General features: G+C 58.3%; 2 protein-coding genes across 9 annotated transcripts; one reads left to right on the forward strand and one right to left on the reverse strand.

Annotated features, from left to right (window-relative positions):
• Nucleotides 1–202: 202 nt before the first annotated feature.
• On the forward strand, nt 203–6,311 carry MFAP2 (microfibril associated protein 2). Its single transcript, XM_032301506.1, has 9 exons — nt 203–289; nt 2,542–2,617; nt 3,831–3,917; nt 4,091–4,117; nt 4,216–4,302; nt 4,416–4,460; nt 5,208–5,295; nt 5,508–5,581; nt 5,790–6,311. Exons 2-9 carry the CDS (start codon nt 2,581–2,583, stop codon nt 5,891–5,893), a joined length of 549 nt encoding a protein of 182 aa, XP_032157397.1. The 5' UTR covers nt 203–289; nt 2,542–2,580; the 3' UTR covers nt 5,894–6,311.
• Nucleotides 6,312–6,521: 210 nt separating this feature from the next.
• Nucleotides 6,522–54,988, reverse strand: CROCC (ciliary rootlet coiled-coil, rootletin). 8 transcript variants are annotated; one of them, XM_032301502.1, is made up of 37 exons: nt 54,902–54,988; nt 46,352–46,496; nt 45,086–45,240; nt 40,394–40,579; nt 40,211–40,294; nt 40,076–40,137; nt 39,828–39,993; nt 38,940–39,046; nt 35,748–35,984; nt 35,194–35,290; nt 34,206–34,289; nt 33,590–33,823; nt 32,691–32,890; nt 30,727–30,909; nt 29,742–29,886; nt 28,924–29,070; nt 28,431–28,661; nt 27,497–27,690; nt 27,100–27,227; nt 25,782–25,951; nt 23,766–23,945; nt 22,856–23,008; nt 22,359–22,502; nt 21,689–21,927; nt 21,071–21,230; nt 19,239–19,406; nt 17,748–18,120; nt 14,088–14,257; nt 13,856–13,976; nt 13,422–13,585; nt 11,789–12,004; nt 10,898–11,122; nt 10,362–10,511; nt 9,915–10,115; nt 9,585–9,716; nt 8,648–8,824; nt 6,522–7,956 (listed from the first exon to the last, which is right to left on the reverse strand). In XM_032301502.1, exons 3-37 carry the CDS (start codon nt 45,218–45,220, stop codon nt 7,870–7,872), a joined length of 5,850 nt encoding a protein of 1,949 aa, XP_032157393.1. In that variant the 5' UTR covers nt 45,221–45,240; nt 46,352–46,496; nt 54,902–54,988; the 3' UTR covers nt 6,522–7,869. The 8 variants fall into 8 exon arrangements, with proteins under 8 accessions (XP_032157393.1, XP_032157392.1, XP_032157389.1 ...); XM_032301501.1 differs by lacking the exon at nt 54,902–54,988 and adding an exon at nt 52,611–52,647; XM_032301498.1 differs by lacking the exon at nt 54,902–54,988 and adding an exon at nt 47,091–47,344.
• Between the last annotated feature and the right edge of the window lie 3,278 nt (nt 54,989–58,266).

A 58,266-nucleotide genomic window follows, 5' to 3' on the forward strand; every position in this document is an offset into this window, starting at 1 on the left:
ACACCAGACCCCAGCCCAGATATGGCGAGGAGATGGGGAAGACGTTCTGCTCACCTGAAGTCTGAGCTGATGTGAGGGTAACCGCCAGGGGCGCCTCCCCCAGGGCCGCCCCAGAAGCGGGCTGGAGCCCCGCGGGCCCGAAAAGCGGACAGAGCTCGCGTTAGGACCCAGCGGCTCCGGGGTTGGAGGGCGGGCGCCGAGCCGTCGGGGGCCCGGAGGGGGGCTCGGAGAGGGCGGAGGGGCGGCTCCGCGGGCGGACTCGGATCGGGCGGCGGAGTGACCCGACCAGGTAGGCGCGGGCCTGGCGCCGGGAGCGGCGGGGGCCACTAAGGGAACCCCGGTGGGGGGTGCTGTGGTGGGGGGCTCCTCAGGACCCCGGTCCTGGGGCCGGCTGCCAGGCTTCCTGAACCCAGGGCCATCTGAGCAGATGCTAAGACGGCACTTGGGGGAGTTGGAGGCGCTTGGAGGGGGGCCCGAGTTTGGGGAAGTTTGGGGGAGCCCGAGTTGGGGCGTCGGGGCGTGGGGGCGGCTCTCCTTTGCCCCGGGAGACTGAACGGCCACGGTAGGGTGGGGGCGTCGGCCGGAGCCGCTGGGCCACAGCCGCGGAGAGACAAAGGGACACCCGAGACCCGGAGGGCGCGGGGAGCCTACATACGAGCTCGGGGCTGATTGTTCCCAGCTGTGCGCGGCCACATCTGGTCCCCCCCCCCCCCCCCCCGCCACTCCGCAACCAGCCTCCTCCCTACCCGGGGAGCATGGGGTTGGGGGGCTCTGAGGAGGCCCCGCTCATCCCCCTCCTGCCCACCGTCACGTGGGGTGGGGTCCCCAGAAGGGGAAGGGGCCTCCTAAGCAGCACTCGGCCTCCCCCACACCCCAGAATCCAAAGTCTAGACAGAGGTGCTTGGAGATATGTTCCCCCCAAGAGGAAGGAGGATCCCTTACTCCCACACCGTTTGCCCCCCACCCCCCGGGGTTGGGGGGTCCCCGCAATAATAAGCCTGGGCCTGAGTGCCAGACCTTCCCTGAGAGGGAGAGTCCATGCAGGAGGCTGAGAGGCCTAGGAGGGATTTGGGGGACAGGCAGCCCCACCCCACTAATAAAGCCCCTTAGGCCCCAGCTCAGGGCCTCCTCCTGAGTGGTGACAGCTCCAACTGGCCTGGCTGCTACCAGTCCGTGGGGATGATGAGGGGCTAGTGAGGCCTTGTGGGGAGTTACCGGGAAAGAGCTCCAGGTATTTCGGTATTTCGGAAAACCCTCGGCAAGAGGCCGAGGGTTTTCAGAACAGGACTGTAGGGAGCCAGAGTACCCTGCCTCTGGGGCAGCTTGAGTCATGGGCCTCATCTCCTCCACCCCACCCCACCCCACCCCAGCAAGGAAGGGGGTGGCCAGTGTATGAGCCAGGCTGGGGGTCCCAGAAGGCTCAGGATTGGGAGGGAAGAGGGACCAATGCCCACGGTTCCTTCCCTCTCCCTAGATGCCCTGGGGCAGGCAGGTGTCCAGTTAGCTGTCTGGAAGAACTCTCTTTGCTGTGGTGGGAGGGGCCCTCCTGGATGGGGGAGCCCTGGACTGTCGCCCAGCACCGCTGGAGAAGGATGACAGTCTAGTCCAGAGACTGCCTCCCACTGAGCCGGGACGGCACATGGGGACCCGTGGACACTGCCAACCCCAGGGTGTGGGCAGACACTGCTGTTCTTGAACTTTAAGAACCAGGGGAAGGCTAAGGACCACTTAGGACCCGCACAACACTTATCATACCGTGCTGGGGGCTCAGAACCCCTGGGCTGGGTGACATCACGGTCCCTTCAGCGCTGCCCTTCCAGGATCCAGAGAAACTCCCCTCAGACTCCACCCTAAGTGCTTCCTGCCGCTGCAGACAAAATAGACCTTAGTCTCGTGAGTCTGTGATGTAGACAGCCAGGTCTTAGGAGGCCCGGAGGCCTGGCAGGAGAGGAATCTTCTGGGGGTGGGAGCCCTGCCCGGGCCTGGCTGCCCTTCGGCCCCTGGGGCCCATGCATGCATGTGGTTTCCTGCAGAGCAAGACACTCAGGGCCCTCTGGCTAATTGGGAACAGGTGGTGGGTTTGGCGGACGCTGCCGAGTCCCTGCTATGATGGTGGCTGAGCGGGCCGGGGTCCCGAAGTTGGACCTGGGGTCAGGGGTTCACATTAGTGTGTGAGACACCAGAAGGCGCTGAGTCAGAAGACGGGCATGGCTGTAGGTTAGGAGAGTGGAGTCAGGCTAGTGGGGGACTAGAAAGTTCCCCCCGGTGAGAAGGGCAGGGTGGGTTCTATGCATTCGCAAGATCAACGCTGGAACAAGGTTGGAGGCCTTGTCCCTTGGGACCTGAACACCTGGTGGGCCACAGGGACAGCAGTTGTTCCTCCGTAGGCCGCTGCCCCCGCCACCACCCGACTCCCGGCCCTCCCTATGCCTGGCTTCTAGTCCGAGTGTCTCCTCCTCCTCCTCCTCTTCTGGGCTAGGTGTGGCCAAGCAGAGGTGGGCTCCTCGGCCATGAGTGAGCTTACCCCTCCTCTTCCTCTAGCTGTCCTGACACCAGCCCAGACGGCCTCAGCTCGGAGCCATGAGAGCTGCCTACCTCTTCCTGCTGTTCTTGCCCGGTGAGTGGCTCCTGGGGCTGGCGGGGATGGGGGGACTCCCCCGGGATGGGCGGAGGGTGGGAGCTGGCAGTGAGCCTTCACTGTGCCCTGTGGCCAGAACTCAGCTCCCTGGGTCACAGGGCCTCCTGACTTCTGGGCCACAAACTAGACAGGCCAACCCCTTCCAAAGTCGGGGGCATCCCATGCCCTCATCCTAACCCCCCGACAGAAGCAGCTGGGCTGGGGCTCTGGAGAGTGGGCACACACCCAGGCACTGGGAGCCTCTGCTTTTCTTCTAATGAGAACTGATGTGTAAGCAGGGAGAAGCACGCAAGGTAGGGAGTCTCTAGGTCTGGGTTCTAGACCCATTTGGGACCCAACCACCCTATATCATCTTGACTGTGGAGTGACCCCCAAGGCCCTGCCAGGTCTAACATTTATTCATTTAACAGATATTTGTTGAGCTCCTACTATGTGCAAGGCATGGGCCTAGACCCTGGGGATACAGTGATGAAGCAGGCAGACACATCCCTGCCTTCGTTGCTGCCCATCTAGGGACGGGAGGCTGCTGTATCAAGTCCCTGTGACAAATGTCAGTGTGCCAAGTGCTATGATGGAAATAAACAGAAGAATGGGATGGAGAGGGTGGCTGGGCCAGTGAAGGCCTCTTGGCAGAACTGAATTTTTAGTTGAGATCTGAAGGAAGAAAAGTTAACCAAGATTGTAGGCCTAGGGAAAGTCAAATGCAAAGGCCCTGGGGCAGACAGGAGGATGCTGAGTTCCAGGAATAGTCAGGAAGCTACGATGGAGGGGACAGCCCAAGTCAGTAAGGTGACTTGGGAACAGGGAGTGTAAGGGCCTTTATGCTTGATGAATGAGTTTGGGTGTAGAATCTTTTTTTTTTTTTTTTTTTTTTTTTTTTTTTAAAGATTTTATTTATTTATTTGACAGAGAGAAATCACAAGTAGATGGAGAGGCAGGCAGAGAGAGAGAGAGGGAAGCAGGCTCCCCGCTGAGCAGAGAGCCCGATGCGGGACTCGATCCCAGGACCCTGAGATCATGACCTGAGCCGAAGGCAGCGGCTTAACCCACTGAGCCACCCAGGTGCCCCTAGAATCTTAAGATCGTACCTGCCTGCCCTTGGGACTTCTACCTATCCTCCCCAGATGTGCCTTGGGGCCCCTGCTGTCCTTCCCTGCTGGGCACCCCTTCATGCTTTGCTTCCTCATGGTAGGCCTGCTGGCTCAGGGCCAATACGACCTAGACCCACTGCCTCCGTTCCCAGACCACGTCCAGTACACCCACTACAGTGACCAGATAGGTAAGGGCCTTGCCCTCCCCGGGTCTCCCCACACCCTGCCAGGGTGTGCCTGACTCAGCTGGGGACCCGGTGGGAAGGAGGTGGGAGTCCTGGGTTTAGTTGTGACCTTCTTGGCCCCTGGGACTGAGAGCTCGCCCAACCCCCGACAATTCCGTATTTGTCTTTGTTCTCAGAGAACGCGGACTACTATGATTATCAAGGTAAAGGCGGGGCGTAGAGCGGGGCAGGTCAGGTGGGTGGGCAGCTGGGTGGGGACTGGAGAGAATGGAGTGGACCCTCTGATCGTCCCCCATCTCAGAGGTGACTCCTCGGCCCCCCGCGGAGCAGTTCCAGTTCCAGTCCCAGCAGCAAGTCCAACAGGAAGTCATCGGGGTCCCCACCGTAGGTAGGCTGCCAGCTCCTGTCAACCGTGGGAGGGGCAGGTCTGTGCTGGGCTGGGGCAGGTCCTCGGGACAGACCCCTCTCAGTGATCTCTGCTGGCCTCTCTCCCAACACCAGCTCCAGGAAACGTGGAGACAGAGCCTACAGAGCCTGGGCCTCTGGGTAAGAGCTTCCCCGACCGCAGGGGAAACGGAGGCACGGCCCCCCAAGCTGGGGTAGAGTGGGGTGCGGTGCTGGTAGGACAGAGACAGCCAGGCCTTTGGCTTTTGCCAGGTAGATGGTAGGGTAGTGGCTTGCAGACGTGCCCCTCCTTTAGGCCAGCAACTCCAGGGCCCCTCGGGCAGCTCTGAGGGGCCCCCTTGCCCCTGGGCTTAGCCGTAGGCTCAGGAAGAGCCCTCTACCCCCCAGACACCGGGAAGGGGAGGATAGCACTGGGCATGGTCATGGCAGGTGATGCCAAGAGGGGAACCAAATCCCCAGCCAGCCAAGCGAGCCCGTGCTGCCCCCACAAGCCTGAGGGAGCCAGGCTTTGAGGGCTGCTCTCCCCCAGCTGAGCTCAGTGTTAGGGTGTGGTCCTGCGAGTCAGCATAGCTCTGGCCCTGTGCTTGGTGTATGCTTCTGCGACCCTGTGCGTGTGGGCGTGGTTGGGTTTGAGCTTCCAGACTTCCAAGTGTGGTTGCAAATCTGTGCCCATATAAATACATTGTATAAAACCCGGCAGCCCCTGGGGGCTCAGCCATGCTATCTGTGCAGCTGTGCATGCCCCTATACGTGTGCGTCCCCGGCCAGAGGGCGCAGGGTGGACCTAGACCCCCATAGGACAGCCAGTCTTGGTGGGCAGTGTTGGGGGCGCACCCCAGCACAGGGTCCCAGGCTGCAGCCGTTCGTCTGATCCCGCCCATCACCCAGACTGCCGGGAGGAACAGTACCCGTGCACCCGCCTCTATTCCATCCACAAGCCTTGTAAACAGTGTCTCAACGAGGTCTGCTTTTACAGGTGAGCACACGCAGGGCAGTGGGGTGGGGAGGCAGGCTGGGCGCAGGGTGGGCGGCAGCACCCAGCCGAGGTAGGACTTGAGGGAAGCACAAATCCTGAAGTTGAACTCGACTCTGGTTGAGCTCTGACCTCAGGGTCAGGATGTGCAGGCTCCCCCCAGTGGGGTTGGGTGACGGTTGGGTGACACCACTGTCCCGGCTCCGTGTCCCCAGCCTCCGCCGCGTGTACGTGGTCAACAGGGAGATCTGTGTCCGCACGGTCTGTGCCCATGAGGAGCTCCTTCGAGGTAGGAAGGCCTGCCCCCCCAGACCCCTCCCTGCTCCGCCCCCAGTGGTTATGAAGCACATGTTCTGTGCCGGGGGTCACTGCTGGGGGACCCTGAGCTCCCTCCCGGCTGCTTAGCCTTGGAACGTTCCCTGCCATGGGGTGGGGGTGGGGCAGTGGTTTTCCATCACCCAGCCTCACCCTGACCCCAGCTCTTTGCCCCACCGCAGCTGACCTGTGTCGGGACAAGTTCTCCAAGTGCGGCGTCATGGCCAGCAGTGGCCTATGTCAGTCTGTGGCGGCCTCCTGTGCCAGGAGCTGCGGGGGCTGCTAGGGTGGACCTGGCAGCCCCGTGCCCTGGACCTTCCTCGGATCCGGGGCCCTCAGGCCCTGCCTGACCTGGTGCTTTTCTCCCCAGCCTCACATTCCTTTTATTCTGTAAAAAGTTAGTGGACTGTGGCCCCGGGGGTTCGTCTCAGGCCCTTCTCCCAGCCTGCGGCCATCCCTGGAACATGAGGCAGGGGGCTCCCCATTGTCCAGTGTTCGCCCCCAGATGAGGGGCATCCCAGGTCTCTCGGTGGGACCAGGGCCTCTGATGTGCCTTTTCAGTCCCTGTGAGGACAGTCCCCCGGCCCCCCAGCCCCTCGAGGTAGGCTATGCCCCTCACCCCAGCTGGTCTGCTTGGGTTTCCTACAGTTCCCGGGCATAGACCACCTTTGTTTTATATAAAATTAAAATTGTTTTACAGAAGATTCGGTCATTTTTTGGTTGGGAGGACAGGGCAGGTGGCCAGCTACCTCCAACACTGCTTGTCCTCATTGAGAGGCTGCCTGGCCCCCTGGGACAACGGACGATTCGGGTGACCTATGGCCTTGCCTCTGCGGTCCCAGTCCTGCCTCCTTGATCACCGGCTTCAGCGGACCCACCCAGAAAGATGGACTGTGACATCTTCCCCACCCAGGGTCTAGGCTGCTTGGTGAGGGCTTGAGTTCCCACATGCAAGCATAAAGGTACGTCTAGGATATAAAGCAGGAGGTCAAGGTAGGTGGACTCAGACCCACCTTTGGGCGGGGAAGGCTGATGGTTAGAGGGTAGAAGTAGGCCAAGGCCTTAGAATGCCTCCCTCTGACCAGCACACGAGGACCCGGCTCCCCCTGTCTGACCAGCACACCCTCCCAACAGGCCTGCGTGGTGGGGCCTGGTAATGTCTCTGTCCAACAGACCAGAAGCCCAGGGGCATCAGTGACCCACCCAGGGTCCACAGCTGGAGGTGGCAGAGCTGGGGCAGAGCCTGACTCCACTGGCCTCCAGGGAGGAGAGGAATGTCTCTTGCCGACCCCGAGTGCCTCGCACACGAACCTCCTCATGACCCCCCTGCAAGGTGTGTGCCCATTTTACACACAAGCAAACCGAGCCTCCGAGAGGTTGTACGGCTTCGCCAGGCTCACTTGCTGGAGCCAGGACAAGACCCCATGGTTTCTCCCAGGCCTGCACTGTCTGGACTGCCTGCCTGTGTCCGGGGACCCCGTCCTGAGGAGGGGCCACAGCACTGTGGCTGGAAGGAGCGTAGTTTGGGTCACAGCCGCATTTGTTGCCTGGGACGGGTGGCACAGGACCCCAGAGCCGTCCCCAGGCCGACAGCCTGGGAGGCTGGGAAGTGCCACAGCCCTTCTCAAGCCTCCCCTTCTCCCTGTGTACCCCTGGCCAGGGGCCTCATCCCTCCTGGCCCAGGCCCCGGTGTCCCCCTCCTGGCCCCTCCAGTCTCTCAGGTGCAGAAGTGAAGAGACACGTCTACACAAACCGTTTTTAGAAAATGAGGTCTCCTTGCTACAAAAAAACACAATAGTTCTGAACCGTTAACACTGTAAAAAGGTATAAAAATACAGGGACTCTGAACTCTGAGGAATTTCCTGACAAACACTCGGAACTAAGGCAGAGAGAGCTCGGGAAAGCTGGGGGAGCCCAGGCTCCCCTCCTCTTGCCCATGAGCCCATGCCCCAGGGCCAGCCAAAGGCAAGAGGGGGTCTCCTTTACCCCGGGCTTCGGCTCAGCCACTCAGAGAGGCTCTGCCAGGACCTGGAGGCTCATCCCAGGGGAGGGACCAAACTGAGGTGGGACCCACGGGTGAGGCCATAAAGCTGCTCCTCGAGTCCCCAGCCTTTGGCCCTCAGCGCTGCCACCTGGCTCCTCCCCACCCCCCACCAAGCTCTGGTGGCCTGGCAGGCCGGGGGCCTGAGCGGACCCTGCAGATGGGGGCTGCGGCCCTGCCCCGGCTGCGGCTGTCCTCTAGGATGCCAACCAGGAAGGGGCTCATTCCCCCGCGGGGCCGGACATGGGGGAGAAGGATGCTGAGCTCCTCCGAAATTCCTGTTCCAACTGTCCCTTCAGTGTGGACACCTGGAGAAGAAAGAGAAGGTGGCGGCGCAGGCCACCAGACTGATGAAGAAGGGGGGGCTGGGAGGATGGGGGGTGGCTGCAGCCAGGACCCCACAAGGGACCCAATCCTGCCTGTTTCAGGAAAAAACGGGTCTCGTGAAGCACCAGGCTGCTTCCTTCCCCTCCCATTCCGTCTCACCGGCAGCCGGCAGCCGGCTGTCTTCTGACCGCTCCTCGCCTCTCCTCAGGAGCCACCCGTCCCCACTCGCATCATGGAGGCAGGCCTGGTACTAGTCCAACTCAGGGGACCCATGATCCAGGCCTGGCCTACCCATGCACAGGTCGGTCGGGGACAGCTGGGAAGAGATCTGCGACCCAAGCTGGCCGGTCAGCATCACCCCCGGGACTTCTGCTGTTGCTCTCAGGGAAAAGGTCCCCTTTTCTCTATGGTGGGTCGTTGGTCGTTGGGATGACCTAGGCTGGGGCTGCTTATGCCACCTGTGCCACCCAGGGGACAGCCACGAGGACAGCAGAGCCACAGCAGGGGGCCGGAGTTCCAGTGACATCACTTGGGCCCGTGCCCGGGCCATGACGGATACCAGCATAGGTCCCCGATCAGACCAGCGACTGCTTCTACCGGAGGTCAGGGCCAGCCCTCCGCTGCTCCTCCCCCTCCTCCCCACTGCCACATCCAGAGGAGGGGCCCGAGTACCTGCTCCTCCAGGCCCCGCACCCGCTGCCGGTGGGCCCGCTCCCGCGCCTCCAGCGTGCGCTCTGTCTGCACCTGGGCACTGCGCAGGCGCTCCACCTCCTGCTGCAGCTCCCGCTGCTGCTGCTCCTCGGCCTCCAGCCGGGCCGGGCTCTGGGCCTCCAGGGCTCCCACCTGGGCCTGTGGTAGCGGCAGCTGGTCAGGGGTCTGGCCCTGTGCACGTGTGCCGTGTGCGCGTGCAAAGGGCTGTCAGGCACCTCCCGGAACCTAAAGGCCCCTCGGGGCAAAGTCAGTGCAGGCAGGGGGTGCAGGAGAAACCCTTGTTTGTATCCCATGTTCCTGGCCCACCTGGTCTGCAAATCTTGGGTCAGGGTACCTAGTGAGCCCCGCTGACAGGTGTGCACCCATGCACGCGTGCACACACACAGATGTAGTCAGAGACAGACCCACACGCACACAGAGGCACAAAAGCAAGCACGTAAACACTTACCGTGTTCACATGGATGCACACATATGTGCAAAAGCCCAACACTCCTACATACATCTACAGACAGGAAGACATCTGTACAGAAAGACACACACACACGTAAAACACATTCCTAATACTTCACTTGCCATGTCCGTGCACAAGACTCAGGAGACATGCACGAGAATACTCCCAGGCACACTCACACCTCTACATGCCCAGAGCACACACACAGGCTCACATACTAACTGGCATGTCTTTTCTCTCCACGCTGGGAGGATCCCTCCCTCCGGGCCCTGGCTCTGGGCTGGCCCCTCCAAGGGTCCGGACTCAGGGGGTTATGGAGGCTGAGAAGCCTGGGCCGGCTGAGCCATCAGCAGCTCCTGGGCTGGTTCGGCACTCAGGCCGAGGGCAGGGTGGGAGGTGGGGCCCAGGTCCAGGGCTCGGGAGAGAGAGGGTGGCCAGGGGCTGAACCTCCAGCAGCTGGATCTGCTTCTGGGCCTCAGCCAGCTCCAGCTCGGCCCCCGTGAGCGTGCGGTCCAGGCGGCCCCTCTCCGCATTCAGCCGCACTGTGTCCTCGTGGCTACGAAGCTTCTCGCGCTCCACCTGCACAGGGAGAGCAGGAGGGCATCAGGGGGCCCCGGGAAGGAGGGAGGGAGGTCCCACGAAGAGGGAAGGGCCCAGGAAGAGGGGTCAGGCTAGAGGCAGCAAGATCAGCGGCCGGGGGCAGGGGGCACACAGCCAAAATCAACCCCAGCTAGGACCCAGAGGAAGGCAGGGGAGGGCCCCGGAGGCTCAGCCCACCTTGTCCAGCATCCTCTTGAGGGCCAGGCGGTCCTTCTCCAGGCGCAGCGCTGACCGCTCCACCTCCCGCTTCTCGACCTCCAGCTGGCCGAGGGCGCCCTGCAGGCCGTCCAGGCGCTCCTGCAGTAGCCGCCGCTCGTCCCGCAGCTTCTGGACCGTGTGCAGGGCCGCAGCCTCAGCCTCCTGGCGCTGCCGCAACACCTGAAAAAGCCAGCAAGCCCCCAGTGCGGCCAAGCCTCCCGAAGCCCGTCAGACAGCTATCAGCTGAGGCCGCCTCTCCGGGCCTCAGCTTCTGCATCTGTGTAATGGGGGCGGGGGCTGAAGGAACCACGCTTCCCCACGGGAGGCTGAGCCAAGGTCAGGGATGAGGTTGGGATAAGGAAGGCCCCACCCCATCCGGAGGGCTTCAGCATCCTGGGGACAGAAGGGGCCCATCCCGGCCCTCACCTCCTGGAGCTGTTGCAGCTGGCCCTCCGCCTCCGCCCGCTGCAGCTCCAGGTCCGCCAGCTCGCCCCGCATCGTCTGCACCTGCTCGGCCAGGGAGCTGCTCTGCTTGCGTGCCTCGGATAACGCCTGACGGGCGGCTTCCAGCCGTTCCTGGGGGACAGGGGCAGGTGTACCAGGAGGGAGCAAAGACTCCCCTCTGCTCTGTACCTCTGGGTCAGGGTCACAGCCCATAAAACAGCTCCAAAATCTTATCTGGAGGGCGAGGCAGATGGCAGCCCTGGCCCATGGACCTACATAAGGTGGGGACCCCTCAAACCCCAGCTCTGTCCCATCAACCCTGCCTCTGGGTCCCTGTAAGCTTCAATGAGTACTTATTCTCTTACTGCCCCACCCCCGCTCCAAGCTTCACTGACTGGCTCCCTAGGGTTCCCAACTGATGGCCCCAGTGGCTGGCTCTCTGTCAGGGTCCCTCCAAGCCTGCCCTTGATAGCAAACTCCCACTGAGCCCACCCCAAGCCAGGCCCCGGAATCCGTACTTGGAGCACTTGGCGGTCATGTTCGCAAGCAGTGAGGGCCTTCTGCAGGTGCAGATTCTTGTCCTGGGTGCTGGTAAGGCTGGCATTATTCTGGGCCAAGGCTTCGGTCAGGCCCTGCACCTTGTTACGCAAGGCCCCCTCGCTCTCCTCCACCTTGACCAGAGCCCCACTCAGCCGATCCACTGTCAGCTGCAGGGTCCCTGCCTTCACCTCACTGTCTGCCACCTGGCAGGAGGACACAGAGGACAGTAAGGTAGCTCTGCTCTCACCAAGGCCTCCTGCAAGGACGCTGAACCCAAGCCAAGCCCCTCCCACTCTGCCTCGGCTTTCATCACTGATGCTCATTGTTTCCACGTGCTCCCACTGGCTCAGCCCACTGCAACCAGGGCCCCGGCCCCCTGCTGCTTAACGTCCCTCACCTGGAGTGCCACCCACCTGGTTGTCTCAGACCCCACCGTCTCCTCCCTGCTATAGAAGAGAAAGAATAACCACCACAGCCTCCACAACCTGGAAATGTTCTGAGTTCTTGACTTTGGCAGGTGACCGTGCAGGGCTAGCAGAGTTCCTGAACATTCTAGAGCTGAGCTTCCCGGCAGCCAAGGCAGAAAGGGACACGAGTGGAATCTATATCTCTAACTTGTCCCACCTGCTTCCTAGGCAGGAAACAGACTTCTTAGACACTGTTGCGAGAGTCTCACACTCTAATTTTGTCTGTTTCTTATTAGTTATGTTGACCTTGGGTGATGAGGTCACCTCTGAACCCGTCTGTCTGTCCATGAAATGAGGAGGAGGCTTGCCTCACAGGGCTGTTGGGAGTATTACGTGGTCCCTGTGAAGCATCTGGCGCTGGGCCTGCGGACGAGAAGCCTCCAGGCGGAGGTGGGGACCCACCTGTCTCTGCAGGGAGTCTACCCGGTCCTGCAGGGCCTGGGCCTGGGCCTCACGGTCACTCAGGCCCAGGCGGCTGCGCTGCAGCTCCCCCTCGAGCGAGCGCCGCTGCAGCTCCAGCTTGATGGTGCGGCTCTCGGAGGCGTCCAGCACCTCCTTCAGGCGCCGCTTGTCGCTCTCCAGCTTCACCTCATTGGCCTTCATCTTGCTGATCTTCTCCTGGGGGTGCGGAGGGGTCAGGCCCCGGCTGCCCGGCCGCCCCACACCCCCAATCCCTGCAAGACCCGTAGGAGAAAGTGGGGAGCAGCCTTGAGGCGGCTGGTCCAACCACTCCCTGTGTGACCTGGGGCCAGCCAGTGACCCTCCTGAGGCCTCAGTCAACCCACATGTTTGTAGGATGTGTTGCCCTGAAAATCGGAGCACGTTCTGGTTTGGGCTGGGTGTACCAGGCTTTGTGATCCAGAATTCTCTTTTTCCGCTCTGTGGCCCTATTTCAAATATGTATAGTGGGAGACTGCACTGCCTGGGGAGGAGTACCACAAAGTATTCACAGAGCCCTGGGGAGGACGGAGGGAGGGTAAAAATGCAGATTCCAGGGCGACCCTGCTCTGCTGCCTCACTCCCCAGAGGCCCAGAAGCTGCAACTGTGGGACCTGAGCAGAGCCGGGGAGGAGCCCTGGGCCCCACCTGGTTTTAGGGGATGGTGTTCTTCCCCTCGCTTGGGGTCAGACAATAAAGGAAACTTGAGAAGTGGGGACAGGACAGGAAGACAGACGGGGGCCCTTCCATTGCTATTCCCATCGCGTTACATCCGACACAACCCTGCCCTGTGCCCGGCCCCTCTGCCGCCGTGCTCAGAGCCCCGATGCAGCCATGTCTGGGCCCGGCAGCCCCACGCTGGCCCCTGCCCAGCTTTGTTCCTGGCCTCCTCCTGCGGCCCCTGTGGCTGGGCCCAAGGCCAGAGCTGGAACCACAGACATAACAATCCAGCTCAAACTTGACCTGGAGCCAGAGGCAGGGGGTGGGCTGTGGGGGCAAGGCTGGAGGGCTAGGGAGTGAGCGGGGAAGGAGTGAGGGGATCTGTGGCTGGGAGAAAGGCTCAAGGCTTTGGTGGCCTGGACAGTCACTACCAGGGCCAGGGCGTCCTGCCCCAGACACACACACACACACACACACACACACACACACACACATGTACGCAGATGACCCCCAAACACAGAAAAACCCCAGAGCACCACTTGTATGGCTATACAGAGGAAAAAGAAATGGTCCCCCGAACACCATACGTTAAGACCCTTCAAGCATCATCTCCAGGAGACAATGGCTGCTCTCCCCCATTTACAGAGGAAGAAAGTGAGAGAGGGCAGGCAAGCTGCCGGACCAGGACTAGAATCCGGGTTTTTCTCCATCGGGCTCAAAAGCCCAGGACTCTTCTTCTACAGCCTAGGGACCCCTGGGAGGAAGGGGAGTGCGGAAGCTGAACGTGCTTCTGGGCAGAGTCCCAGGCTGGTCATGTTCACATTCATGGGCGCCGGGACCCAGGCTGACAGCAACAGAGAGGCACAGTAGGACCCCTAGCCGCAGCGGAAGTGCGCACGGACTCCCCCTGCCCCTGTGGCCCTCGGCTCCTGCCTACCTGGCTGGCCCGGAGCTCACTCTCCGTGGCCTGCAGGCTCCTCTCCAGGGCAGCCACCTGGTCCAGGGCGGCCCGGCGCTCCCGCTCGCTGCGCCGCACACTCTCCTCCTGCTCCGCCAGCTGTGCCTGTGCCCTGCTCAGCCGGCCGTCCACACCTCGCCGGGCTGCGGACCCCCAGCCCCGTCAGGCCTGGCCCGGCCGCCAGACGCCTGGCCTGCCCGCCCCCCAACCCACCACAGGGCCCTCAGGGGTCTGCCAGTCTGGACACATGGAGTGGAGCTGACCAGAGAGGGCACCCCAAAGGAGACAGTTCCCCAACTCAGGTCAGGTGGCCAGGGCTGGGACGCAGGAATGGTTCGGGCCAATCCCACAGGTCCCACTGTGGCTGCTAAGAGCAGAGAGAGCAGAGCAAGGACCCAGGGGTGGACACTTACCTTCTTCACTCTCGGCCACAGCCTTCTGCAGCTGCCTCACCCGTGACGTCGCGTTGTCCCTCTCGGCCTCCATCTCGGCCAGCTGGCGACTCAGGGTGCTCATCTGGGCCTGAAGCTCATCCTGAGGCCCCAGCGTCCGGGGGAAGGGAAGATCTTGGTTCTGACAACCCGAAGCATCCCGCAGGACCCCGGGCACCTGGTTCCCTCTCCAGCCGCTCACACCCAGCCTCACCCGTTGTCTCTGCGCACTCCGTAGCTCCTGCAGGAAATCCCGGAGGGCCCCCCGCACAGCCTCAGGGTCCAGGTCTGGGGATGCCGGGGAGGTGGCAGGTCCTGGGGATGGTGGCTCAGACCCAGGGCTGTGTTCCAAGGGGCTGGGGCTGTAGAGCCCTTCGCCACTTCCTAGGGGAGAGGCACGCTTAGCAGTGCGGGAGCCCTGGCCTCTCCTGCCTGGAAGGGCTCTGCGGGCTCTGCGTGCACCGCCTCACTCACCTTGCCGCACCCAGCAGCTCACATGAGCTTCCTGCACTATGCTGGGGCTCTCCCCCTTTTGCGGAACCCTTCCCAGCCCCCATGGCCCTCAGAATAAGACCCAACTTCCTTGCCACCACACAGAGGCCCTGCTGCTCACCCCAGTACGGCGTTCTCACTTTTACAAGCCATCCATTCCACATCACCCTCACGTCCCAAGTTCTAGAACATTCCCTCTTCCTGTCTCTCCCCCTGGCTTCTCTCTGCCTGGCCCATTCCTTTAGGCTTGCTCCCCAGAGGTGTCCCCAAGCCCAGGCTGGGTTGGGGTGAGCTCATCACCCCCTCATAAGGCACCTAGATCTGCTCCCCCACCCAGACCAGGAGCACTGCGAGGGCTGCACCCCCAGGACCCAGTCCAAAGGTGGACACTCCACCTCTGCAACATCTCCCTGCAGCGCAGGCACCAGGCTCTTCTGGCACCCTCGTCCACCTTCACGATAATTCTCTGAGGAGGACCAACGTCCCCCCTGCATAGGCTGGACAGGCTCAAAGCAGTTAAGGAATTTGGTCACAAAGCTGGGACGATCCCAAGCTGAGATGAGGAACCAGGTAAAGCCCTATTTCCAGGCAGAAAGATGAACTCTTGCTTTAAGAGGCGGGAGGGGCAGTGCGCACAGAGACAGGGTGGCACCTGGAGGCCAACCGCGGAACTGCAGGGCAGGGGGTCAGCCTGCCCCCAGCATCCTCTTGCCTCTGCTTCCATTGATATAATAAAATATAATTAATTTTTGTATGTTAACCTTGTTTCCAGCAACCTTACTAAAGTTTCTTATTTGTTCTAATAACTGATTGTAGCTTTCCTATATTTTCTACATAAAAAAATCATGTGATCAGTAAATAGTGGCAAGTTTGTTTCTCCCTTCCTAAACCTTACCATGGTAATTCTATGTTTCTTACCATAATGTGCTGGCTAGGACCTCTGAGACTTCCTGAACAATATTAAATAGAAGGATTAAATGTACTATTTGCTATAGGGTTTTGAAGATCTAGTTTATCAGTTAAGGAAATCTTTTTCTAGTTTTCCCAGAGTTTGGATCATAATTGGATGTTGTATTTTATCAGATGCTTTTTCTGCAGCTATTTTGATGGGCTTTCTAACCATCTTTAAGTGTACAGGTCAGTGGCATCAATTATATTCACATCGTTGTATGTCTATCATCACTGTTTCCAAATCTTCTCAATCACCCCTATTTGGGGTTGAACTATGTCCCCCCAAAATTAATAGGCTGAAGTTCTAACCCCCGGTACCTGAGAATGTGAATTTACTTGGGAGTAGGGTTGTTGCAGATGTAATTAGTTAAGACGAGGTCCTGGTGGAGTAGGGTGGGCCCCTGATCCAGCATGACCAGTGTCCTAATATGGAGGGGAAATCTGGACACACACACAAGGCCACCATGTGAAGGCTGGAGTTCTGCTGCCACATGCCTAGGAACTACAGGCAGCTAGGAGGCCTGAAACAGACCCTTCCCTAGCGACTTCAGAGGGCGCACGGCCTGGCCAACACCTTGATCTCAGGCTTCTGACCTCCAGAATCATGAAACACATATTTCTGTTGCCTAAGACACTCAGTTCACGGGGTGCCTGGGTGGCTCAGTGGGTTAAGCCTCTGCCTTCGGCTCAGGTCATGATCCCAGGGTCCTGGAATCAAGCCCCACATTGGGCTCTCTGCTCAGCGGGGCGCCTGCCTCCCCTTCTCTCTCTGCCTGCCTCTCTGCCTACTTGTGATCTCTGTCTGTCAAATAAATAAAATCTTTAAAAAAAAAAAGACACTCAGTTCACAGTACTTTGTTTTGGCCAAGCAAATGAATGTGCACAACCTCAAACAGAAACTTGGTACTCACTAAGCAATAACTCCCAATTCTCCCCTTCTCCCCGGGGACCCCAAATCTACTATCTCTATGAAATGTGTCTTTTTGAAGCATTTCATATAAGCTGAATCAGACTAAACTTGCCCTCTTGTGACTGGCTTCTTTCACTTAGCATAATGTCAAGACTCATCCATGTTGTAACATGTGTCAGAATGTCATTGTCTTTTTCAGAGAGAGAGTGCGAGCAGTGGGGAGTGGGGGTGGCAGTGAGGGGCAGAGAGGGACACAGAGAATCCCAAGCAGACTCTGCTCAACACGGGGTCCCATGCAGGGCTTGATCTCGTGACTGTGAGATCATGACCTGAGCCGAAAACAACAGTCTAACGTTTAACTGACTTGAGCCACCCAGGCACCCCCGGCATTGCTTTTTAAAGCTGAATAACGTTCCTCTGTATGGATACACCACATTTTGTTTATCCGTTCATCTGTCGATGGAGACACTGGCCGATTCCACCCTTTGGCTACCGTGAATAATGCTGCTACGGGCGCACACGTACCCATTCCAGTTCCCTTTTTCAGTTCTTTGGGTTATAACCTAGGGGTGGAACTGTGCGGGTCGACGGTAATCCTACATTTTCTGAGGAACTGCCAACTATCTTCTATGGCAGGTAAAAGTACATTCTCACTAGCAACGTCCCTTGATATATTTGTCCTTACAGATTCGGAGCCCTTACTACCACCCAGAACATTATTTCATTTATATACCGCATTTACTGTCTGCGGTTCTCATCCCTAGACTGCAAACTCCGTAAGAGCAGAAATGCTAGTTGTTCTGTCTACTGCTCCGTCCAGTGGTATTCAGCACATAGTAGTTGCTTAAGAAATACTGAGTAACTGAATGAATGTGATCCTGGGGCTATATCTGTGCTTTTGAAGAGGCAACCACTCAGTATCCCAGAGTCAACTGCCGGCAGGGCTAAGAGAGTGCTGGTTCTATTCTAGGCCCTAGGAATCAAGATTAGGTCAGGCAGAGACCAGGTGGATGCTGACATTCCCAGGGTCCCTGGGAGCAAATGGGACTGGAAGGATGTCTGACGAAGTTGCTGGAAGGGCTCGCAGGCTAAGTGTGTATCTGTCTGGCTGTGATGTTGTGGTTGTGATGTCACAAGCCTAGAATGGAGGTGTGTCAAGTTAGGGGTGGGAGACTGCGGAGGATGGGGTGCTGATGGGGAGACGGTGAGCATCGATTCTATTAGATGGAGCCTCAAAGACTCGGAATCAGGAGCCTTAAGACGCATCACCATCACCCCCTTGAAGCAACAAAGGGAGCACAAATCAGCAAAGGGATGGAACTTCAGGCTCCCCAAAGGGAAGGAAAATGACCTGGGGGCGGGATTGAGACTCAGCGTCCAGGAGAGGTGCAGCCCCGCCCCCAACGGACTCTTGGGTGGGGCCGAACTAGACCGGGGTGTGGCCAGAGGCGGAGACACCACAAGACACACACACCCCCGCCCCCCGCCCAACTTTCCCTCTGCCCTCTGCTCTCTGCTCACCTCCAGCCGGCGCACTCCGGGCCGGGGAGCCGGGCGAGGGTACCGGGGCTGGGCTGGGGGAGCGCCCAAGGCCCAGGCCCCGGCGCAGAGCTGAGCGCAGGCTGCCCAGCTGGGCCTCGGCTGCGCGCCGCTGCGCCTCCACGCGGGCCAGCTCGGCCTCCAAGCCTTGAGCCCGACCTTCCGCCGCGCTTAGCCGCAGCCCCAGCTCCGCGGACTCGGCCCGCGCCGCCTCCAGCTTCAGCTCCAGGCTGCGGGCGTGGTCCAGCTGCTGCTTTTCAGCGCTGCGCGCCTCCTCCAGGGAGCCCAGCAGGCCTCGCTCTCGGGCCCGGAACTCGCCCTCTTGCTCCTGCAGCTTCCTCTGGGCCCCCTGGACCTGTAACAGGCAAGGCCGAGATGTGGGGGTCAGCAGGGCCTCCCCCACCCGGCACCCTGCCTCCCAGGTCCAGCCTGGAGCCCACCCCCCCCCCAAAAGCGGCTTGCACAACCCCTGGTTTTTAGTGGTCCCCACCCAGGCAGGATGTGCAGGAACAACCCTGGGAGTGTGGGAGTTAACTGCCAGAATTTTTCTCTTCCTTCTGTGTATATGCCTTGTAATACACAGTTTCTTAGCAATAAACTAACAGCCAACACTTGGCTTATCAGTGCCAGGCACTAAACACTTTGCAAAAAACTCCAATTACCACTGTGAATCATCCCCGTTTTACAAATGAGGAAACTGAGGCATACAGCAGTTGTATAACTTAACGGAAGGCCACACAGCTACTAAGTTGAGAGCCAGGATTCAAAGCCAGGCACCCAGGCTCCACAGACTTTTCTTTTAACTATGAGCTCGTACTGCCTCTCTGTGCACATAATTTATCAATAAATCACACAACAGGGCATGTACTAAAAAATTATTTTCTGATGGAGTGCATGGTCACACACAGAGCACTCTGGTTTAGGGAATAAGTCAACCCCTCATGGTCATGAGTTTCACTAGAAGCCACCATTTACGGAGGACCTGGAAGCCAGGACCTATGCCAGGGCCCCCATCCCATGAATGCTCTGAAGCACAGAGAGGTCAAGTGACTTAGTCAAGGTCAGACAGTAGGTTCACTACAGGGAAATAGTCAGAAAAGCAGAACGGAAAAAGCGCAGGCTTTGGAGTCAGACAGACCTCGGTAGCAGTGTGCCTAAGCGTCTGGGTGTCTGTGTAAAATGGGAGTAAGCATACCTATCTCCTGAGGCAGCTGGGAGATTCAAACCCAGTTACAGAGCTCCCCCTCATTTCCCCACCCCCTGCTACACAGTTCTCGCAGTTGTTATTACTATTACACCTGGGGAAGAATTTCCAAGAGTGGGGGACAGGGACAAGTCCTAAGCAGGGATCTCTCAGAGTGACTCCAGCACCGGAGTCCCCACCTACTCCTTGTTGATGGGAGGAAGCACAGGGCACCTCCACTGTCTCCTAAGACCCTCCCCATCCACACAGCCCGCGCCCATCCGAGGTACCTCCTGCCGCATGGCCTCCAAGTTGGCCTCGCCCTTCAGTAGCTTCTGTCGGAGGCCCAGGGCCTCCCGCCGGCCCTCCTTTTCTGCCTGCTCGCCCAGCGTCAGGCGACCCTGCAACTCCACCAGCTCCCGGCCCAGCCTGGCGTTCTCACTGTCCAGCATCTTCATCTGTGAGAGACAGCAGACACAGGGAGGACCTCGGACCCATTCTCAGCATCCACAAGCCCTTCTAGCCCAGCATACTGACAGCCTGTTCAACTCTGCCCCATACTTTGCCTGGCCCAGGCCTGGGGGGCACTCAAGACCCAGTGCTCTAAGGACACAAACACCACACCACCTCAGATCCACTAGGAACCTGCCCCAGGTAACTTCACCAAGCTCCAGCCATGCCTGGCACCTGGGCACCGAGGACCTCCACTGACCACCTCATCATAACCACTCACCGTGGGGAGGGGCGGACCCCCATCAGAAGAGGAACTCTGGAAGGCAGGAGGCCCCTTTCTCTGCAGGGATGCCTGAGTTTTATGGTGTACTTGCCACGTGTCCACCCCTGTTCTAAGCACTTCAACTGTACGAACTCATTTCATCTTCACACAATTCTATACGGGCAAGTACTAACATTATCCTTATTGAACACACAAGAAAACTAAAGCTCAGAGAAGAGAAGCGACTTGTCCAAAGTCACACAGCTCACAAGCAGCAGACTGGGAGTCAATCTCAGACAAGCAGAATGCAGAGGTAAGTTCTAAGCAACTATTTCTCCAGAGGAACAGGTGGGGAGTCAGGCCCGGAGTGAAGGGAACAGAGATCATGTGGTAGCACCTAAAGCCCCCAGCGAGAGCCTGGCGCACACACATGCCTTCCTTTCGGGGACTCCCATGGCTTTCCGGGACTCCCACCGAGCAGGAAGGGGGCTGAAAGGATGGCGGGGGCGCTGGCGGGGATGAAGAGGACTTGGCTGTCAGGCCTTGCTAGCTCTGGGCAAGGTAGAACGGAGGAGCCCACTGGGACCATCGCCTGTTCTGCAAGTCTTCTGGGAAGGCCTGAGCCAAGGATCATTTTTATATTTTTAAATAGTTGGAAATGGCTTGTTTTTATATGGCTGGAAGAAAACCAAAGAGGAACAACATTTCTTACATGTGAAAAATGATATAAAACTCGAATTTGGGGGACACCTGGGTGGCTCAGCTGGTTGAGCGGCTGCCTTCGGCTCAGGTCGTGATCCCAGCGTCCTGGGATCGAGTCCCGCATCGGGCTCCTTGCTCAGCAGGGAGCCTGCTTCTCCCTCTGCCTACACTCTGTCTGCTTGTGCTCACTCTCGCTCCTCTCTCTCTCTGACAAATAAATAAATAAAATCTTAAAAAAAAAAAAAAAACCCGAATTTTGGTGTCCAGACACAAAGTCGGAATGGACCGCATGCCCACACATCTCTGTGCTGTGCGGGGCTGCTTCCCTGCTCCGACGGCAGAGCTGGGTGGTTATGACAGACTGTAGACTGTGCGGCCTGCAACGCCAGAAGTATTTACTGCCGGGCTCTTGGCAAAAGATGTTTGCAGCTCCGGCTCCATCTCGCCGGGTCTGTACCTCTAGGTGTTCAAGGACTGCTTTGAGATTTGGACAAGAGCTCTAGACCCTCTCCTGGGAGAAAGGTGAGTGACTACTTACACAAATGTACACACACACACACACACACTCACTTTTGCACACAGTTTCAGGGGTTCTTAAGTTGGAAAGGCTTGTTAGAGATCAAGGCCCTGGTTTTGCAGCTGTGGCGGCCTAGGCTTTACAAATGGGGTGCTGCGGGTCCAGCATCAAGAGCCCAGGGACAGTACCTGCCGCCGGAGCTCCTGCAGCTCCCTGCGGGCCTCCAGCCGGGAGCGCTCCACCTCCTGCAGCCCGGCCCGCAGCTCCTCGGCCTCCTTGCCCACGGCCACCCGCGCGTCCGCGAGCAGTGCCAGCTTCTGCTCCTTGTCCTCGTTGGCAAGCTTCAGGCTGGCATGGGGAGGCAGAGGTCAGAGGCGGCCACTGGCCCCAGGAAAAGTACAGCGTGTAGGTCTACACAGAGGCCGCTCCCTAATCCCTCGAGTGCGTCCGGCCGGCTCTCAGCCCAGAGATGCCCCAAGTGCTACTTGCCCACAGGGCCCCTCCTGAGCTGAGCCCTGGAGGGCCAGAGGCCAGGTCCAAGGCCACAAGAGGCAGGCCAGTGACTCCAAGGTTGGGGCTAGTTTCTGGGGTGACCCCAACAGGTGGGGTCACCTTGCCTTCCGCTACCTTTCCCTTTCTTTCAAATAGGAAAATCACCTAAACCGCCCCCCCCCCCCCACGCGCCCAGCTCCAGGGGCAAAGACTCGCCATCTGTGTGACTTCCCCAGAACCGCAGGATGAAGTTAGATTCCAGGGACAAGATCCAGTGTGAAGGACTCGGGGCGGGTCCCCTCGTGTTGCCCCACCTGATCCGCTCGCTCTCGGCCTTCTTCACGGCGGCCCGCAGCTCCTCGTTGGACCGCCGCAGGGCCTCGCGCTCCTGGACGCCCTCGCTCAGGCTGCGCCGCAGCTCGCTGGCCTCCTGGCGCTGGGCCTCGCGGCCATCCTGCCCCTCGCGCACCTTGCGCTGGGCCTCCAGCAGCTCCCGCCGCAGCCCATCCCGGGCATCCTCCAGCAGGCGCAGCTGCGTCCGCAGCTCTTCTGCCTGGGAGGGTGGCAGGCCGTCACGGGACAGCCGTGCTCTGCCGGCTCTGCTCCGGCTGGGCCTCGGCCGAAACCAGCCCATACTCCTGTCCCTGGCCACGGGCACCTGCCACTTCCCTCTGCAGCCACTGAGACCACATGTGTGAGATCTGATTTGGCGCAAAGCATGATGGAGTTAGTGGTGTTTGGGCCTGGAATAATCAGCCCCTGGGATCTTTCGATGGAGGGACACCCAAGAGGCCTGGGACCCGCCCAGTGCCCTGAGTCCCCCATGCACACCCCAAGGACTCCATAAATGCTTATTGCCTCCTTTCTGCATTGGCTGTTCAATCGCTCTCACATGCGGGGACAAATCTCACACTCTTCCAGACCCCAGCAGACCAGGCCCCAGTGGCATTCAGTGCGCTGCCCGGAAGAGGGGGGACAGCTCACCTCGCGCGCTGAGGATTCCCGCTGCCTTTCCAGGTTTCGGGCCTGTTCTTGTAGCCTCTTGGCCTCCTGGGCATGGGCGGCAGTGGCCTCCTCCAGCTCGGCCCGCAGGTCCCGCAGCTCGGACGTCAGGGCATTCACGGTACTCTAGGACACGCGGGCTCCTCAAACTTGCTGCCACCATAGCCCTCCCCCGGCTGCTCCCGGCGGGGCCAGCTCAGCTGTCCACCTTCAACTCCAAACATGGCCCTTCCTGCTGCCTGGCCAGACAGCCCTGCTGGTCCCTCGATGCCCAGTGAGTGCTGTCCCCACAGCTGCTCCTTCCCTCAGGCTAGGATTCACCCAGCTCGACAACCTCCCTCTGATGGGGACTCCCAAGGAAGGGCTGAAGCTTCCCCCACAGCCCAGAGGCTTCTCCAGGGCACAGCCATGCGCCCCACCCCTTAGACACGGGGCCCCTCCAGACAGGGCCACGCCTCCCAGCTGAGATGGAGGCCCACCTGCCTGGCCTGCCCTACCCGGTCCTGCTCCTGCCGGCTCTGAGCATCTCTCTTCTGCCGCTCCATCTCCAGGGAGATGGCGGCCAGGCTGTGCTGCGTGCCCAGCAGCTTCTCTGACAGTGCCGTCTTCTCGGACTCCTTCAGGGACAGGGCCTGGGCAGAGGCAGGGAGCAGAGAGGCTTGGGGCTTGGCTGGTCATGGGGGCACGCTCGGGCCTTGCCCCCACCCTCCCCAGGGAAATGTGCCCACTGCGGGCTTGGTACCTCGCCTGGGTCACTGCAGGTGGACCCAGGGCAGCGGTGCAGACACACCCCTTCTATGGCCCCAGAAAAGGGCACAACAGCCATATAGTAGGTCTGGACATGGACACAACTTAGAAATCTCCCTAATTGGCCGCAACAATCCTGGCCCTTCACCACTCCCCTCTTACAGATGAGGAAACTGACTCAAGAGGTAAGTGACTTGCTCAGGGGAACACGGCTAATGAGGAGACGGATGCTATCTAGCCTGACTCCATCACGACATTATGGGTAAGATAGGAGTTCGTTCTCCGAGGAGGGTCCACGGATACATGTGGGCCTCACGGGGACTGCTCAGATCTGGGGGCACCCGGGCCAGCCCACTGTGGCAGAAGGGATGGCGGACTGTGGGTCCGCTTTCCTGGAGCAAGGGCTCATGGCATCACGAAGGCAGCGCCACTCGGTGAGTTGCCACCATGCACCAGGCGTGGCTGACCACGGGACTCAGCAATGCTTCACACATGCCCCTTGAGCCCCCCATCTTGCAGGCGAAGACCCTGAGACCCAGAGAGGGACTCCCAGCTCCTAGCTGCTGGGTGGCTGAGGAGGGACTGGCCCCAGAACAGGGGCTGCCTCAGGCAGCCGCGGAGGCCACACCAGGGCTCACGAACCTGCTGCTTCTCGCTCTCGGCCAGGAGGAGGCCCTCGTCCCGCTCCTGCTGCAGGGCCGCGATCTCTTCGCTCAGCTCCTCCTTCTCCGCCTCCAGCCGCGCCAGCAGCTCCTCCCGCTCCCGCTGCAGCTGGTTCTGCAGCTGGGCCCGCTCGGCCTCCAGCTCCCGCCAGGCTGCCTCCTGTGGGCAAGGCCCAGGCACCTGTGACCCCCCAAGGTTCGGCCCAGGCAGCAAGATCCACTTGTAGCCCAGACCCTGAGGGGCAGGGCCCGTGACCCGGTAACTACAAGGCGGGGTGAGTGATCAGGGCTGTGACCGGGACACACCAGGGCTGTGCAAGCCCCAGGGAGTGGCAGCAGCCCTGGCCTGGGGGTCAGAGAACATTTCCCGAAGGAGAGATGGGCAGTGGTCAACCAGGTCAAGAGAGAAAAGAAACAGAGCCCCAGGCCCAGAGTCCAGCCCCAGAGATGGCCTGGAGGCTAGAGAGAAGCTGATGCACTGTTTAAGGTCCCTGGAGCTTGTACTACGAGGGGACACGGTGAGCAAAGGAACCAGAGTCACAGGCAGCAGCCAGGCCAGACCAGGCCCTGTGGGCTGTAAGGAGACGTTGGCCAATTCTGAGAACAGTCAGGGCAATAGAGAACCTCAAGTCAGGGTGACGAGGAGTATCCGAATTTGGGACTAAGGAGTTGTTCAAAGCTATGGAAGAGGGACAGGGATTGGGGCTCGGGTAGAGAGGAGCTGGGTGCGCTGTGAGGGACAAAGGTGACCAGGGACAGCAGAACAGCTGGCCTGACGAGTGCAGATTTGATGACATTAAGAGGTCAAGTCAGGCGGCACCTGGGTGGCTCAGTGGGTTAAGCCTCTGCCTTTGGCTCAGGTCATGATCTCCAGGTCCTGAGATTGAGCCCCAAATTGGGCTCTCTGCTCGGTGGGGAGCCTGCTTCCCCCTCTCTTTCTGCCCGCCCCTCTGCCTGCTTGTGATCTCTCTCTCTCTCAATCTCTCTGTCAAATAAATAAATAAAATCTTAAAAAAAAAAAAAAAAAATAAAGGAGGCCAAGTCAGAAGGCACAGGAGGAGTCAGAGAGGACACAGGAGTTTGGTTCCCTAGAGAGTGGGCGGGTGTGTAGGTAGAACCCAGAGAGAAAGATAGGCCCCCTCGGGGTCCCAGGCAGGTATCTGGCCCCCAGCCCTAGGCCCCATCAATTAGTGAAAAGTAGACACAAGTGCTCCTTCTGCGAGTGATTTGCTGCCCCCTGCAGGAGAAGTGAGATGCATACCTGCCCCAATCCAAGAAGACTGGAGGGGGGGGGGCCCTCAGGTCATAAAGGACAACCTGAACCTCTGTCCGAGGCAGCCCTGTCCAACACAGGTGACTCAGCAGCCCTGCCCCAAGGCCTGCTCTGGACGGTATCTCAGGACCATAATAATAGTGGAGAACTTATGAAATGCCAGTCACTATGCTAAACACTTTCTACGGATGACCCCACCTCATCCTCACAATACTCTACAGCATCATTGTCCCCATTGTTACAGATCGGGAAATGAAGGCCCTTCCGGGAACCTAACCAGGATGTGGCCAAGATCAGGTCCCAACCCAGGCAATGAAATTCTAGAACCAGTGTTCTTAGATAGCACTGTTCTGTCTTCTAGTAACCTGGCTCTATGTCCTTCTATGTGCTCAGGTTCCAGAGTGGTCTTTCATAGGCAGACAGCACTTCTTAGCAAATGAAAATGCTTTCCTACTGTATGTTAGGTCAGCATTTCCCCACTGTGGCTCTGGATCACCTGCATCAGGCTCACCAGGGCTGAACCCGATGTGGGGCCTGGGCAACCGTGTGTTTGAGAAGGCATAACCAGTGGCTTCTCTCAGCTGCCCCTAGGGTCTCTGGAACAGAGATGAAATTCCATTTCACAGATTTGGGGACCGATGCAGAGTGAGAAGAATAAGTTCTCTGAGGCCACAGAGGAGACACGGGTTCAGAGCCCTGCCTGCCCCAACCAACTGCCCAAACCTTCTCGCGCTGAAGTCGTTGCAAGTCCTCCTCGTGGGCCGTCCGCTGCTCCCGGAGAGAAGCCTGGGCCTCCCGCTCAGCCTGCACCAGCTTCTGTGCCATCAGCTCCTTGTCCAGAGCTGCCTTCTGCTCTGTAATTGTCATCTGTTGCCGTAGGCCTGCCAGCTCCCCTGCACAGAAGGGACGGGAGGAGGCGACACGCCCGGGTCAGAACCTCCCTGTGGGCCAGCAGACTCAAGCCAGATGAGCCATGTGGGCGGAATCCCAGAGCGGAGAGGCTCCACCTGGGATCTAAGCTGAGCTGCCTTGGAGAAGCTTCTCACCCTCCCTGGGCCCGATTCCCCATCTGCCACATGATTCCACTGGCCCCGCCCCCCTCCCTATCTAGCCAGAATGGCATCAAAGGAAAGAAATGACATGAGGGGAAGACTCCCTCCATAGGGAGGTTAGCAAAATACAACCACCTCCATAAAGGACTGAGTGCTTACGAGGGCTCAGACTCTTGGGTGAGCCCGTGGGAGCTACTCTCACTGCAGATTCACTGTAACACTCGGGTAGCTGACCTCATGCCCAACCTACAGAGGAGGGAGTGGAGGCTCAGAGGAAACAGGCAATTCTCCAAAGCCGAACAGCTTTCCATACAGCATCTCCTCGCATGACTGATAGCTACAAACGCGCTTGGTGGGCTGTCAGCACCAATGGATGTGACCATGGGGAAGCCACCCCCACTGTGGACAATCTAAAAGCCACCTCCTGCGTAGGAAGCCCGCCAGAGCCTCTGTCGGCATTTCCCTTCCTGGTTCTGTCTGGCTCAGGGAGATGTGGACGGGAAAGCTAATTTTTGTGGCCCAAGCAGATGCCTAGTCAAGGCTTATTGAGCAAGAGGAAGCCCTGAGTTCAGATACTGGACAGGGAACGTGGAGGGAAGCAGGGCTGTGCAGGGGGTTGGGCTGAGAGAGTCCACGACTCTGCAGAGAACTCAGACCTCTCTAAGTGCCCTGGTGACGAGAAACAGCCACCGCTGGCCGAGCCAGGCACTGTGCCAAGGTCTTCCCGTGCTTTTCTCGCCTCATCCTAGCAACAGCCTTAGAAGGTGAGTGTTAGCACTGCTCACTGTCAGATGAGGAACCTGTGGCCCAGAGAGGGAGGGGGCCTGCCAGAGAAAGCTCGGATCTAAGTGGCAGCAGCAGGACTGGAACTCAGATCAGCCAGACTCCAAAGCCAGTGCTCCCAACTTCTGGTGACCCCAGGACCCGACAGGTTACAGCCTGGGCTGGAGCCTGGAGTTCCCCACCCCCAACTCAGGACTCCCCCATACCAGTCAGGGCTTCCTTGGCCAGCAGCAGGGCCTGGCCGTCAGCTTCCAGCTGCTCCCGGCGGGCCTCAAGCTGCGCCAGCTGCCGCTGCACCTCAAACAGGCTACTCTCCAGGGCTTCCTTCTCCAGGCTGCAGCACACACAATCCGAGGCCTTGGGACTCAGCTTCCCAGGCCCCAGGAAACGGTGACTCCCGGGGCGTGGCCAGCCGTGGGCCAGGTGCCAACCTACCTGCTCAGCCAGGCCCACGCTCCCTGGGGAAGCCAGGGCCCCTAGCTAGGACATGCTGGCAAGCCTGGGTCCTAAGTAACCATCCCTGCAGACCAATGCCAGGGTGTGGCTGGTCACAGTGCGGCTCCGGGCAGACCCCCAGGGTGGTGGTGAGCCCAAGGGCCTTACCGTAAGCGAGTGGCCTCCTCCGAAAGGGTCCGGCCTTCTCGCTCAGCTGCTGCCAGCTGCACCGCCAGGCCAGCCCGCTCCTTGGCTAGCGCCTCCTTCTCCCGGGCCGCCCTCTCCAGCGCCTCCACCTGCCGCTGGGTCTCCCTCCGTGCCTGCTCCAGCTCGTGCTCCCGCCCGCTCAGCTGCCGGGAGAGCTGCCCCCCAACCCCGGGCACTATGAGCACCACTCCCCGAATCTCCCAGCTGCTCACCAAGCAGCACTCCAAGCCTGAGCCCAACCCCACCCTGGCCAGGCAGGTAGGAGACCTGGGTTCAAGCCCAGGCTGGACCCCGATGTGCTATGCGTGCCTGGGTCAAGTCACAGCCCTCTCTGGACCCGCAACGTACACTTGTACCAAAGCACATAAGCGTCCTCACGCAGTTTGGGGGTATGTTTCTGGAGGAGCTGAATATACAAAACAGACTCGGAGTGGAGACTGGAGCCCTGCTCCCCATCTAGGGGATGCCCCATGGCCCATCCCCTAGAGCCCCTTCCCAGGAACCCCGGCCCCCTAGCCCCTGGATCCCTAAAGCCCTAAGGTGCCTTCCAGCTGTGTTCTACAGTCTAAGATTCCAATTCAAAAATTCTCTATCTGGTATCATATCGTGAATTCTTACTGAGCCGCGAGGTCTCCATCTACCAAGTACTTACACGGTGCACACTTCAGAACAGTCCTTTGTGATGAGAACTGTTAGCCCCATGTTACAGAGGGGGACACTGCGGCATAAGGAGGTTGGGTAGCTTGCCCAAGGCTCCCAGCTAGGAAAGGGAGGGCTGGATATAAACCCAGAATCAAGCTCCTAGGCCTGGGAGTTAGGCCAGCACCGGACGCAGGGGGCTGGGAGCCTGAAAGCCCCTCCCACCTGCTCCCCCTCGCCCCGCCCCCACACCCACCTGGGCCAGCTGCTCCTGCAGCCGGCAGCGCTCCTGGCGCAGCGAGGGAAGCTGGAACTCCAGGGCCTCCCGGGCCTGCTCCGCCACCCGCAGGGAGCCCTCCAGGCCCTGCTGCTCCACCTCCTGCTCCAGCCGCAGCTGCTCCAGCCGCTCCTGCTGCTCCCTCGCCAAGGAGGCCTCCTGCTCCACCTGCCGCTGCCGGCCCAACAGGGCGGCCTTCTCCTCTTCGAGCTGCGGCAGCCGGGTGGCAGCAGAAGGAGCAGGTCGGCTCAGCCCCTCCACCTACGGAAGGGGGTCCCACCCAGGACCAAGGATGCCCCCTCCTCTGCACCACTCGCCCACCCCAACCAGCCCAGGGGAGGGCCCATGGGGAGAAAGGGTGGTCCCTCGGGCGTGTGGACAGAAAGAGGGGCAGTGACCAAGACAGGTGCAGGGCTAGAGGTGTACAAGGAGGGAGGCACCGGGGCAGGGGCGCCCGCTGGCACCAGCCTACCTGGGCGACAAGGCGGTTCAGACCCAGCTTGTCCTGTGCGAGGCTCTCGTTGAGGGCGCTCAGCTTGGACAAGGAGTCCCGGAGCGAGGCCTCCTCTACTCTCAGCTTGGTCACCGAGAGCTCGAGCTCCACGCGGCCGGCCTCCGCCTGCCGGGCCAGGGCGGCCAGGGATGGTCAGAGGGGAGAGGCGGAGAGAGAAGGGAGCCGGGGAAAAGCAGGAAAAGACGTGCGGAGACGGGGAGATGGGAGAAGGTAGAGAGATGGAGGCAGGAGTGTGGGGTGGCACAAGAGGCAGAGAGAGGGGGCCCCTCCGAGATGGTGGGGTCGGGGGGGTGAGAGAAGACATGACATGAGACGGAAAACTACCAGTGAGGAAGGCCTGCTGCCTTGGAAGTTACGCAAAAGCCACACATGGCAAAGCTGTGTGGGAGCAGGTGGACCCCAGGTCGTGCAGGGCAGGGCCAGGGCCAGAGGGTCCCTCAGAGTGGGGTCTAGGGGGGCACTATCAGGACCCAGACTATGGGGTGGGCAGGCACCCACCAAGGACAGCGCCCCTGGCTCCCACAGTCCCCAGGACCTGCATCTGGAGATGGGACGGGCTGACCTGAAAAACAGGCACTGGCCCAGGAGCGTGTCGAAAGGCAAGGACAGGACCACAAATAGAGGGCAGGTCACTTGTGGCTGGGGTGAGGTCAGCCTGCAGTCAGGGCTCAGCCCGAGGCCAGCCTGGTGCCGGGGTCAGTCTGCGGCCAGAGTGAGAAGGCCTAGGGCCCTGGGGGAGGGACGGGTTAGTGGTGGTGCCACCCCGAGGGTCCCACCTTGGTCAGCGCCTCGGCCACCTCGGCCTTCTCCGCCTGCAGCATGTCCCGCTGCAGCGTGGCAGAGCTCAGCGCTTCCCTCACGGCCACCAGCTCCTTCGCCAGCCCCGAGCGCTTCCCTTCCAGCTGCTCTAGCTGTCTGTGGCTGTGGGACAGAGGGTGCCAGCCGGGCCTGAGACAGGAGCCCTGGAGGCCAGAGCCTTACTCAAAAGAACAGCCAAGCCCTCTGCTTCAGGCTCTGTGACTCTGGGCCTTGGTTTTCACATCTGCAAAATGGGGTTACAGCTGCCTCATGAAGCTGGTGTAAGGATACAGGACCTACTGAACACGAAGTGCTTAGAACAGCGCCTGACATACCTCCCCTCCAAAAGCCGGTAGAAACATGAATGATACCGAGTACCACGAGGTACTAACCAGCACCACGACTTACGCCTCAGAGAAAGCAGGGCGTGCACGGTGAAGAGGTTAATGCTGAAGGCAGAATGCCTGGGTTCAAATACTGGCTCTTCTACTAACTAGCTGTGGGACCTTGGTCAAATTACATGACCCTTCTGTGCCTCAGTTTCACCACCCACAAAATGGGGACGGCGACAGGTCCTACATCACAGTTACCATGAGGCCTGAACAAAGGAACGTCGGCGCTTAAAATGGTGTCCGGCACTTGGTAATATTATTATTAACACTATTCATGTAACTTGCCATTTACAATACGACTATTACCACGGTCATCCGAACTCTGACTGTTGTCACCACCCCCACCCCTACCTCACAGTGGTCTTCTGATCCCAGGAAGTGAGTCTATGTCTGAGCCTGTTGCCTGAAATGGGGCTGGTCGGAAGGCCTCACCTCAGAGGGGTGCCGTGGAGATTCCTCCAGACAACAGGGGGCGTGGGCCCCACCCCCATCGACCCCAGCCCCCAGGAACACCATTGAGAGCCCCATGGTCTGTTTCAGTGGCCCTGGCAGGAGACCAGGAACCACGGACCTGCGCTCCAGCTCCCTGCGCGCCCGCGTGCTGTCCTGCGCGGTGTCCTCCCGCTCCTCCTCCAGCCGGTCCCGCTGGCGCCTCAGCTCCTCCTGGGCCGCCTGCAGCTTCTCCCGCTCCTGCCGCAGCTCCTCGGCCTGCTGCTGGGCTGCCTGCAGGCTGCAGGCCAGGCTGTCCTTCTCCCTGCAGGACCAGAGCCGGGGGCGCTGTCAGGGACACTGGGGCTGCTTTCCCCAGGGAAGGAGGCCGAGCTGCGGGCCTAGCCTCAGCCACAGCCTCCGACCTCTAAGGCACGTGCCTCCAGGAAGCCTTCCCTGCCCCACTCCATGGGTGACTCACTTCATCCACATCTCCCTGGAGCCGACTCCTCCTCAGGGCGACATCCCAACAGCCAACACCCCCCAGCTCAGAGGCCCAGCAGGATGGATGGAGGCACTGGCATTATTTCCAACAACCCCACCCGGTTGAAGAGGCCGGGCCAGGCTCCTGGGACCCGCAGGCAGTGCCAGTCCATTGGACAAGGAGATACCCCTACAGCTCTTCCACCCTCCCAAGCCCCACAATTCTGGAGAGAGAGCTCAGTGTGCCCAGATGCCACCCCTCCTGCTGCACAGGCCGGCAGCACGTGGGAGCCAGCAGTGGAGGGACAGGGCAGCAACCGGGAACTCTGGAGATTTTCAGAGTGCTGCCTTCTCCCCCAGTTCTAGCAGTCACAACAAAGCGGGGGTGGGGAGTGTGTCTGTCACCCCTCCTTCCTAGCCAGCTGGGGTTTTCAGCTCAAGCTGAGGACTGACTGCTGGCATCGTCTCCATGGCCCCTACCTCTTCACTCGAAGTGACAACCTGGGTGTGTACTAGACACTAAGGTCGGCAGGACGTGAGAAAAACCACACAGCACAACATCAAAACAGCACAATGCGAAGTGAGGTGCTCACTGTGTACACGACTACAGAAATGCCCTCCTTCCAAGGCATGGGAAGCTCTTTTGCTTCCAGAAGGACGTAAATTCCAAGTTCTACCCCCAGCCACACCCCTGTGTCAGCTTGGACAAGTTTCTCAAGCTCGGGACAGTCACAGCTCCGAACGGCGTGAGTCTGATGGGGAGACTAACTGGGCTAAGACACGTAATGCACTTGGAACTGAGCCTGGCACCCGGTAGGTGTATGCGGAGCGTCCTCTGCCTCACTACCCAGAAGCGCCACAGGAAGCAGAACTAGTGCATTCATGGGTTAGGCTGCGACGAGGGCCCACGTCTTTATTTTCCCTCCTTTTTTGGAAATTTTTACTCTGCGGTTACATTTATGAAGAGACACAGCAACAACAACAACAAAACACAAAAATAACCAGGCAGGTAAGAGTAAGAGTAGGTAATTTCTTAGCACTGTCCATAAAACTCTCTGAGATGATCGAAATGTTCTATGGCTGTGTGTGGCTACCGAGCACTTAAAATGTGGCGAGGACAACTGAAGGACTAAACTTTTACTTTTTAAAATGATTAACTGGGGGCACCTGAGTGGCTCAGTTGGTTAAGCATCTGCTTTGGGCTCAGGTCATGATCCCTGAGTCCTGGGATTGAGCCCCACATTGGGCTCTGCTCAGGGGAGAGCCTGCTTCCCCCTCTCCTTCTGTCTACCGGCTTATGCTCTCACTCTCTCTCTGTCAAATAAATATGTAAAATCTTTTTAAAGATAAGATTTTATGTATTTATTTATTAGAGCACAAGCAGGGGAAGGGCACAGGGAGCAGCAGACCCCCAGGAAAGCAGGGAGCCCCACACGGGACTCAACCCCAGGACTCCAGGATCATGATCTGAGCCAAAGACAGATGCTTGGCAGATGGAGCCACCCAGGAGCCCCCATAATGCTTAATTGAATTTTAACAGACATACAAGGCCAGTGATGACCACGTGCTTATAGGATCAGGCTGGCATGAGATCCGGGCCCCCACCTCTGACCTCTCAGGCACCTGCTCAGAAGGTCCACGGTGCTCCGCAGACGCTGGGCCTCACGCTGGGCATCCTCGTGAGCCTGGGTGGCCCCGCTGGTCTCGTCCCGCAGACGCTGCAGCTGCTCCTCCAGGCCGCGGCGCTCACTCTCGCTGTCACTGAGCTGCTTCCGCAGGGTGCCCAGGAGGTCCTGGCTGGCCTCATAGCGCCCTCGGATGTCCTGTGACATGGGAACCGCTGAGTCCGGGGGAGCCCCCTACTCCGCTCAACCAGTCCACTCTGCAGCCCAGGCCTGGGCCAGGAGAGGGGGGCTAAGGCCCGACACTAGGTTTCCACTCCCGGTTACTGTGCCCCCACTGCCCTTTAGAGCGCTCTTCCATGGCTCGGAGCCTCCATTTCCTTGGCCACTCTGACTTAAGCCCCACACAAACCACCAAGCACACTCTGTCCTCTCCCGGATTCCGACTACCCCGGGGCTCCCAGGCCCCTCCCCTTTGCATCCGGGTTCTGACTCTCCCCCAGACTCCTCGCTGTCCCTAGTTCTCCAGCTCTTCTGATCCTAGATTGATTCCCGCCCCCCTCCCCCACCCGGCCTTTTCCCGGTTCCCGGGTCCTGGCTCTGTCTGTCCAGTAATCTCCATTCTATACCAGCGCTCTAGCTCTGCCCCAGGCTCCGCCGCCCTCTGCCCAAGCACCTCCCACTCTGGGCTCAGATCTGCCTCCTCGCTCTGGGCCACTTCCATGGGTCCTGACTCAGTTGCTTGTTCTCAGGGCTCTGGCTCTACTCCAGGACTCAGGCCCGGGCTCCTCCCCCGGAACTCTGGCTCCACCCCCAGGGCACTGGCTCCGCCCCGAGTGGCCCAAAGCCCAACCCCCGGGACTCTGGTACCGCCCTGGAGGGCGCTGGGGCCCCTCCGACCTGAATCTGCAGCTGGCGCTTGTGCAGGGCCGAGTGGATCAGGGCGAGTGTGGAGGAGTCGGAGCAGGCTGGGGATGGGCCTCGGCGTGGGGATCGGCCGCGGGCCGGCGACGAACGCCGCGGCGGGGAGGGGGTCCTGGGGCCCGAGAGCCCCCGCAGGCTGCCGTCCGATGCATCCGCCGTGCGCTCAGAGCCGCTTAGCTGGACCCCACTCTCCATGTCCGACAGCACCGCCTGAGGTGGGGTAGGGTGACCACTGAGGAGGGGGCCACGGATTAGCTGGCCCAGACGAGGCAGTGGGGTCCCGGGGCCAGGTGTCCGGCTTCCTTGCACACTCCGCAGCACATTCCAAGCTTCCCACAGATCTTCCCGATTCCTGGCTCACAGCCATCGGCACCCCGGTAAGGTCTCCCATGTATCACCCAGCCGTGATCGGGCCGTTCTCACCGATGGGCCTCCCCTCTCAGGCTGGGGCTCCCCTCAGGGTAGAGGCCAGGCTCAGCCAGCAGGGGTGTCCAACAGCAGCAGCCTGGGTCCCCAGGGCCCCCAACCACTCGCAGTTCAGCTCAAGGCCACCAGAGCGGCAGTGCTCACAGGGCTCCCTCCCACCTCACACCTGTGCCAGGTCCCTCAGGGTCTGCTGCAAACCCTCTCCGTCCTCTGTCTCCAGGGCCGCCTGCTCCTGGAGCCGCAGGGATTCCTGGAGTGATGTCGGGGAGACGAAGAAACGGTGGTCAGGCTCTATGCCCAGCCTGAAGCTCCCCTATCCTCTCCCTTCCTGGAGGCCCTGCCCATCAGGAGATCTCTAAGGCCATGACCACAGGCCAGCGCTTGGTAGACCCTGTAGCAGCCCCAGCGCCCCCACTGAACAGTCCAGGCCCAGAGGGGCACTGTGTCGCCATACGGGTCACACAGACTATTGGAGGAGAGCCGGACATAGAACCCAGGCCATGGGACACCTGGGTGGCTTAGCTGGTTAAGCATCTGCCTTTGGCTCAGGTCATGATTCCAGGGTTCTGGGATCAAGCCCCACATCAGGCTCCCTGCTCCAAGGGGAGCCTGCTTCTCCTTCTCCCTCTATCTGTCACACCCCCTGCTTGTGTTGTCTCTCCCTAATACATAAATAAAATCTTTAAAAGAAAAAAAAACAAAAAAGAACCCAGGCCAGGCCCCACACAGAAGGATGACCAACCCAGCAGTACCCTTGAAGGGTGTCCCTCTCAGGGGAAGGCAGCCGAGCTCCGAGAAAAGGAGCCCTGGGCTAGCAGGGCACAGGCATATGTTCAAGCCCCACCTCATTGGCTCTGAGACTAGGCAAGTACTTCCCCTTGGCCTCAGCTCCCTCATCTGTGTAATGGGAATCAAGCTACAGGGCTGCTGAGAGGATGAAACAGGATGGAGGTGGCGAACACACTCACCACCAAGCCTGGCTCGCACTAGGGGCTCGCACTAAGCCTGGCACGCACTAGGAGCTCAGTGAATAAGGGATGAAACTGAGCCTACACAGGATGCTAAGAGTGGTCCAAGCAAGCATGACCCTCATCCAGGGATCTGGTCTATCTCTCGATCTCATCCTCCACATCTCAGGGGCAGCCACATCTCACCAGGGCCTCAAGCTTCTCGCTCAGGGCCTTGTTGACCCGATCCTTCTCCAGATTCTGGTTCTGAAGGCGCTCCACCGTCAGGGCCAGCTCGGTCACTCTGGAGGAAGGGCAGTAACCGAGGTGAAGGGAAGACGCACCCCACCTTCTCCTCAAACCCACCAGCTCTGTGTCCTTCATGCCTTCCCAAACCTCACGGAGAGACCCTAGCATCCTCGTCCCTGGCTGTGTGACCTTGAGCGAGTCCCTCCCCTCTGCGGCTCAGGCTGATCCTCTATAAAGGAGAAGGAGGTTGCCATTTGCTTTACCACTGGGACTCGCCCAGGTCTCTGGAGCGAGGAGCCGAAGTTCTAGCATCAGCAGTTAAACTGCTCATTAATGTGCCCTGGGCAAGAACCCCCCAAAACTCAGTCTCTCCCTCTGTCACAAAGGGTGTGACTGGGGCAGACTAGGGAGAAAGGCCTGTGGCCAGTGAACAGGCACTCGCTCCTCCCTGCATCCCCAGAAGCCCCCTGCTCGGGGCAGCCCACCTCCTGTGCTGCCCATCAGGCACCCACCTGGCACTGAGATTGGCCTTGTCCAGGTTGCTCTGCACCTGCAGCTGGGCCAGCTCCTTCTCCTGGAGCACCTTGTCCCGCAGCTGCTCGTCCAGCTGTAGCTGCAGCAGCGCCTGCTTCTCCAGGGCCGCCTCGGCCCGGCTCTCAGCCAGCTGCAGGCGGGTGCTCAGCCCCAGGTCCGCCTCCTGGATGGCTCTTGAGGTCCGGGCCAGCTCCCCTCCCAAATGCAGCAGGTCTCTGGTGGAGAGAACACGGGATAGGCATGGGATGCGGGCAAGCTCCCAAGGATAAATTAAAACTATCCCAGGATGCTACAGTGGGATGTCACTAACAGGTTGGCAAAAAAAGAAAAAAGAAAAGTCACATAACACACAATATAGGTGAGACTGTGGAGAAACAGGCCCTGCGGCAGGAGGGTAAGTGGGTGTAACCATAACACAGGGCAATTAGGAAGAGTTCTGACAATTATAGGTGGATAGGCTATTTGACCCACCAACTATACCCATAAGAGCTGATCCTACAGATATGGCCCCAACGCAAGGAAGGGGACCTGTGCACAAGGTGATCCCCTGTAGCACTGCTCATGGAAGAAATACTGGGGAGAGTCTAAATGTGCATCAAGAGGGCTACCACTTTTTTAAAATTTTTATTTATTTATTTGAGACACACAGAGAGAGAATACAAAAAAGGGGGGGGGGCAAAGGGAGAGGGAGAAACCATACTCCCCGCTGAGCAGGGAGCCGGAAGTGGGGCTCCATCCCAGGACCCTAGGATCGTGACCTGAGTTGAAGGCAGATGCTTAACCAACTTAAGCCACCCAGGTGCCCCAAAAGAGGGCTACTATTAAATAAATTACCCTCGGCGAATACTCTGTAGCCAAGAAAAATGGGGAAGCTGTTCAAAGTTTGATACGGAGCCACCTCCCACTTATAGCTATTAGGTGAAGACAGCATCTTCAAGAACACAAAGATGAAATTCCACCAAGAGTATGGAGCAAAGGGGGAGGGGAGGGAGAGAGAGAGAGAGAGAGAGTGTGTGTGTGTGTGTGTGTGTGATCTGCTGTATTTGCTTGAATAAAATAAGCCTGGAAAGTCATGAAGGAAATTGGTCATACCATTTGTCTCCAGGGAGGGAGGGAAGCATCTGGACCAGAGAAATGGGGACGGGGAGACTTTTCACTGTACACCACCCTTTTGAAGTTTGAACCGTGTGAATATGTGAGTTGTTCAAAAGTAAAACGTTCAATTTTTATTTTTTAAAAGATTTATTCATTTATTGAGGTGGGGGGAGCAGAGAGAGTCCCAAGCCAACTCCACACCAAGCATGGGGCCCAACATGGGGCCCCAGCTCACAACCCTGAGATCATGACCTAAGCCAAACCCAAGAGCTGGATGCTTAACTGAGCCACTCAGAGGCTCCATACCTCAATGAAGCTTTAAAAAATTTAATCTTAAATTGAAACTAAGTAAAGCGGTACCTGAAACCCAGACCTGAATCTGATCAAGAATTAAATCCAGGGGCGCCTGGGTGGCTCAGTGGGTTAAAGCCTCTGCCTTCAGCTCAGGTCATGACCCCAGGGTCCTGGGATCAAGCCCCACATCGGCCTCTCTGCTCAGCAGGGAGACTGCTTCCTCCTCTCTCTGCCTGTCTCTCTGCCTATCTGTGATCTCTGTCTGTCAAATAAATAAATAAAATCTTTTAAAAAAAAAAAAAAAGAATTAAATCCAGGGTTGCCTGGATGGCTCAGTTTGTTAAGCATCTTAGTCTTCGGCTCAGGTCATGATCCTGGGGTTCTGAGATCAGGCCCTGCCTTGGGCTCCCTGCTCAGCGGTGAGCCTGCTTCTCCTCTCCCTCCGCCCCTCCTCCCGGCTCATGCTCTCTCTCACTATCTCTCTCTCTCTCAAATAAATAAGTAAAATCTTAAAAAAGAAAATTAAATTTCACATCCAACTGACAGGAAATATAGGGGACACCACCTCAGAATCCAGACTGTGGGAAACTCTTAGGACAACTGTCCTAGTTTCCTTTCCTTTATTTATTTATTTATTTATTTAAGAGGCCGGGGTGGGGGGTGGGGGGTGGTGAGGGGGGAGTGCAAGAGCAGCAGGAAGGAGAAGCGGACTCCCCGCTGAGCAGGCAGCCTGACGTGGGGCTGGATCCCAGGACAGGGGGATCATGACCTGAGCCAAAGGCAGACACCTAACTGACTGAGCCAGCCAGGCGCCCCCCAACTATCCCAGTTTCCTACACGAATAAATGAAAAGACTTAAAACACAAGTCAGCCAGTCACAGTTGGTGAGCATCTATGGGTTCTAATAAGATCATTAATTAAACAAAATTTTAATGCAGAAAGGGAAAGGAAGGGGTTGGCCTGCCTCAGCTCTCCCACAGTCTCACCTGCTCAAAGATTAAGCAGGACACACTCCCCTGCTGATGTGGCCCTTTGAGGCTCTCCCAGCCTGACCTCCCTTCCCCTGCTTTTTGCTTCAGCCCCATCGACTGCCATGGCCTCCTACCTCCAAGCCTCCGCTCCCACTCTTCTCTCTGCCTGGAGTGCCCCTGGCTCTGCTGGTTAAAATCCTACCTAGCCCTTGAGGTCAGTGCAAATTCCACCTCCTCTATGAACTGTTTCTTTGACCTCCCCAGCCCTCCCAACCTCCTTAGAATCTGGGATATTCTCTGTTCTATTTCCATGTCACTCACCACTCACTTCCTCAGTCTAGAATTTTGGGGGTCCGTATCTTTGCATCACTAGAGCCTGTGAAGTCCTGTAGCAGAAGCTGAACAGTCCAGCGGATTAAAAGCAGGAGCTATAAATCCTGACTCAGCCACTTACTTACTGCTGTGTGACCTTGGGAAGGTCACTCTACCCCTCTGAGCCTCGGTGCCCTCATCTGTAAAATGGGGATTATAGTTCCCACCTCCCAGGGACGCTGTAGATCTCGGAAGAAACAAAATGGCCAAAGAGACTAGCTCACTGTAAACACCCAGCAAATGCTGACTGCCAGGAGTGGTAGGCGTTCACATTACTAGTTGTCTCTGCATTTCCACAGAGCCTGGCACACAGTAGGTGTGTCTGGCTGGACTGAAGTTCAACTGAGCTGAGTTGAATCCAACTCAAAAAGTGGGGCTGTCTCCCAGCTGCCGCAGCGTCTCCCCAGGCCGCCCCTCCGCCACCCGGGCCTCACTCACCTCTCGGTGGACATCTTCACCTCGCTGACCAGCCGTCGGACCCCCACAACCTGCCTCCAGAGGAGGAGCAGACGGCTGTGCTCATTGCTGAAGTAGGTGTTGAAGGACTGGAGGGAAGGCGCGCTGCGTGAGGGCCGGCCCGCCCCCTCCGCGGACAGCCCCGCCCCCTCCGCGGCCCCGCCCCCGGCCCACCCCCGCCGCGGCCCCGCCTCCTCCCACAACTCAGATCCGTGGTCCCGGGACCGGGGCGTGAGTCCCCCCCCCCTCCCCCAGCCAGCGTCCCAGGCCAGCATACAGGGGAAGTGGAGGCTGAACCGCTCGGGATCCCACGCCTCCCTCCCGCACAGGGAATCGGGTTGCAACGCCTCCACGGGCTGCAGCTGCAGGAGGCAGCGCAAAGGTCGTAAAGTGCTGGAGAGGGCGTCTGGGCGTCTCGGTGGGTTAAAGCCTCTGCCTTCAGCTCAGGTCATGATCTCAGGATCGCGGGATCGAGCCCCATACCGGGCTCCCAGAGAGCCCCCTTCCCCCTCTTTCTGCCTGCCTTTCTGCCTACTTGTGACCTGTCTCTCTGTCAAATAATAAAATCTTAAAGAAAAAAAAAGAGAGAGAGATCCTGCTACCAGCGGCATCCCTGCCTCACTGTGGGCAGGTTACGTAACCTCTCTTTAAAATGAGCGTGACAGCACCCACCACACACAGTTATTATGAGGAACAGAGGAGAAAATGCGCGCCGGGCACGTGGTATGGGCTGAGCAAGGCCAGCTCTTATGATAGCAACTATTTACTTCTGCTAAAGGGCTCACCCACCAGCAGGAACCTCTCTCCTGACCCCTCAGGTCAGGCTGGGCCCCTGAGGCCCCACTGGCCTCGCAGCACCCCCATGCCCACCTCTTCCTCACGCCTCCACGCCGCCTCCCGCTGCTCCAGCTCCTTCCGACAGCGTGTCCAGTCGGCGGTCACCTTGCGTATGTCCTCGCTCAGAGCCTGGTTGGCTGAGTTCGCCTGGTCCAGCTGCTCTCGGAGCATGGAGTTCACCTGGGCCAGGCTGGCACTCCTGGGGGGTGCAAAAGGGACTGGTGGGCCCATGGCAGGAGAGACTGCCCTGCCAGCCCTGCGCCCTCGCAGCTGCACCCCACCTCTGCTGCTCCTCCTCCAGGCGGACAAGGGCGCTCTCCAGGTCATGGCTGTGCTCCGTGTCCTGGGCGGGATAAGTGGGCATGAGCCTGGGCCAGCAGAGGGAAGGGGCTGCCTTGCCCCCTGCCGGCACCCACCCTCAGCCGCTGCTGCTCCAGCTCTGTGGATCTCTCCACCAGCTGCTGCTCCAGCTCCGAGCACTTCTTCCTGTACTGGAGGGTCTGTGGACAGGTGCGGAGTGGAAGGTTAGCCCCAGGGGATAGGGGCAGAGCAAAGTAAGGTGGGGGAGGGGGGCAGGAGCAGGAGTGGGTGGCCCTGACCTTGGCCTGCAGCCGCTGCACAAGCTGGGCCTGCCGCTGCTGGCCCTCCTGGTAGGCCTGCAGCTTGCGCCGGTAGGAGGCCTGCTCCTCCTGCAGCTGCCTCCGCAGCTCCACGCTCTGCCGCACCAGCCCCCTGGGCTCGGGCGCTTCCAGCTCCCCAGACTCCAGCTGCACAGCCTGCTCCAGCTGCAGGGAAGGTCCCTGGGTGAGAGGCCCGGGCCTCCAGGGAAGGCAGGCACGGAACTCTGCAGAGGATGCCAGGTTGGGCCAAACCCACAGGCCCTGCAGGCATACGTGGGCAAGCCCAGGGTGGAGCGCTCGCATGCACAGGGTAATGCAGCTGTGCAGGCACACAGGCTGGGCACGCATGGACGCACAGATCAGGCACGGTGGACACATGCAAGCGGGCCCATGAACACGCGCATGCAAAACACAAAGTTGCCGGGGGTTGGCAGGGAGGGAAACCTGACAGGCCCTCTGTGCTCTTGCCTGGGGGCACCATGAGCCTCTGGGCTGAACACCTAACCCAGCTGTGGGGGGTTATTAGCAACAGGCCCCTGTCCCCCAACCCCCACCCAAGGTGAGCTCAGGAAAACCCAGATTTTTGTTCTCTACCATATCTTAGACCCAGGAGAGTGGCAGTGGCGTGCTTGTTGAATCATGAATTCATCGCATGAGCACATCTGAATACTTTCAAACAGAGGCAAAAATATATGCATGCATATCTAAGCTTAGAGACACGCACACACAGAAGGCACAGTGGCAGTCTCAAACATCCTGAGGTGACACGGGTGGGCTCCCCGCCACGCCCCCACTCCCCACATATACAGCACTCTGTAAGAGGGCGGGTGTCTATGGAAAGCTGCTGTCAGCGCCCTGCTCCGCCCCCGGGCAGCTGGCAGCCCCTTCATTAGCAGACCCTGTGATGCCTGGGTGCGTGTGCGCTGTTGTCATCGTTCCTCTGGCAGAGCCTCCTAACCCCTTAGGCACCCGCTGGTCCCAGGGGGCCCTTCAGCCTCCTCCAGCTGTTGGGGAAGGGAGGGGGGAGTGGGCAGCTGAGGATGAGTGGGACGGACAGAAGAGTGGCGACACCCAGGGAGAACCAAGAGGAAGACAGCCCAGCCTGGCTGATTCTGACCCAGGCCCGCACTCACCGTCTACCTCCCCAGCGCCTGGCACGCCACTCACATGCCTTCCCACACCAAGTCCCAGGGGCGCCAACAGCAAGGGCAACTGCTGTCACGCGGGCTAATGAACGGGACCAGGCCAGGCCAGGCCACGCCAGCCCTCTGGGCCTACATCTATCCAGTACGCCCGGGAGCCCCTCGAGGAGCCACCGACCATGCTAACAACCTGCTCTGTGCCCACCCCACCCTGTGTGCTGGGGTCAGTGCCGGAGCAGGGCGACCATGGCCACTGGGGTGCCACCCATAAGGACGGGCGGGTGGGGAGTGCTTGAGGGCTGCTGCCTGGAAGGTGGGCTGCAGGCCTGTGACCAGGGTAGCAGGCACAGTGTCTCCCTCGGAGCGTGGTGGCACTGAGATCCCATGTGTGTTGCCCATCGGGGGGCGCAGCTCGCTGGCTGTGCTTTGTCATTTGTCTCCACAGGGGACCTTGTGTGTCTTTGTAGCTAGGCCTTCACAGGGACCCCAGTGAGCGCCCATGTGTTCACATGTTGTTGTTGTTTCTTCAAAGATTTTATTTATTTATTTGAGAGAGCAAGACAGAGATAGTGAGAGAGAAAGAGAGAATGAGAGGAAAGGAGGAAGCAGGCTGCCCGCTGAGCAGGAAGCCCGATGTGGGGCTTGATCCCAGGACTCTGGGATCGTGACCCGAGCCGAAGGCAGACGCTTAACCAACTGAGCAGCCCAGGCGCCCCTGTTCATGTGTTTTTATGTCTGGAGGCATATCTGTAAGTGGGTGGGGCTGGGGAGCGTGTCTGGGCTCCACGTGTGTTGGCAGCATGTGTATCAGCAGCTCTGCACAAGAGCAGGTATGCAGCGTACCTCTGTCTGGCTCTGTGTGTCCACGAGACGGGAGGCCATGCATTGTGCTGTCTGCGGGACAGGGCAGTTCGGTGGTGTGGCTGTGCGTCTGGGTGGTCCACGAATCAGTGTGTATCACGATGGGGGACTTGTGTTTCCAGGTGACATCTCTGTGTGTCCAGGTGGGGTCTGATCGGGGCCCCTGCTCTGTGTGTTTGCACATCTGTGTGAAGCGGGCACTATTTGCTGTGATTTTGGGGGGGTTCAGGCAGTCGCAGGGTGTTCCACCGGCTCTCACCACAGCTCACAGCCAGGCCCTGGCCACCTCCGGCCACACCTCGCCCCTTCGCACAAACTTAACCCCTCACAAAACAGCCTTTCAGTTTAACTTGTAATTCAAAAGCGAAAGAGGGGGGTCACCAAGCTAAGGATGAAAGAAGTTTACTGTCTCCCTTAGCAACCGCTGCCTACTACCCCCGCCATTCATTCACTGGGTCCAGGTTGCCATGGACACTGGGGGAGCCCAGGGGGCGTGGCCACGCCTTCCTTCCCATTCCCAGCTGCCTTGCCCAACAGCTGCTCCTCAGGGACAGGAAGATGGAGGGGGCCTCCACAGGGACCATGAAGTTCTCCTTCTGACCTGAGAGGAGGCCACGGGGAGCCCCTGCCTCAGTTTCCCTACATGCAGTCAACAGGACACAGATCCTGACCTTGCCTCCACTACCTTTTCCCAGGGATGGCATAGGATTGAAAGGGCCAGAACAAAAAAAAAAAAAAAGAAAGAAAGAAAGGGCCAGAACAACCTCACTGACGGGCCTCCAAACAGCCCACATGTAACAGTTATGGCCACAAGGTCTGGCCCTGCCACCTGCACCACGGGAACAAGGGCAGAAGGGACAGAATGTCACAGGACTGCAGAGCCCTGGACCAAGGCCCTTAACCCAGCTCCACCACTGACCCTATCAAGCCCCAACTTTGGGCCTGCTTCTGCATCTGTCATGGGAGATCTCCAGGCTCTGATGTCCTCTGGGAGCCCACGCCCCAGGACAGGCCTGGTGGGCACTCTCACCCAAACCCTGCCTGCAGGTGGGGCGCCTCACTCACACCACCTCACACCCAGAAAAGCGAGACGCCCGGCTCCCTCAGGGTGCTGTTCAGGGGACTGCCCAGCCACACGAGGGAATCTTCTGGACCAAGGCAGCCTCAGCTGCAGCAGCTGTGTCTCAGCAGAAGAGAAACCTGCCACCTCCCATCTCTCCTTTTCTTCCCCTGCCAATGAGGGGGTGCCGCGCCCGCTTCATTGTCGGTCAGAAGCTGGCATTTAAGAGATAGTCCCCCGGGGGCCTGGCACTGAGCCAGTGGCCAAAAGATGAGAGAGGACTAAACTGGAGGAGGGCTGGCTCGAGGCCCCGTCACCCACAGCAACAGGGCACTTGGGCCAGCCCCCACCTCTGCACCCCCTGAAAACCTGGGAACACTAGCTCCGCACTGTCGCCTGTGCTAGGGGCCACTCCGGGCCCCCCGCCCTGCTCCTCCGCAAGTCTCAACAAGTTGGGGGCCTGTCCAGGCAAGCCAACGCCAGGACATTTGCACCCCCCACAACCACACACATAAACGTGTGCCCCTGTTCCCAGTGCGATTAGGCAAGCCCCCATGGGACAGGCCCAGCCTGGGGAGCCTCGGCTAACCTGGCTCTGCCTAGCGCACAGGGGGCTCTGTCGGAGGACCTTCCAGCTTTCCAACTGCCCCCCCGGAACTCCCAGCACAGTTGTCTCTTCCTACACTCAGAAAACAAAACGGCAAAGCACAGCCCCGAGCTGGGGGTCAACAGCCCAAGCCTTCACAGGCTGTGTGACCCCAAGCCCGGCGCTGTCCGTCTCGGAGCCTGCTCTCTTGGTGCAGCGATTGTGAAGCACCCAGCAAGCGCCAGGCCCAGAGGGAGTCAGTAAACCGTAGTTACTGGGATGACTGGTACCAGCCGCACGTCTCCCACCTAGACAAGCCCTCCCTCCGGCAACACTCTCACCAACTCCCAGCCACCAGCTCCTACTCCCTGGTGTCCCCTCTCCCTAGCCTGGGGGCCCAGAGAAAACAAGGCACCCAAAACAGTCCTGGCCTGGGCCCTGGGGACAGGTGCCTGGGGAATGGGAGTCCTGTCTGCACTTGGAGGCTGGCCTGGCTTCTCCTTCCTTCCTTGGCGAGGTCTCACCCCCACTGGGAGCGGCTGCAGGTCCGCGGCCACCCCAGAGGGCCGGCGGAACGCTGCCCGTGCCTACTCCAGCCTGCCTGCCTCAGTGTCCGGCCGCCGCTGGCTGGACCCCAAGACCCGTGTACATGGGAGCACAGAGGGATGTCCAGATACTGGAGGGGTAGCAGGGTCCTCTAGGGGTCTTACTCTCTGTGCCCCCACCTCAAGCAGGTGTGGGACAGGCAGGCATGAAACTCCCTGGCTATAGGCACTGGACTCCATCAACTGGTCGACTCCTCACAAGCCCACATCACCTAGCATCCCCAAGACAGAAAACAGACCACGAGGGCACAGGGACTTGCTCAAGGCCACTCACGCTGGCAGAGCCACAATCGGCACCCAGGCCAGCCTGACTCCGGGCCCACCTTCGGCCCAGTGCCCCGGCCCGGCCCGGCTGTCTCCTGGCCCTCGCATCGGAGGAGCACCGGGCCCAGCTCCCGGGCCGCAGGCAGCACCCACCCTCTCGCTGACCGCGTTGTACTTGATGGCCAGCTCATCGCGCTCCGCACGGCTCTGGGCGAGCAGGTCCTCCACGCGGGACAGCTCCTGTTGCAGCAGCTGGTTTTCTTCCTGCAGTGAGCGCACGGATGCCATCTCCGGGGCGGGCAGCGGGGCTGGAGAGGGACAGCAGGCATGAGGTTGGCTTCCCCTGGGGTGCAGCGGGACATCCTCCCCCTACATCCATCCCTGGAGCGAGCCTCAGAGCCGACACGACCGCAGCGCAAGGGTGGCCCCAGCAGGCCCGGAATGTGCGGAGAGAGGCTTGGTCTAGGAGACAGGGACTAGCTCCTTCTTTCTCCAACTGTTACTCTTCTCTGGGCCTCAGTTTTGCTGCTCTGCAAATGAGTGGAATGGTAACCAGACCCGACCAGGAGAGCCAGGAGGCCTCGCTTAAGGGAAGGGCTTCATGTAGCTTCTGAAGCCAGGGCTTAAGATAGTATGGGTCGTGCTGGGAGGAGGAGGAAGAGGAAAAAGGAGGAGGAAAAGGGAGGAAGAGCCAAAGGGAGAAGTGGATGTGCCCCCCCGCCCCCCCATCCTGTGGGCTCCCCTTCCATCCCAGGAGAACTGGACACACGCCAACACACCACAAGCCTCTAGGCTCTTCCAGACTGAGGTAAGGGCTCTCTGAGTCTCTCCCTGCCTGGGGCTCCTAGGCACCCCAACATCTCTGTTCCTCCCAAGGAGGTTGAGCTTGGACAAGGACTGCAGCCAGAACACCAGCAACAACACCACCAAGAAAAGGAGAGCTGCAAACACAGCTCGGAGGGCGCCCTTCCCAGACTCTCAAACCGCTTAGGAGGCTGAGGATGCCACCCACCGGGAGGAACAAGGGCCCATCAGCCTCTCAGCCTGGGCAGGGAATGGTCAGTACCACCCTTCGGACTTCTGCAAAGCCCTGAGCTGAGCTGAGCTGCCCTCCCCTGTAGTCTCAGGGTCAGGCAGCTCACACCATCCCTGGGAGAGAATGTGGTGTTTGGGTCTAAATCTTTGCTATGGGCTACCAGATGGGGTGTTGGTCTGCACTGCCTAGGAGCACCACATGGGGAACAATTTTGGGCAAATATACCTCTGAGCCTCTATTTCCTCGTCTGTGAAATGGGTCCCTCCATCACAGGGTTGTGTCTGCCTCGCGGTGAGTCACCATTGCCACTGACCACGGGAAGGGGGCTATGAGGAGGGGGGAGAGGCAGGCAGTGTCTGTGGAAGTTCAAAGAAGAGTGGCACCTTGGCTCTCAGGCTGGGAGAGGTGGCGGGTGACAATCTCTCTGATGCGGGCAGGCAGGCCGGCGGTCCTGGGAGAGTCCTGGGCTGGGTCCTGCACGCCCAGGCCCTCCTCCTGGCCTGCTCTCAGGACGCCGCTCTCCAGGGTCTGGTGGGAAGGGCAGGGGGAGAGAAGCTCTGAAGGGGATTTGGGACGCTGGGCTCCCTGGTCTGGTGGGAGAGGAACAAAGTCCCGCAGCCCAAGATGTGGGTGCCCAGGAAACCCTCAGGAAACCCCCCAGATGGAGGAAAGCCAGGGAGTCAGAATGGCCAACAGCCCCCATGGGAAGACTGTGTGCCCCCTGCCCAGGGAAGGAGCCTCCACGGAGGCCTAGAGAAGTGAACCAAACGCATGGCCCACTCATAAAACCCATTGGGTCAGCAGTGTCGGGGGCGGCCGTCCAGTTCCAACCCCACATGGATGAAGATCCCACTGTGCTAGCATAAGTCACCTCAACCCTTCAGTCTGGGAGCAGGGATGCCCTTTTCCCCATGGGACCTTGGAATAGGGGAGCCATAGCCGCTGAGCCCTGAGCAGCTGCTCTACCTCCAGCCCGGCTGGGCGCGGCAAGCTGGGGCCCCTGTGCACCCCAAACCCACCTATCCCACCCCAGGACCCCAAGAGGCATCTACCGCTCCCCCACTCCTGCTAGACCCAGGCTCCCCTGCCTTAGACGGGGTGGGCCCAGGCCTCAGGACCCACCTGGATAACCGTCTCCAGTGCCAGCTGGGCCTCCAAAGGTTCCTCCAGCCCCAAACTCATGGGGGGCAAGCTGTGGGCACCCCCCTCCAGGCCCTTCTCCAGGGCCCCAGAGACCAGCTCAGCTTGCCCATCCCACAGCCAGACCGTTGTGCTGAGCACAGGGCAGATTAGGCTTAAATCCCGCGGTGCCCCCATGTGACCACTGAGGTGGGAGGGGCTGAGAGAGGGGGAGGGGCCGGGAACGGAGAGGAGGGGAGGGAAGAGGAGGAGGAGCTGGCAAGGAGAGGGGGAGGGGAGCAAAGAGGGGAGGAGGTGGGCGAGAAAAGGAAGGAGAGAAGCGGGAGGAGGGCCCTGGAGCCAAGGATCTATCCCTCCCATACACACACACACACACACACACACACACACACACACGCACACACACACACACACACGCACACACACTGTCCACCCTCCCCAGCTGCTGGGTCCTAGAGCCCTCCAAGCCCAGGCAGTGGGGTCAGCATCAGGAGGCAGGAAAGGCCAGTCTTAGACCTTCTTTGCTGACCCAGACAGGGGTCACATGGTTGGCTAAACCCTTATTCCCAGGGCGCTGGGATGACGTTTTCTCACAAGAGGTTCCGGGTAAGGATCGCAGGCTCTGGAATCGCCCACACCCAGCGATCTGAATCCCCCCATCCCCTCACCGCCTCTCCCCGCGCACACGCACACAGGCTGTGTACTTTTGAGAAAGCAACTTTGCCTCTCTGAGCCTCACCGTTCCCTAGTAAGATGCGGAGAATGATTGGCACCCATCTCATGGAGTTGTCTGGGAGATTCAACCAAAAACCATGTGGGCACAAAGAGCGTGTGACTCAGTGCCGGGTTCATAGCAAGCATTCAATAAATAACAAGTGCACTCATTTGCAGTCAAATGCTCTACCCCTGAGCTATACCCCCACAAGTGCACTCATTTGAAAATCCAACATGGCCTGTCCCTCTACCCCAGGGCCGGAGGTCCGGTCACCCGTCCCATAGTTCCTGCCCTGCTGGCAGGGAAGCTGCCTGGACTAAGCGGCATGTCTGTGGTCACCTGGGAGTCCCAGCGCTTCCACTCCTCGGCAGTATGACCTTGGACAAGGTTCTCTCTGAGCCTCAGTTCCTCCATCTCTAAAATGGGACTGAGAGCCTCGGCCACACAGTCACTGAGGATCATGTGGGTTGAAAGGTTAAGGGGGCTCGAACCCCAGTGGGCACAGAGTGAGCAGTGAGCAGATGGCAGCTTCCGTCCTGTTTTCATTAGCATCACTCCTGCTCCCTGCGGCCCCTCTAAGTGCCATGTCCCAGAGGAGGCAGAGTTGCATTACCTCATTAAGTCCCTACCTCAACCCATTTCCAGGTGAGGAAACCAAGGCTTAGAGAGGTTAGAGCCTCACCCATTCAAAGTGACATGCCACAGGGAAGTGGTAAGCCCAGAGCTCATTCCACTTGGGTCAGGCAGCCCCCCCCCACCCCCCGTAAATGCTCCAAGGCGAGGCCAGGCATTTTCCCTTTAAGACTCTATTACTCTCATGGCACCTGAGTGGCTCAGTGGGTTAAAGCCTCTGCCTTTGGCTCAGGTCATGATCTCAGGGTCCTGGGATCGAGCCCCATCTCTCTCTCTCTGCCTGCGTGTGATCTCTGTCAAATAAATAAATAAAATCTTAAAAAAAAAAAGACTCTATTACTCTCTCTAGGTCAGACTGGGGAATGCAGCAGGTGCAATATAAGCGCACATTAGTCAGGCTGCACCTCTCACCTTCAACTAGGAAATCCATTCTGCAAATGGAAAACCAGGAAACAGGGCACCAGGCCAAAAAGGTAAGCGCCATCAAGTTGCTATGGCAAGCAAGGCCAAATCCAGGCAAAAGTGAACTGGGCCAGGGGCAGAGAGCTGTCACTATAAAACTTTAGGACTCCCATTTTCCCACCTCCAGACACCCTCCAGAAGTCCCCTCTATAGGCTGCACACCCATAACCAGAGCAGGGGTGGATCACAAACACCCCCTAGACCAGGACCTCCACCCCCCCACTTGCCCAACTTGGCACAGAGGCACCCCAGATGTGCTTAGTGAACTGGCCATTATTCTGTGCCTTCCCCCAGCCAGTGCCTTAAGGGATCAGGGGAAGGGAGCAGGATGCCAGAACCCTTGGCTCTGTCCAGAGTTCTCTCCCTAGAGTCTGACTGGGTTCTCTAGATGCCAAGAAATCACATCTAAACCCTATGTGTGCAGGCAGGTCTCCCAAATCTGCAGCCAAACCTCAAAGCAAATGATTAACTTCCTCATAGGAAAAATCTGGACATTATAGTTTCAGCATCCAACCCCAGTCTTGGCTATCCTTCCCCACCAGCTGTGCCACCTGGGCCAGTGACTTCACCTCTCTGAGCCTCAGTTTCCTCATCTGTAAAATGGGATGATAATGGTGCCTATTTCTATCATGAGGATTCAATAAGGTAGTCCATGCCTAGCTGTGTGCTTGGACGTGGTGTGGCAGAGACTGCTATGTGTTCACCAAAACATACTTCCAATTCTTCTTAGAAAATGGGACTCCCTTGCAGTCAGATATGGCCACGTGACACGTTCTGGTCAGCAGAATCAAAGTAGAATGTGTGCTACTTCAGATCTGCCCATGAAAACCTTGCAGGAGGGACTGTTTAATCTCCTGCCCTGTCCAGCAGCTGGAAGGAAATAATGCTGAGGTTCTAGGGGATGCCAGAGCCACCAGCTGGAGGGGTCTGGGTCTGTGGGTCGCCATGTAGAAAGTCACCTGCCAAACACTCGCCAGCGCTTTCCATGAATGACAAATAAACTTCTGTTAAGCCTCTGAGACTTCGGGGTCTCACTGTCACATCAGCTGGTATCACCTTAATGATTACATGTTGTTAAATAGTGCGTGAGTGCTGGCTCGATCATTACTACCACTGGTGTTACTGGTTTTTCCCAATATCTATTCTAGAACCTTGTGCCTGGTACACAGTGGCATACCTCAGCCATTGTTTGGCAAATAAATACAGAGGAGACACTCTTTGCACTTGTTCCCTCCCCACCCCGGCTGGGCTCTGGCCCACCCTCCCAGCCAGCTGTTTGCCAGATCCACTGGCAGGAATCAGCCAAAAAGTCCCTCAGAGATTACTCCTGAGTTTCAAACACACCATGTTCTTACCCACTTATGCCTTTACTTTCCTATTGCTGACTAGAAATTATAACAAAAACATTGAGCCAACCATGAGCCCAGCCCTCTGCCCATAACTTTGCATCTGTACATACCTGTTTTAACCTTTTTTTATTTTTTTAAGGTTTTATTTATTTATTTGACAGAGACACAGTGAGAGCAGGAACACAAGCAGGGGGAGAGGGAGAGGGAGAAGCAGGCTTCCCACCGAGCAGGGAGCCCGATGCAGGGCTAGACCCCAGGACCCTGGGATTATGACCCAAGCCTAAGGCAGACACTTAACGATTGAGCCACCCAGGCGCTCCCTGTTTTAACCTTCTTGACAGCTGTGTCATGCCGGTACTGTTCTACCCACTTTACAGATGACAACACTAAGGCTCAGCGAAGTTAAGTAACTTGCTCCAAGTTACCAACATGAAGAGCTGGAGCCACATGTGAGACCCAGGCATGCCTGGTTCCAAAGTTTTGGACAATAACAGCAATGGCTCCCGTTATGTTGTGCTTACTGTGTGCCAAGCACCACCGGGGGTCTCGGGTGTGTGTAATATAAGCTGCCGCCATCTTTTGCTTGCACCACTGAGACGGCTCTTCATAGGTTGCTGGCTTCCACTCTTGTCCCTTAGTTCCAGTATATTCTCAAGCAATGGAGATCACATCCCTCTTCTGCTCAATGCCCCTGCCACACACACACGCACACACACACACACAGCCTCCTATCACACTCAAAATAACAAAATTCAAAGTGCCGCCACAGCATACAAGGCTTGCCGGATCTGGCCTCAGTCCCCCTCTCCCACCTCACCATCCTCTTCCCGCTCCCCCACTGCTCATGCCACCCTAGCCATGCTGGCCTTGATTCTCATCAAAACACACCAGGCATGCTCCCACCTCAGGATCTTTGCACCTGCCACCTTTTCTGCCTGCCATGCTCTTCCCTCCTCTGCATGGCCGATTCCTGCTTGTCAACCAGACCTTGACTCAAAAATACCAGCTAAAGTGGTGCCTGCCTGTAGCCAGGCATGGATGTTGTCTATCTAACATGTATGTTGTCTATCTCCTCCAGGGACAGGGACCAAGTTGGCTTTGTTCAGTGCTGTCTCCACAGCCAATGCTCCATGAACAGCTGTTGAATGAATGAATGTTGAAACAAGTAATAATATAGGAAACTAAATGAAAGAAATTAAAGAAAAAGAAACAATTCTCCTGAGCTTTGCGGGGGGTCACATTGGGCAAGTCCATGGCGATAAACAATGTCACCCACAGGACTGGGATCCCAGAACAACCCCCAGGGAAGACATGATCAGCACCTGCTGCATCCCAGGAACTTAGTGTAAAAACCTGATGGGACCCCCGAGTGGGAAGGGTGCCTAGTGTCCAAGGGCTGGCCCTCATCCTCAGGGCTTGAGAGAAAGCCTGGGGAGAAGAAGAGCTAAGTTAGGCAAAGCCTCAGGATCGATGGGTTCTGACTCCTGAGGTCTTTTCTGAACCCTGCTCCGGACTAAGGAGCCCAGCCTGGCCTTAGCCTCCCTCTGCTCCTAACACAGACGTGTTTATTTATTAAGCACCTGTTGCGAGCCCAGCTAAGGAAAAGAGGAAATCTCCGATGAAAACAGACAGAAGGTACCCTGACAGACCCTGTCCCACAATGTCCCAGTCCCCCAGACAAGTCCCAGTTCCAGGGGGAGCTGGGGAGATTGGCCACCAAGGGAACAGACATCTGGCCAGAACACAGTCCTGTTGCGTTTGCATACAAATCACGACGGAGCCCGTTCAAAACGCCAACCCTAGACCCCGCGCTGAGAAACCCAAGGAGGGCCCAGATCCCCTGCTCAGGCTGTGCCATCTTCGGCAACTCGATTGACCACTCTGGGCCTGCAGGCTACTCTGCACGCCGTCGGGTCGCCGCGAGGGCAAAATCCCTTCCCGCGCGAGGACCGCAGGGACGGTGTCGGGCCCACAGGAAGCCGCAGCGCGGGAGCTCCTGTTGTGGGGCCGGGGGGAAGGGCCTCCGGCGGCGGTCCAGCCGGAGGGACGAGGGGACGCGGCACGGGGGCGCCCGCCGGGGCCTCAGGCCGCCAAGCCTGGCAGGCCCCCGCCGCGCCCGGCCCCCAGCCCGCGAGAGCCGGGACAGGGTCTGGAGCGGAGGGCAGGCAGGATGCCCGCAGAGCCGGGGGCGCGGGGACAGGGCGACCGCACAGGGTTTCCCAAGGGCCCGGGGACAACGGCTCCGGCCCGCCCCCTGGCGCGCTCCCGCCTTCCCGCCCGCGCGCGCCGCCCCTTCAGCCCTGCGGCCTTCGTCCGCCGAAGCGCGCGCCCGCGGTCTCCTACCTTTGCGCGCCGCCGCCGCCGCCGCCGCCAACGCCGCCGCCGCACCGGCCGGGCGGGGCGGGGCGGGGCGGAGCATTGGTGGGGGCGGGGACTGAGGGCAGGGGCGTGCCTGAGGGCGTGTCCAAGGAGGGGCGGGGCCGAAGGCCGTTTTGCAGGAGGGGCGGGTGCCAGTGCCCGCCCGCGTTCCCGCGTAGGCGGGCGAGAAAGGCGCGTCGGGTCCCTGGGCCCCGTGGTGGCGGCAGACCTGACCCAGGCAGTGCTCTCAAACTATGGAGCGCTAGCTGGCGGCGGGGACTGGGTTGAGGGCTTTTCCAGCTCGATCTCATTTGGGGCTCCGGACAATCCAGCAAACAGGGATTATTCGCTCCTGTTGCATAACAGAAAATGCCCCCACACTCAGGGGCAGAATCCCGCTGTGGTCTCGCTTATATTCCCTGGCCCCGCCTTGAAAGTCTAAAACTCAAGCTCTGGCCTCCGCCTGTCGCCAGCCAGACTGAGGGGGCAATCCCCCACCCCCCATCACCCCGCGCCTTCAGAGCCCACAGTAACAGTACTAAGACTTTGATGACTGCACCGGCAGGAGAACGTTTTCCTGATCGCCCTGCAGCCTTGACTGAGGCACCCTGGCCTCAGTTTGTTCATCTGTGAAATGGCAGAACCCATCTGCTACCCACTCTTTGTGTCAAACTCATGTGCCTTGCCCAAATGAGATAAGGACCAGACCACAGAGGAAACCATGCCTTTTCTTTCTTTTTTCTTTGAAATCTCTGCGCCGAAAGTGGGTCATAAACTCACCCTGGAATCAAGAGTCTCCAGCTTCACAGGCCCTACGAGGAAACCATGCGTTGGGAACTAAGCTGTGATCTGTAGATTCTATCTGCCCACTGGGGCTCAATCTCACTCTGCTCTCCAAAGCATTGAATCAAATCACCCATTTTCAAAGGGGGGGGGCAGGTCTGAAAATCTAGGGCTGAGAGAGGGGTGCGGTTGGTTTGAAAAAGCATGTTTAGTTTTATGATTTTTCAAAGGATTTTATTTTTTATATGACAGAGAGCACATGCAGGGGGCGTGGCAGAAGGAGAGGAAGAGGGAGAAGCGAGCTGGAGCTGAGCAGGCAGCCCCATGGTGGGGCTCGATCCCAGGACCCTGGCATCAGGACCTGAGTTGAAGGCAGATGCTTAACCATCTGAACCACCCAGGTGCTCCTAACTTGATGATTTTATATTTGGAAAATAGTCAATAGATGGGCAGGAGGGGGTGAGTAGGAGTTTTCTCTTTGTGAAAGAAGAGCCTGGGTTTTTTATCTGAGAAACGACATTTGAGGCTGCCAACGTGGCATTCTAGCCCTGACGGCCCTGGGACGGCGCAAAGGAGGCTGTGGCCTCGGCCAGGTCTACGAGCTATGAGTCCAGAAAGGTTTGGGTCAATCCCTAGGGTTTGGGGTTGGGGAGGTGGAGCTGTGAGGTTGGGAGAGGAAGAGTACAAAGGAGAGGGCTGGCTGACATCTGCCAGTAAGCACAACTGGCTCCTAGGCACCCCAGCATGGCCCAGGTCTGTGTCACCATGTCTGGAGTCCCCAGACTTGCGGGGTCCCTACCCAGGCCCTGACAGGCTCATGGCCTCCCCAGTCCACTGCTGATCCTCATGTCCTTGCAGAGCCCTCACTCCAGCGTGCTCCTCCCAGTGCCCCCATCCCTGTCCCTCCTTCCAACGGACCTCCTATTGCCTCCGCCAGGTGTCCCTTGATCACCAGCACGCGCACCTTGAACGCAGCCTACACCGGCTGTGTACTACACTGTGCTGGCTGCTTTGGTTTCCATTTTCTCATGCTATCCTCCGTGCCCTCTGGATGCTCTGTGACACAGGATCTAGGCTACGAAGCAGGTTCTAGGATTATTTCTATTTTACAGATGAAGAAACTGAGACTCAGAGAGGTACATACAGTCACTCGCTCAACGATACACAGCAGGGAGTTCAGTAGCTTTCAGCCCCACCTTCTTTCCTCTATACCATGCAACCTGATGCGAGACTTTGGAAGGGACAGCAAGCACAGTGACTCTCTCCTGACCCTCTTATCCCAGAGCCCACAGGACCCTGCTGCAGGGAGTCACATACGTACCTCTGGCCCCCCTCTCTGTGCCGAGTCAGTGGCTCTGCTCAGCTCAGACTGGCCAGTGGTCATCTGAGTTCCCAGACTGCTGCCCACTGGTCATCCAGCCCGAAAACCAGACGGTGCTCAGCCCAGCAACCCCAAGATCAGTCCCCCGAAGGGAGTCGTGCCGGGGGCTCACCTGCTCACTGCAGAGGGTTCTAAATCTGCAGCTCAGGTAACTGGAAAACAAGCCACTGGAATTGCCACCCCAGGGTTGCTAGGGCCAACTGCCTGCCAAATCCGGGTGCTGGGCTGGGTTGGACTCTGCCCACCATCCGTAAAACCACATTAACCAGGAGGCTTAGAGGACGAGGCATTCTGATTGACTGGTTTCACTGGATATCTTAAAGGTAACTTGCAAAGTCTTTCTATAAGATCCAACTTGGATAGCAAAAAATGAGAAAGACTGAAAGGTCCAGCACTAACATACCTAATCTTGGGTGGTTTTTTTAATGGAAAACTATGAGATCATTCCAAATGTTAGAGAAGAACATTCAATGCCTGGAGAAACGGTTATAAGTTATTAAGTGACATGTTTCAGAACACTAGACAGAATAAGCCCCTATCTGTAAAAAAAATAAAATTTATTTACTGCTTATATATATAATAATATGAGAAGATACTAAAATGCTCATTCTGCTCTGTATCTTTGAGTGTTGATATAACAAATGACCTTTTAAATGTAGATTTTTTCCTTTTTTTTTTTTTTTAAAGATTTCATTTATTTATTTGACCCAGAGAGAGAAAGATCACAAGTAGGCAGAGAGGAAGGTGGGTGGGGGTTGGGGGGGGAGGGGAAAGCAGGCTCCCTGCTGAGCAGAGAGCCCAAAGCAGGACTCAATCCCAGGACCCTGAGATTATGACCTGAGCCAAAGGCAGAGGCTTAACCCACTGAGCCATCCAGGCACCCTTTCTTCCTTTCTTTGAAAAGATGGTTTATTTACATGGTTCAGATTCAGAAAGTTACAAAAGTATCTCCTGGTATCCAGCATCTCTGTCTCCCAGGCACCCAGTCTCTCCTGTAGGCAACTTGTGGGGTGCTATTTCCTGTGTATCTTTCCAGAGATATTTTATGCTCATAAAGCTTTCCCTTCCCTTTTATGCAAAAGAGCATATTCTATCTACGCTGTATTCTGTACCTTGCTGCCTACCCTTGATATAGCTCAGCCTTACAACTATATAAAGAACTTTTTTTTTTTTTTTTTTTTTTTTTTTTTAAGATTTACTTGACAAACAGAGCAAGCACAAGCAGGGGGAGCAGCAAGCGAAGGGAGAAGGAAAAGCAGGCTCCCCACTGAGCAGAGAGCCCTCTGGGGGTGTGGTTTGATCCCAGGACCCTGGGATCATTACCCGCCCGACCTGAAGGCCGACTGAGCCACCCAGGTGCCCCTATAAAGAGCTTTTTTATTCCGTTTTCCCCCCCAAATCTAGTATTCCATTATATGAATGTATCTAAATTTATATAACCCATCCCTTACTGATGGATCTTGGAGTGGGTAGACTGTGGTAAGTTGAAATGTGTCCCCCCAAAAGATATGTTCAAGTACCAACCCCCAATACCTGTGAACATGAGCTTATTTGGAAATAGGGCCGGTACAGATGTAATTAAGGATTTTGAAAGAATTATCCTGGATTTTTTTTTTAAGATTTTATGTATTTATGTATTTATTTGACAGAGAGGGAGAGAGCACGAGACAGTGCACAAGCAGGGAGGCAGTGGCAGGCAGAAGGAGAAGGAGAAGTAGGCTCCCCATAGAGCAGGGGGAGCATGATGTGGGACTTGAACCCAGGACCCTGGGATCATGACCTGAGCCAAAGGCAGTCTCTAAACCAGCTGAGTCACCCAGGTGCCCAAGTTGTCCGTGGTTCACGGTCCATCTAAATCCAGGGGTGGGCCCTAAATCCAGTCTCTGAGGGTGTCCTCAGAGATGGGCTCCTGTTCCTACAAAGCAAGGAACGATTTGGGATGATCACTAATATCCCCTGTGGTTTTGTTTTTGTACCTGCGTTACCTCTGTAATCCAGAAGAAAACATGAAAGTATCTGTCTACGTTCAAGCTACAGTAAGGAAAAACTTGTCTTTTCCCAATTCTGGTCCATTCTGCCCAGAGCATGGCACCCTCCTGTCACCGTCTGCTCAGAGAAATCAACACCTACCGTGTGACGTGAAGAATGGAGGGGCTTCTAATCACCTAGGAGGCAAGGCCCTGCCCTTGACCTGTCATTTGATACCTGCCATGTTATGGCTTTCTTGATCTGCTAGAAGAATGGGAACTCCCACAGATTAACCCAGTCTTCCAAGCCCGCTGCGGAGGCAGCACTGGTTGGATCCGTCTGATTAGAAGCATGGATGCTGGAGCCGGATGCCTGGGCTCTGATCCCAGCTCTGCCGCCGAGCAGGAGCATGCTCGTGTGACTTCAGGCAAACTACCTCATCTCACTGCTTCAGTCTTGTCATTTGTAAAACAGGCGAGTACCTACCTCGGAGGGCAGATGTGATGGCAAAACGAGTTTTAGGCCAAGTGCATGGAACAGTGCCTAGCACGGAGTAAGAGTAAGCATCACTGCTGGCAACATAAAGGGGGAGAGGAAGCCCAAAGGAGCATGGGAAGTGAGCTGCCAAGGCCACAGAGGCCTCAGATCTGTCCAGATGCTTTTCTCCAAGACTCCCACTTCAAACATGTTTTGCTCACTTCCTGTCTTAGTGATCTATTGTCTAACAGGATTCCCACAAATGCAACAGTTCAAAACATTTACTGGCTGTTTCTCTGGATCAGGTGTCTGGGCACAGCTGCAGTCAAGGCTTGGCCAGGGCATGGGGCTCATCTGAACCACCAGCTGGGCAAGGACCGGCTTCCAGGCTCCCATGGAGGGAGCTCCCCTCCTTGCAGACTGCTGGACCAGGGGCTCTGGTCTCCTGCTGGCTGTCAGCCTGAGGCTGTCCTAGCCCCTCACCTCTTTGACCCTCCAACCAGGGCAGCACACACAGAGCAGCTTGTTTCTCCAAAGCCAGTAACAGAGGGTCTCTCTCTGGACAGATGTCCTGACAGCAGAACAGATGCGATATTCTGTAACATGATCATGGAAGCCACATTTTGTCCTCTTTGCCTTACTGTGTTGCTTAGAAGTCACGGGTCTGGCCTGCGCTAGAAGATTCCTGGAGATGGGCACACCTGGTGGTGGCATTTGTGGGAGCCACGCTCATCTGGGAGGGTATTCAAATCCCCCTGCTCTGTACACCGCAGCCCAGGCCCCGTGTCCCCCCACCCCACCCCACCCCCTTGGAAGCTCCAGTCCAGGTGTCTGAAGAGAAGCCTGGTTTGACAGTGGGGATTTTCCTGGGGACCCTGGTAGGTTCTTCCCAGCCAGGCTTCCAGTTGGTGATGGAGAGCACCGAACTGTTTTATTACCTGCCCCCCAACCCCTCACGGATGTGTCAAGGTGTTTTTCCGGTTAGACCCTTGAAGGCTGCTTCACCAGCCGCCTCACCACCCCCATTAGGAG

Source organism: Mustela erminea, chromosome 10, assembly GCF_009829155.1.
Source record: "Mustela erminea isolate mMusErm1 chromosome 10, mMusErm1.Pri, whole genome shotgun sequence".
In the NCBI taxonomy this organism is placed as follows: Eukaryota; Metazoa; Chordata; class Mammalia; order Carnivora; family Mustelidae; genus Mustela; species Mustela erminea.

What these genes read in the sequence shown, in the direction of transcription:
- MFAP2 (XM_032301506.1), top strand. Translation starts at nt 2,581, where the DNA reads ATGAGAGCTGCCTACCTCTTCCTGCTGTTCTTGCCCG. An exon ending in CTTCCTGCTGTTCTTGCCCG is followed by an intron (nt 2,618 to 3,830) that starts GTGAGTGGCTCC and finishes TCCTCATGGTAG; the next exon opens with GCCTGCTGGCTCAGGGCCAA. An exon ending in CATCGGGGTCCCCACCGTAG is followed by an intron (nt 4,303 to 4,415) that starts GTAGGCTGCCAG and finishes TCCCAACACCAG; the next exon opens with CTCCAGGAAACGTGGAGACA.
- CROCC (XM_032301498.1), bottom strand. Translation starts at nt 47,285, where the DNA reads ATGGGGGCACCGCGGGATTTAAGCCTAATCTGCCCTGTGCTCAGCACA. An exon ending in CCGAGAGCGAGAAGCAGCAG is followed by an intron (nt 23,009 to 23,765) that starts GTTCGTGAGCCC and finishes GCCTCTGCCCAG; the next exon opens with GCCCTGTCCCTGAAGGAGTC. An exon ending in GGAGTGCGCAGAGACAACGG is followed by an intron (nt 13,977 to 14,087) that starts GTGAGGCTGGGT and finishes CTGGGGCCTCAG; the next exon opens with GATGAGCTTCAGGCCCAGAT.